Below are 67,500 nucleotides of genomic sequence, written 5' to 3' on the forward strand. Positions count from 1 at the left end.
TATAACGGTATTGAGCAATGCGGGTGAAGGGAATCAACGCTCTCTCTTCCCCTAGTTTGGTCTCTGAGCCTACACCAGTTGAGCCATTCAAAATGTCAAATGTATAAAAGTAGCTCTAACTGAATATCTAGTGGGTTGTTTAGGAGTTATAATTGGAGTTGTCAGTATTCTACTATATATGTGTGCAGAATATGATTGAATATGAATTCTGCTACAGCGGGCTACAGTTGACAGTCTGTTTCCAGTCTCATGTTTCCCATGGCTTGTACTGAGTTAAGGTCTGAACCGTAGCGAGTGTGTAACCTGAGCCTGGTCTCCTAGCCCCTGATAATAGCCTGAGTTATTTTACGCAACACAGGTGTAGCCTATTAGGGCTAGCATCCACTATAATCATATTCATACCATGATGAACTTTACTTGCTCTGTTGCTGTGGTAAATGTTACCTAGTATATACAGTATGATACACATTTTTCCATTATTCTACATTGCTCAAGAAAGTAACTAACCATATATGTTTGAGCAGCTGTTCATTGTGTGTTCGTCAGTTCCTCACACAGTGGCAGACAGTCCATGTCCCATATATTACTGTGGTATTACTGTGCTGTGGTATTCAAACCAACTGTGTGTTCTTAGTTTTGATTTGCTGCATCAGTTACCCCCAGAGGTAAGAGAGGCTGACTGGTAGCCAAGAATGGAAACTGAACTGAACTAGTAGCAACTGTTGTATTGGAGGTTCAGAGGTGGGCAGTTGCAGCTTTTGTGAGCTGGCATTATGCTGACACAACCATCCTGCCTGCACTCCATCTACTGACCCTGCCTCTGAACAACATTGCTAATAACTTTATTCAGAAAAATCCTCCTCATTATCTGTCACTATCATCAGAATGAAGTCAGACACGTCTGTCTGTTCTGTTTGGGATATTTCTGTCAGGCAGGTATTCTTAGGACTTCTCATCTGCGATGTCAGATCACGTGGCCTTGGCGGCTCTCCTACTTAACACCACAATGGCCATTGCTTTATATTCTATATAGATATAGAGCCCAGAATATACAGTACATTATATAACGTTATATAAGCATCTCTGTGTCGCCCCAGGGCTGTTCTGTTCTCTGGCTATGGCTATCTCGTCAATAACGTCACCACAGCTATGCCTCAGCTCTGCCCCTCTCTATTTCTGTCATTTTACATTACAGTTCCTGCGTGTGTGTGTGTGTGTGTGTGTGTGTGTGTGTGTGTGTGTGTGTGTGTGAGTGTGTGTGTGTGTGTGTGTGTGTGTGTGTGTGTGTTTGTAATTAGGTCAGGATTGTCTCTCGCTAGTCCAGTAGGCTATTGTCCTAGATATGATTGGTCTAAGTTTGACTTACGGTAGACATTTTTCAAACTAGATCAGAGCTCTCAAACATAGGCCAATGTGAAAGAAATAGAGACCGTCTCAGGATACGTCATGTAACTCCAATGTTGTACCAATGTTGAAATATAAATAAAAATAGTCATTCCTCCTTCTGTACAGCTGGCTGCTCAAGTCTTGGAGGAGAAAGAGATTGGGTTTGGAATGGTCGACTCCCATAAAGACGCCAAAGTGGCCAAGAAGCTGGGTAAGGTTAAATATACACGTTCTAGCACCTGGCATGAGACGACCAGACAGACACACTACTACACTAGCCTAAACTAGTATCTAGTTGACTAGTAGTTCACTAGTAAACTAGCCCCCAGTGTCCTACAGAGGTTCAGCAATATTGATAAGAAACAGTATTTTAGAGTAGTTATTCCCACATGCTCCTCCTGTGTAGTGTACAATGGTTTGCACAGCATGACTATAATGCACATTAGACTCAAGCACCAAACCTTTAGTCGGTACTCATATTCAGAATGTTAATTGAAATAAGTAGCCTGAAACTACCACATATTGAAATATCTGTCAGTCAAACAGTCCAAGTGCTAGGGTTAAAGGACATTAGGCAAGTCTTTATTGAGGGGGTGTAAATAATGGTCCGTGTTTGACTCCCTGACCCTTGACCCCTTCCTGCAGGCCTGGTGGAGGAGGGGAGTGTGTACGTGTTCAAGGCCGACAGAGTGATCGAGTTTGACGGCCTGCTTTCTGCCGACACCCTGGTGGAGTTCCTGCTGGACGTGAGTTGACTGTGGCATGACTCCCTCCCTCACGAAAAACGACAGGAAGTGTTTTACTCCCTCTCTCCCTCTGGCTGTTGCTCTCTCTCTCTAGGTGTTGGAGGACCCAGTGGAGGTGATAGGTAACTCTCTCGAGCTGCGTGCCTTTGACAGGATGGAGGAGGACACCCGTCTCATCGGATACTTCAAGAGCGAGGACTCAGAGCGTAAGTGCCCGTGTGTGTGTGTGTGTGTGTGTGTGTGTGTGTGTGTTGTTGAGTGTATGTGTGTGTCAGTATGTCTGTGTGTACATATGGATTGTCTAAATATCACCCACTCTCATGCTGGTGTTATTACGGGGCTATTGATTCCATAGACCCAGTCTCAGTCCTGTGATGGCTGCAATAGATTGTCCTTTGGCTGATCCCCTTCATTAGAACTCCCCCATCTCCACAGATTTACAGATCCAAATTTACCCCTGCTCCTCTCACAGCTGTGAGGGCCGTAACCTTCTCTGTGCTGTGTAAGACATGACCACAATTAGTATGAGCACAACGGCTGTCTAGCCACTGAACAACCTCGGGTGCCTTGGGCCCATGAGGGTCAGAGTTCAGCTATTTCAGTTTCTCTATGTGTCAAAGACATCTCCCTTAAGACCGATAGAAGTATACACAGATGCTTGCTAATGGCTGTGCTACAAAACTGTAGGGGCATTAGCTAGCTAAATGCTGAAGAGCTACAGCTATCTCAGAATATTGGATAAGAACTGGTATAACAGGTGGTCATACACCAATTTCATGAAATGTAAGCGTCCCTTTTCTTCCTTTTCCCTACTGCCCCCTCTCCTTCACACACCCATGCTATCCTCTTCTCTGTTCTATTCTATCTCCTCAACTCCATGTATCTCTTCTCTCATTCTCTCCAGACTTCCATGCATTCAAAGAGGCAGCAGAGCAGTTCCAACCCTACGTTAAATTCTTTGCCACTTTTGAGAAAGCTGTGAGTACATCAATCTCTGGGAATCCAATGTAACTAGGTCTGTGAGGTCAGGTCTGGTCAGACTGAGGTCCTAAGTTAGGTGTCCCTGCTCCTTTAGGTGGCCAAGCAGATGACACTGAAGATGAATGAGGTGGACTTCTATGAGCCCTTCATGGAGGAACCAGTCACCATCCCAGACAAGCCCAACTCTGAGGAGGAGCTGGTGGCATTTGTAAACTTGCACAGACGGTAAGGAAGGGACCAGAATAGCATAACAAAGGCTGTGTCTGAATGTTTATACTGTCTATTGATTATACTGCCTACTAAAAGTATATTTTTTAGTATATTTTTTACATATTAACCATACTACTGATGTAGGCCATACTGTTGAGTAGAAATGTATTCAGCAAGTGTTTTTTTAACATATAACCTGATTTCTTTTCAGCCCCTCCCCCCCACCCCCCAAGAGGCTTCTGTCTTTTGCCAGGCTGCCAATGCAAATAAGAATGTGTTCTTATTGGCCCTGCCTGGTTAAATAAAGGTTAAATACAAAATTTTAATAAATAAATACATTTAAAAAGTGACACATGTCAACTTAATACTCATTCATACTGAGAATCTGTCATCTGCAACTCAGCCATGTTGTTCATGGTTACACTATCTATTCTACTCCATTGAATTGTGGGAGCAAAATAGGAAAGGACTTCCTGAATAATGTGCAGTAAAATCATTCTACATGGAAAAGCAAATCTAGTATGACATCCTGGCATTATATACTGTATATACTGAATTTTGGTAAATTCTGCATACTGCAAAACCTTCTAATCTTGCATACTGAAAATGCCTACTAAATAGGTTGCAGTATGAGCATTCAGACATGGCCACAGTCAATTCACTCTCATTCACTGACTGACTGATGCTTCCCTGTGACTAATAGTCCTCTGTAATGTATCCATGTGCGTTTTGTGTGCTTTCAGACCAACATTGAGAAAGCTGCGTGCTGAGGACATGTTTGAGACCTGGGTGAGGATCTCTCAGATAACAAGATCCCATTCATTACTGTTTAACTTCTCTCTGAAAAGAACAGAAAAAGGGGCAGATGTCATGATGTAAACTAATGATGGATATACTCAGTTCATGAAAATCCTATCTCTCTTGATGAACCTGCCACTCATAACGTGTCCTTCTCAGGAGGACGATGTGGAGGGGATCCACATAGTAGCCTTCGCAGAGGAGGAGGACCCTGGTAAAACATCTGCCGTCATAATTATATTCCAGCATTACACAATTCTGATCAAAACATAACATAATACCACTGCTCAGAATGACATGGTCTGCAGGAAATGTCAAATCATGTCCTGTATCCACATCAGGCTTTTTAGAGGGCAATTGGTTATTGATCTTGGTCTTATCTTGGACATCAATATGCAACCCAACTTTGTAGGACCTACCATACTAATCAGTATGATATCCTGGGCGGTGGTTTTCAGATGGTTATGAGTTCCTGGACATTCTGAAGGAGGTGGCCAGAGACAACACCCACCTCCCTGACCTCAGCATCGTATGGATCGACCCTGATGACTTCCCCCTGGTGAGACAGACAGGGGGGCTATGGGAACTCCCTCTACACAGACAGAGAGACAAACACAGATGGTCTAATCTCTTGGTGTGGCATTTCTGCTCTGTTCTCACATGTTCTATGTTCTCTCTCCTCAGCTGATTCCATACTGGGAGAAGACCTTCAAGGTGGACCTGTTCAGACCTCAGATCGGAGTGGTCAACGTCACTGATGTGAGTCAAGGAACAGCTCAAACACAATTGAAAATGTAACAAATCCATATCTAACCAATACCTAGCTTACCCATGGCTTTCACCTTTGACCCCTGACTTTTGACCCCTCTCTTTCTCTCTGGGCAGGCGGACAGCGTGTGGATGGTGATGGATGATGAGGAAGATCTGCCAACTGCTCAAGAGCTTGAGGACTGGATAGAAGATGTACTGTCTGGCAAGGTCAACACAGAGGATGATGATGATGATGATGAAGACGATGACGATGATGATGATGATGATGATGATGATGACGACGATGATGATGATGACGATGATGACAATGATAATGATAACTCTGATGATGATAGTGAGGAAGATGATGATGATGATGATGAAGACGATGACGACGATGATGACGACGATGACGATGATGATGATGATGACGATGATGAATAATTCATAAACTGTTGTCTAAAATTCATGACATCATTGTGTAGTCTTTTCACTTCCTGTCCTGTACTTAACCAAAGTTAATAAGTTCAGGTGGCAAGGAACAGACCTGAATACTTTTATAGAATATTTTGTACAACATGTACAACATCAGCTTCAATCAACTCATTGTCTGCATCATAACAAAGCCTTGAAGACCATCGTAAGAATCTGAAAAAATACTGTTTACTTTCCACGTCGAAAAATAGATAGATATATTTTTAGGTATATAGGATATTAATGCAAATAATGTTTTAAATATATTCGCCTTGAAGTCCAGTAGCACAATGCAGCCAAGATGCAGAGATGAGAGTTTACATAAAACAGAATGGTTATATGAGAGGACTAAAAACAGCATCAGTGTCAAGAAATCTATTTCTCAATATGAAGGAACACTAAGGATAAAAGGGAATTGGGCAAATGTAATGGGGAGAAAAATGTGTCATAAAGTTACGGTACTACAAGAAAGTACTGAATAATGTTTCTGTCCTCAACATCAATAAAGAAAAGCAAAGAGTGGTATTTTTGTGTCTTTTTTCTGATATTGAACTATTTTCTCTGTATTGCATTCTGTGTATACAGTATATACAATGTTTGCTTTGACTTTATTGATTTCACACTCTCCTCTACCCCCATCCCCAGGGCCGTACATTTTGTTTCTATTATTGACAATCTCCAATTTCTCTATCAGAAGTAATCTCACTTCTCATCTTTTCTCCCCCTCTGCATCTAGGATGTTTATTTTTCATCCAAATCAGTGGAGCAGGCAGCAGCTGCAAAATGAGATAACCTCATCATTGCACAATGATATAGGGATGGAGAGCCCATTTGAATGTTAATACCTCATTTCAATTTCTCTCTCTCATTCCTTCACTCTTTCTCTCCCCATATGTATTAATCAATCATTCTCTCTCCCTCCTTGACCCATCCCTTGTTCTGCCTCTCCCTCAGTGTGCAATTAGAGGAGAGAAGATCGGTTGTGGCAGAAGAGTACTCTGTGTTCTTTTTTCCCCTGGGGAGAATGCTTCAGTTATTCATTCACTCTATATCACATGTAGACCCACACTCAACCTTCAAATGACATAGCCATTAACGCTCTCTCCCCCAAACAAACACACATGCACAAGCATTCTCATCCACAGTCTCACAAACACAAGCCAACAGACACAACGTTTTCTCTCTAACACAACAGACACATCAACACACAGGCACAGCCGCTCATGAATAGATGATACCTCACACAGTGGACACTGACATTTCCAAAAATAGATTCGTATGTTGGAAATGTTCATACAAATATTTATTTTGTACAAATGTGAATCTTGATACAGTTGTTGTAATAACGTATCTGTAGTCTTAAAAAAACAACCAGTGAAAACTTGAGACCCTGGATTGGTCAGCTGCACGACATTTAGGACACACACACATACTCACACATGCACACTCACGCACATTCAAGTACACACATACAATACACGTACATACCTATACTGTAGGCCCCGACAACCATACATTATTGAACACACTTGCATACAACTGCACAAGTACGTTGAGCATATATCCTTACACATATGTTCCATAACAGAGGCACGTTTGTAGTGAAGGAGACATCAAATTCACAGCCATCATCCCTATATATAACCCCAAACAATGCTTTAAGTGACAGCAATGATTGAACACTTAGAACTTCATCAACATACTCTTGTAAATATGCACATACACTGTATAATAGGAAGATCTATACAACAGGGAGGATTATATAAAACAAGGGAATTCAATATTCAAATAAATGAATATATTTTCATTGGTGATGCCCACAAAGGTGATGCCCCCAAATCTCCTAACAACGACAGTTCCATTGATACTCGCTAGGTGGCACTACTGGAGCTGTGAGCTTGTGATAGGTTTCCACTAGTCTACTGTCTGCACAGAAAATACTGGAGTTTAAAATACTGACACAGGAACAGTAAATCTACATTGATAAAATGTCACGTACGAAGATGAAATTGAAACATTATTAACAGGTTTGGGGCTATATTTTAACGGCATAAACACCGGTCATGGGTGCTGGCAGTAGCGCTGTGGGGTGCGTCTGAAATATTTTATATTGACACTTGTCCGAGTCTGTGGTATTTTTCACCACTTACCGCAGACACAAATTGCCAATAAGGCTGCGTTTGGACTTCTGTGTATTTTGCACCGGCTAGAAATAGAGCCCTTGATGTCTTAGGACCAGAATCAGTGGCCAAGAGGAGATAGTATAACATATACTGGAGAGGCCACATATTAAATGAGTTAGTGTATGTCTGAAACAAAAGACTTATTTTAGAGTGAATAAAAAAGAGGATATTACACAATCCTTCTTTTATCCATTGTTTTCGGTCATCTGTTAAAATAAAAAAACCAAGCTTCACACTGCTTCAATAGGCTAGGTGCACGATCTCACTACTTCCTGAAAGGCAACTGGTATGAACATATCCTGTCTCACTCTATTGGTTTAATTGATTAATCAGCTGTGCGGTAAACCGTTGGAACACACAGTGCACAGCTGATTAATCAATTAAACCAATAGAGTGAGACAGGATATGTTCATACCAGTTGCCTTTCAGGAAGTAGTGAGATCGTGCACCTAGCCTATTAGTTTACAGCGTTATGTTGTTGTAGTAATGTAATAATAGCTTCCTTTCATGTGGAGATAAGACATGAATCTATTGCATATGTTTTGCGTCATATAGACACCACACGAATAGAGAACAAAAACAGTACAGTAAAAAAAATCATAATAGGTCTGTAGGTCAGCCATCTTCAACAGTCTCCAGAGGCTTTCTCCCCCCCACCCCCTTCTCATTCTCTCAGTCAAACTTGCACACACTCACACAGAAGATCAATAAGGGATCCATTAGGAAGCGTATTTGTTCAACTGTGGATAACATAAACACTTCAAATATTTGAGGTGAGTGTCTGTTAAGAGGAGTTCCACACAGTGTTTACAATGAGAGGGGTTTGAGTCCAAGAGAATCCCACACCGCTTACAGATACAATATATCTAGGGCTCATTATATGAAGAATATCAGTATTATCTGATATAGAACAACTTATCAATCGAACAACAAACTCATTTTGATATCAAAACACAGATATGCATAAAATATACATTATTATATATATATGACTTATGTACAAACACTTGTGTACAATTCATTGACCGTAAAGAAAGTATTTGAGTTTGACAAAAAATAACCGTTTTTGGTGATTAGGTAGGTTGATGTTTCATTCATATTAGCAGGATAGGCAATATGAAATATCCCTGTTGCTATAGCAACCTTAGGGAGGATCCAGAGACAGGTAGAGACAGACCCTCTAGACACACACACACACACACACACACACACACACACACACACACACCGGGCGCGCGTGCGCACACACACACACACACACACACACGCAACAAAAATGTGGGAGGAGTCGTCTACATAGAGAGTGCATAGAGGAAAACCTGACAAAATTCAATGTTCTGATGAGCCTACAAGAGATCAGAGCAAATACAGTATGTACGGTATCTCTCACTGTCTCTCCCTCTTCACTACTCTGGGGCATGGGCCTGGGACACGCTCAGATAACACTTCCTTTTGTTAGAATATCACATCTGTTGTATAAATTACCTAAAATACAAAAATCCAGATAGACCCCAAATAATATTTATAAACATCACTTATATAAATAATTCATAAGAGAGGAAAAATACAACAAATAAAAGTAGAAAAGATTGTAAGAAACAGTGAAATGAACCCAGAACAGCATCAGTCCCCAGCTTGTGTCTGTCTGTTAGACGGAGGTCTCTGACTGGAGCCTCAGTGTAAACTTGTGGGACTTGGGATCGATGAACTCCTCAGTGATACGAATGTAGGGGATGTCCTTGACTGTGACCGCCAGGCTAAAGTCCAGACACTTCAGCAGGAACTCCTTCCCCTCCTTCAGACTGCTTGTGACCGCAGTCTCGCTGACCAGAGTCCACTGACCAGCCATCCAGCGCTCTCGACCATACTGCAGCGTAGGACCAGGGGCCAGGTAGGCCTCAAGGAACGCCTAAACACACACGCACGCACGCATGCAAGCACGCAAGCACACACACACACACACACACACACACACACACACACACACACAAGCAAGCAAACACACTATTACATAACTTAAGTTCAAATTATTATTTTTTAATATATATTTTAATTGTAATAATTGCGCTAGAGACACCAAGCGTCCCCCGGTAGTTCAATTGTGATGTTACCTTTAACTGTCCACTCTAGGAGGAGCCATAAAGAATGCTTAGTGGTAGGGGTTTGAGTGTTTTGTGTGATTTGGGGCGTGAGAAGGGTAACGCTTGAATACCTTTGGACTCATGTTGTTGGTGAGGCAGAAGGCCAGGTGTTTCTGGATGCTCTCCATGCTGTGGCAGTGCTGCCTCCTGGTGGTGCGGAGATACTTCTGAAGGGTGCGCGCCATGGAAGGGAATATGGCCAGCGCCGCCTCGCGGACGTCCATCACCTCCGAGGGAGCCTCTCGCTCCTCATCCTGCTGCATACGCCTGACGTGTGAGAATGCCTCCTCCACCGCTACCACTAGCCTGACGAACCAGCATAAAACTAACATTCAGCACACTGAATGAGCCCATCTGTTTTGACATCCAACCTGTCTTCAGATCGTTATAGAGAGCATCACGCACAAAGAAATGTATCTCTTTTTTTTCTGCCGCTTACTCTCTCCTTTCTAGCTCATGTTCACCGTCATTCATTCAGATCTCTTCCACTCAGTCATTCACCAACCATTTTTTTCCACCTCCCTCGCTCTCTCTCTCTCTCTCTCTCTCTCTCTCTCTCTCTCTCTCTCTCTCTCTCTCTCTCTCTCTCTCTCTCTCTCTCTCTCTCTCTCTCTCTCTCTCTCTCTCTCTCTCTCTCTCTCTCTCTCTCTCTCTCTCTCTCTCTCTCTCTCTCTCTCTCTCTCTCTCTCTCTCTCTCTCTCTCTCTCTCTCTCTCTCTCTCACCTGGCTCTGCGTTTGCGTACTCGTCTGTCATGGTCTGCCTCCTCGTAGTAAAGCTGGTTGTGAGTGGTGTCTCTGCGTTTGGCTGCTGCGGCGATCATGGCCTGGGTCGGACCCCCACCTGGCCCCCCCGCCGGGTTCGCTGGGCCTACAGGAACAGGAAGTACAGAGGAATAACGGGAGTGTTTTATGGTGATGAGAGGAAGGCTGCACCAACACATTGATCTCTAGTCAGTCGTGCAACAACCCTTATGGTTAAGGTTTTGATTTTTGGAAAGGTCCTAGATCTGTGCTTAAATCAGGAGGAGCTGCAGTGTCGCTGTAGTTCTATCATAGACAACATTCAGACGGTACTGGCAGGGGAACAGTGCTCTTCATAAGGACTGAGCAATATAAATATATTGTATCTCATAATTTTATATTTCATTAAAATTCATTATTAAATATTAATGATTATAGACTTCAAATGCCGTGCTTTCAGTTTGATCACTGCATTAATTTAGTTATACGGCGAACACCTCAGAGGTTGGGTATGGGCATAAATGAGGGCTCTTGGGAGATGAATATGTAGTAGTAAAATCTGGCCCATATTCATAAGGTTGGGGATGGGAGTTCAATGCCGTAACCTCTAAACCAATCAGGTCAGGATTATGCATCATTAACAGATTGATATGCATAACCTTGGTGAATGTGTCATGGAAACATGTAGTAATAGTCATGGTGGAACAGCCCTACTACCACAGTTTGAGAAATATACAGGTTTTTCATTAAAAACTTCTGGAGTATTTCAAGATATATGGGTGGCGGGGGAGGCTGGTGGGAGGTAGAGATGGGAGGACATGCTTTACCTGTTGGTTTTCCTGTATCTAGAGTATAAAGAAGTAGATAACGGAGATACTCTCCTAGCCTACAGAGACACTTCAACTTCTGACTTTCCAGAGAGAAAGATAGTGAGAAGAAGAGGGCAAAGAAGAGAGAAAGAAAGAGGAAGAAGGTGGGAGAGTGAGAGTAAGGGAGGAATAGATGAGAGTGAGAGAGAGAGAGAGAGAGAGAGAGAGAGAGAGAGAGAGAGAGAGAGAGATGTGGGGGAATGTGGTGAATAAGCCTCGCTGTGATGAATTATTGAAAGGTTGAAATTCCACAGGCCCTGAAGCTCTCACACTACAGTGCTTTGATGATGAATGGGGGGAGGGAAGGTGCTATGAGGACACTATCTGAGATAGCCCCACTCCGAACCCACATAGACCATAGAGTAGAGCCCTACCACCACCAGCACCCTGGGAAGGCCCAAGTCCTCCAGGGGCAATCCGGAACCCTTTTAACAGCAGGAAACATGTATGTGTGCATGAATGGGTACCTGCTCAGAATCTATACAGTGAATATTTAGGTTGGGGATGTGTGTATGCATGTGTGCTCCCAAACCGTAGGTGCATCGCTATTGTGGGGTGGGGGGGGTGAGGCAAGAGGTGAGGTGAGTTGTGACATTAGTGCTCTCCTGTGGTAGAGTGCTATGGTGAGTAATGGAAAGATGCTCCTCTTTACTTACTGTCCAAAAGGTATGTTCTCAGTTTATCTCTAAAGGCTGCTTAAGGGAGCACGAGAGGGGACATGGAGAGAAACAATCTCACAACGGGCCAGAAGATAACTGGAAAGATATGTTGAACAGGTAAAAAGGCAGAAAAATGAGAAAGAGAGAAAGAGAGAAAATGAGAAAGAGACATAATGTACGTTTCAAGAAGAAGTGACACATGATAGAGAGGGGGACAATATAGCACAAACCACACATAAGTATAAGAGAACCATTGAGAAACCACAGGAGAACTGAGTCAACTGACCATCCACGGTGTAGACCTTGAGGCCGGCTATATGCTTGGCGGCACGGTGCTTGGACGCGGAGAGTAGGGAGGGGTTATGGAGAGGGAAATCCTTGTAGTAGAACTCCAAAACAGACAGAGCAGCCCTCTGAATACTGAGAGAGAGAGAGAGAGAGAGGAAAGGAGGGTAGAATGTGAGAAAGTGAAGAAAAGAAGAAGACAGAAGTCCATCAAAAGAACAAAAGAAGAAGACAGAAAGGAAGAAGCCCATCATTGTCCTTGCTCATTTGATTCACATGATCAATTGCTTTAGCAAACTCCTAACCTGAAAACTAGGGAAAGAACTGACCTTAGATCAGTGTCTACAGGGGCAAATTCTTCTTACTCAAATGTTCAAACCAGCCCCCTCTCCCAGGCCACGTCCACCAGTGGAGGCTGGTGGCGGTAGAAATCGGCGGACGGGCTTACTGTAATGCATGGAATGGAATCAAGAATGGTATCAAAGACACTGGGGTGTATTTGATACCATTCCTCATTCCGTTCCATGCATACAGCCCGTCCTCCGATTTCTACCTCCACCAGCCTCCCCTGCTGCCCATGCTGGGTAATTTGGTAACAAAATCACTGCCATCGCCATGCTTCCCCCAGGATATGAGCCTCCAATTAACCACAGTTCAATGGGGCAGAGGTAATGTCTGTGTCTTTGGTGTGTGTGTGTGTGTGTGTGTGTGTGAACGCATACATGTGCATGTGTGAGAGGGAGTTCCCTTCACTAAAGGCATTCTCTAATTGAACGATTGTCTGTAAATGTTTCCTCTAACTAGCGTCTGTTGGCAGAACTGAAGCTCTTTATTATGCCCTATGTTGCAGTTGAGTTCATATTGCTGGGGAAAGAACTGCTTGGCTAAGGGGAAGCTTGGAATAATTTAATAAACATAAATGCAGTTTATATAAATGAAGTTACAATTTGAAGTATGTGCTGCTTGTGTGTGTGTGTGTGTGTGTGTGTGTGAGTGTGTGTGTGTGTGTTACCTGAGCTGGCCCAGGTTGTAGTGGCGTGTCTCTCCGTCGGTGGAGCGGATCACACACAGGCTGTAGCACGGCTGCAGCTGCCTGAGCTCCAGCAGGACGATGGCCAGGTAGTGGATGAACAGCAGAGAGTCCACCAGAGACACAGCAAACTGGACTATACCGTGGTAGTCCTCATCCTGGACACAAAACACCATGCACATCCACACATAGTAAGTGCAAACGCACACACACAAACACAAACACAAACACAAACAAACACACACGCACGCACGCACGCACGCACGCACGCACGCACGCACGCACGCACACACACACTCACACACACACAGACACAGACACAGACACAGACACAGACACAGACACACACACACACACACACACACACACACACACACACACACACACAGACACACACACACACACACACACACACACACCTGCGCGTCGAGGATGCGGACTCCGTAGAAGAGCCAGTAGGACATTGTGAGCAGCAGCGTGAGTGTGCCGAGCAGAGCACGGTACACACACACGCGTGGCAGGCTGGCACGTGACGGCCGCAGGAACAGGGCCCAGACAGCCAGCAGAAGGATGAGGAGCTTGAAGGAGACCGAGAGGAAGAGGCCCTCGCAGGCCGAACCACAAGACTGCAGCTTGGCTGGCCACAGCACCATTGGGAGAACCAGGAAGAACAGGGGAGTGGCTAGCACCAGCAGCCCCACAGAGAGGCCCAGAGCCAGGGGAGCATAGCGTAGGCAGCCCTGGCCCCGGCCATCCTCTGGTCCCTTCCCCAGACCAACCACCTCCTCCTGGGATAGACTCAGCTCTGAGGTCCCTGTCACCGCTGTGGTGGTCTCCCCCCAGTTGTCATCCTGAGGAGGGGGGGATGGGGAGAAAAGAAGAAAGAGTGGGAGTTAGAAGAGAGAGAAGTGATTGAAATTTAGCATGGGATCATCGCATCATTTGTGCAGTATGGTAGTAGACCTAATAGCTCAGCTTTCCATTGCACATCGAAATCCATATTATTGTCTGAATCTGTGACACGGTCCGGTGAAAAGGTCTGCATGTCAGCAATTCTCTAGTTGCGCAAATGACCAAAAAACGTTTTCTGTTTTTTTTCATATTTCGAAAGTTTATGTGTTGAAGAGCCCACTCAATATAACAAACAACAGTTTCAGGATCACTAAATACTTACATCTGCCTTCCTGCTTCGTACTGTGTGAGTTAGTGATACGTGACTTGTAAACAAACGTACGTTTTAGGACGTGTTCAAAAGCAAGGACTGTATGGTCATCTAATTATGTGTAGTTCTGTGTTTTTAGCATGTTGATGTTCTATCAGCATGTTGTGATGTGCTAAACATGCAGTTAGATAGATAGCGATATATACATAGCGATGTTTTCTTGCTAGCTGCTAGCTTGCTACTAATGCCATGGTTACAAACGAGTGTTGATTCAGAGCAATTTTCTCAGATTCTCTGGTGGTCTGAGGTGTACCAACATTCAAATAAGCATATCTTCTTCAACTATTTCAATGTATGATACATCATTTGAAAGCTTACAATCTACACTTTCATAATCTGTAAAAAAAACTGAAAAAGGACCTTGCCCTCCTTGGGGACTTTTTCCCCAGACCCTGTCACATATCATTAACTGCCAGCACATACAAAGCAGGAGTGAGGAGAGAGTGAGAGAGAAAAGTGAGGGGGGTTGAGGAGAGAGAGGGAGAGAACTCACCTCAAGAAAGGTATATGAGAGAGGACCCAAACGGACAAATAAACACTAGCAGACACACATCAATTCTAGTGTTATTCTATAGCTCCCTTGTGCACACAAAGACAGAGAGACTAGACACACACTGTAAATATCCCTAGAGGGTGTACTGCACACACCACATCCATCATTCTATTAAAGAAGCTTTTGATTTCCAAATATACTGTCTCTTTGTGACAAGCTCTCAGCTTCCCACTGATCTAAATGGAGAGATTGACTGATCATAATGTATAATGACACACACACACACACACACACACACACACACACACACACACACACACACACACACACACACCCGTCATCTGAACAACAACAAGGCTGATTCTTGCAGGCACATCGTTGCAAATCAGATCTATCTTCTCCTTGGCCAGAATCCAGTTTAACATAAATCTGCCTGAGGAGTGAGCACAGCGAGAGGCAGATTAAAGACCTGTCTGCTGAAGAGAACCATTCATCTCTGACTGGATTCCATCTATTCATCTGTTTAACTGTTAGTTTCCTCTGTGAGCTGAGCGTGTGTCCCTCTCCAGTCTGTCTGAGAGTGTTAATAGTGGGTCTTTCTGGCTGACAACATCTTGTTTCTCTCCCAGTCCGTCACGTCAGTGTCTGAAGAAGGGAGAGACAACAGAGAGTAGGTTGAGTCAGAGTGTGTGTGTGTGTGTGTGTGTGTGTGTGATATCTAAACAAGTGGCTCAGCAGAGAGTAGTCCTTAGTCTCTCTTTGAAAGTCAAGTAGAGGCCTTTCTATAATGAGCTAGCTTTGACACATACACACGCACGCACGCACGCGCACGCAATCAAACTAAAATCCCTAAATATCCACCCCCTCGCCATATGGAGGGACCGCCTGATGTGCCAATAGGAAATTAGGCCAGAGTGAGTGGAGGAGAGAGGACAGGGAGGACGAGGACGAGAGGAAGACAGAAATGACTGTTCTGCCTGTTGAGAGTTAATGGCCAGATAATAACCCCCAGTGGCTTGATGTTAACTGGGTGTGAACTCCTCCGCTCCAGCCCATAATATCCTATCAAGGAGTCTAAAGAGACAATCTCATAGTGTGACTGACCTCTCATCCACACTAGGCTCCCAATGAATCACAGCAGTACGGTACATACAGGACCTCAGCTACTGAGAAGTAGGGCATGAGAGCTGTAAATGTGTGTGTGTGTGTGTGTGTGTGTGTGTGTGTGTGTGTGTGTGTGTGTGTGTGTGTGTGTGTGTGTGTGTCTGTGTGTGTGTGTGTGTGTGTGTGTGTGTGTGTCTGTGTGTGTGTGTGTGTGTGTGTGTGTGTGTGCATGAGTGTGTAGGAAATAAAGTCAATGTTCTGGATCCCACACCCTCATCCCCTTCCTTTAATTCAACAGTGCCAAACAGGAGACGGGGGGAGGGGGGGGCTGGTGGGAACGAGAGAGGGAGGTTTACAGAACCAGAGAGGGAGTGAGTAGCAGTGAGTGGAAGAACACACAGGCTGCCATTAACCCAATGGGCCTCTTTGAAAGAATGATGTTCATCAGTAACCAGAGGGTCAGATGTTTTAGTATCGTTATCATGTTCATCAGTGACCAGAGGGTCAGATGTTTTAATATCATTATCATGTCCACTAGCCATTATCACATCTCTCCACATGCTCTCTTATCTCTCTCATGCCTCTAACACCTCTTGAACAGGCCATCTTAATAGAGCCTATTATCTTACATCACTCCCAGAAGAAATCAGCAAACATAGCTACCTGACTCTCTCTCTGACTCTCAGTGGCTTAATCCAACACTAATCTCTTCACTGATCCTTTCACATACAGACAGAGAGAGAGAGAGAGTGAGAGAGAGAGAGAGAGAGAGAGAGAGAAAGAGAGAGCGAGAGAAAGAGAGAGAGAGAGCGAGAGAATGAGAGAGAGAGAGAGAGAGAAAGAGAGAGCGAGAGAGAGAGAGAGAGAGAGAAAGAGAGAGCGAGAGAGAGAGAGAGAGAGAGAAAGAGAGAGCGAGAGAGAGAGAGAGAGATAGAATGTACGTACTCCTGGAAGACACACCTAGGCTCTCACCACTCTATCGCATCCTGTCTCCACAACACCAACAACAAATCCATCACCAGACCCTCTCCACAGCAACAGCAGCACAGCTATGCATCACACCCTGCGTACCAGACTGCTGTTCAATTGAGGAGAACCACATCTCTTTTGGATTACAATGAGCATCATTAGTTCAATTCTACCATGTTAATAATAATTGAGCGAGAGAGAAAGAGAGAAAGTTAGATAAACAGAGGAAGAAGAAGTAACAGTCAATGAAGTGTTTGTAACTGTTTAAAGCTTCACGTTAATTCTATGTATTCTGTAACGTCCTTATGGTTCATTCTTGTATTGTTGATTCCTTATTGTTGTTGCATTTTGTTGTCCATGCGTCTACAAACATATTTCATGCGAATAAAGCTCTTTTGAATTTGAGAGACAAGGAGAGGGATGGAGAGGGAGAGAGAAAAAGACAGACAGAGAGAGAGAGGGAGAGGGGAGATACAGACAAGAGGAGAGAGAGGTAGAAGCAGAGAGAGAGAGTGGGGGGGAGGGGGTGAGAGATGAATAGAAAAAGGAGCTGGTGCTTGATGCCTGCTTGGCAGCATTCTCTTCTGGCAGAGGGTGAATAATGGATTGATTTTCAGCCCTGATTAGGTCTGAAAAAAACACAATAACACACACAAGCACTGACTCCCAGACACATACAGTAATGTGCTAACACAACACACAATGACACAGAACAACAAAGGGTCCCGGTAGGCCTGGCTCCAGGTTATTCTGACATTTGTGCGTGCGTGCCTGTCACAGAGGCCAAAAGGCCAAAACAGCAATGACATTCACTTACATAAAGGAGCTTGCCAGCCAGGTCTGGTTGGGGGTGATTCTAACACTGAAGTGGAATGGGAAAGGGTGTGGGTGTGTGTGTGTGTGTGTGTGTGTGTGTGTGTGTGTGTGTGTGCCAGGGACCAAAAAGACAAAACAGTGCTGACATTCAATTCATTTCTTCCTGAATGCCATAGCCAGATTTCCTCTCTCCTTGTCTGAAAAAAATGCCAGTGAAGTGGCAGACATCTTGGAGAGGCTCAACCCCACTCTGACATCCTGCTGATGGAAACCTCTCTATGACTCACACACATAGGAAGTCACAGACTACTGTACTTGAGACCCTTTATGTCAGAGGCACGTAAACATGTAAACGTAGAAGATTATCAGCTTTCCTCAGAGTGGCGTTTGGCTTCATGCAAATGCTAATCTTAGTACATTGACATTTTGTACATTTAGCAGACGCCTTTATCCAAAGCGACTAATACATTTGTCTAAGTAAATGAATCATCTATCCATCGGTTATCAGAAGAAAAATAAATCTATGCCAGGACCAGGGGCCATTGGCAGTCACAATGCTAGAAGATTTTGTCTTTTCTTTTTTACAGTCGGGAAAATGTACAGGGGGGATGAAGAGGTCTTTAGGAGGGACAGTCAAGATGTAGCCTGAAGAAATGGGTCTTCAATCTGTGGCGGAAGATAGGTAGTGACTCAGCAGTGGGAAGCTCATTCCAGGAGCGGGGTGCCAGGTCAGTGAAACGACCTGACTGAGTAATACGACTGCTGCATCCACATAGAGGTGGCCGTGCCAGGTGGGGAGCCCAGCCAAAAGTGCGTTGCAGTAGTCAAGGCAGGAGATGTGAAGTGGTGCCTGGACCAAGATCTGTGCTGCTTCTCTCGTGAGGAATGGACACAATATCCTTCTGATGCTGTAGGAAGAATATATACGGAGCGTGCTGTCACTGTGATGTTCGCCGCATAGGATAAGTGGTTGTCACGGATCGCCCCAAGATTCGTGGCTGTCTGGCAGAAGGTCACAGAGTTTCTCTACTGTGACGGAGATGTCTTGGTGAGAGCAGGCTTTCCCAGGGAGGAAGAGCAGCTCAGTCTTAAGGTTAAGGTTGAGCTTGAGGTGGTGGGCTGACATCCAAGCGGAAATGTCTGCAAGACACGCCGAGACACGTGTCACCACCTGTGACAGTCAGAGCAGGGAAAAGGGAGAAAGAATTGAGTGTCGTCTGCGTAGCAGTGGTAGGAGCAACCATGTGAAGAAATTACTGAGCCAAGAGATTTGGTATAGAGGGAGAACAGTAAGGGCCCTAGGACAGAGCCCTGGGGGGACCCTGTGGTGAGGGCTCATGGAGAGCGATCAGTTAGCGAGAGGCAGCACGTTCAAGGGTTTTAAATAAGAAAGAGAGAAGGGATACTGGTCTGTAGTTTGACTCTGGCTGTCTTAAAGGCAGCTGGGACAGATCCTGTGGATAGAGGAATTGATTATGGTGGTAAGCAAAGGAAGGAGGTCTTTGAAAACGGATTGGAGAAGGAGGGATAGGATCGAGAGGGCAGGTGGTTGGATGTGACCAGTTTTAGAATATCATCAGAGGAGAGGGGGGGCGGGGGGCTGATAAACCAGAGACCGAGTGTACTGCAGTGGGTTTGGGAGGCGTGGTAGCAGTGTTGGCGAGATGTAGAGAGAAGGAGCTGCTAATGTCAACCTTCTTTTCAAAGTAGGTGACCAAGTCATCCGCAGACAAAGAGGAGGGAGGAGGGGGAGGAGGTGGGTTGAGGAGTGAGGAAAATGTGTTTTCCAGATTCCTTGGCTCAGAGGCAGAGGGTTGAATTTTGGAATGGTAGTAAGAAGCTTTAGCAGCTGATGCAGAGGAGGTGTAGTTGAGGAGGAGAGGGAGATAAGGTTTTAGGTCATCAGGGAGGCCGGTTTCTCTCCATTTCCTCTCAGCTGCCCGGAGCCCTATTCTAAAGTCTGGACAGGAGGGTAAAGGAGGCTGCATCAGTGTATCGAAGGGAGAAGGATTCAACAGAGGGTAGGGAGGATAAGACAGAGGAAGAGAGAGCAGTAAGGGAGAGGGCACGCAGGTTGCAATGAGAGGATACAGCATGGGTAGAGTCTAACTGGGAGGGGGTGGATTTGAGGGGAAGGGAGAAGGACATTAACATTAAGGTTGGAGGTATTGGAGGATCTGGTGAAAACAAGGTTGAGGCCATCAGTCCGCCTTATGAGTCGGAGGAGAGTGGGACAGGGTAAGGTTGAAGGAGGAGAGAATGTCAAGTCCTCCAGACGAGTGAAGCTTCTCTGAAGCTGTTGAAGTCACCTAGTAGTGAAAGCAGTGTGCCGTCCTCAGGGAAGAAGCTGAGTAGGACATCCATCTCTTCTTTCTAAGAAGTTGCTAAGCTGACCTGGGTCTGTGTGATTTTCTCTGTGCCAGAGCCTATTAGCATTAGCTGTGCTAAATTGCTGCTTTTCAGTAGCAGTGGTAGAAGTGGATGTGTGTCATTTGCTCTTTAAGAGTAATGTAATATGATTGCTGATTACCTTAGACTGCAGATAATCGGTTTTAGATACAAGCTGATACAATCAGACACCAATGCAGAATGTTAACAGCATGCTAGGCTGACTTCTCGATGAACAGCATGATGAGGAAGTGAAAGATAATGATTCAAAAAGACACAGACACATTGGCATTCAGATGCAGTCTTCACACATACCTGCACATCTGTTTGCACGTTAATACTGCACTACTTGCTACACACGCGCACACACGTACGCGCACACACGCGTGCGTACACACACGCACACACACACACACACACATACACACACACACACACGCACACAAACTGCTGAAACCATGCTCTTTCCACTGAGAGAGTCAAGTAGGTCAGAGAGACTATGAATGGGGCCGAAGGCAGAGTACAGTCTTCCCTAAGAAAACTGTCTTTCTCTGTAGATTTAACTAACCATCTCTCTTTTATCTGTATTATATACACTCACCGAGCACTTTCAGGGTTTTACCTACATTGAAAAGGCTTAGGCAGCCCGCCTAAGGCTTTTTTCACCCAGCCTAAGCCTTCTAGGAGATATCTTGCAAGAGAAAACAATTTGGTTAAAAATGGATGAATGCAATTCATCCCAGCAGCAGGTGCTGCTAGACTACCGTTACATTACATACACAATACCCGTGGAAGATTAATTTGTATGGAGCTCCTTATGGGACATAGGTAATATTACCTTTCCAGCTTATTTACCCCGAACCGTAGTTGGGAGCGCACTAGTTACTTTAGAATAATAGCCATGCTCGTAGCTGGTAGCTAGCCTTAGCAGTCCAGGCCGCTCTGCTGATGAAGGATGCTAGCGAGACTTGTAGTGACGTTCACAAACAGGAGCTATAGTTCCTCTGCCGCAACTCACTGCCTTATAACACTGTTATGCTGTAATCCTGATCTTATCTGGACACCTTTACACTGACTATCATCACTCAATATCTGTGGCATGAAACATGTAGGTAGGCCTACTCACTTCACCCACGCACATGGGTTTCTCCCCTATACCTAGATCGGACGACCGATTTTCATGTCAGGAGGACTGCTACGGACCTCCACCGGAGTTTCCTCTGGCTTCGCCCTGCCCAGGCATAGTTCACCATCTTTCGGGTCGTATCGCACACGCTTATGCTCTGTCCTCCCTGACAGAGCGGCCGTTTTAGTTCAAATCTTTCAATAAATATATATTTAATATATTTTTAATGTTTGTCACACATTTAATGTGCATGATTGCATCACAGAATTCCTGCAGATTTTTTCTTGTGCACTTTCAAGCTGTGAATTTCCAGATTTGGTGACTGGGAAGGTGACAAATAGGCTGTGGCATTCAAGCGATGCTTGATTGGTATTAACAGGCCCAAAGTGTCCAAGAAAACATTCCCACACCATTACACCACCTCCACCAGGTTGGACTGTTGACAGGTGTACAGGTGTTCCGAATAAGTCTTCAGTGAGTGTAATTCACCTGATCCTAACCATCTAGCCTTCTGACCATACTTCCTTAGCCCAAAGCTCAATCCCAACCCCATTGTCAGAGACAAATATTATAGCATAAAAAGATAACCATAATGCAGACTCTAAATCACAATTTACTATGAATACAGACAGCTTCTGGCAAACAAGGTAATACAAAGACACCCAGTCTCTCACACAGTCACACACACACACACACACACACACACACACACACACACACACACACACAGTAACACAGTATGGTGCATACAGTCCTCGCTGGTCGAGAAGAGAGATGCAAATCCACTGACATATTTGGCCCCTGGCCCCATCAGTGATTATAACCTAGTCGCCATGGCGATTATGACCCAGCTGTTTGATTTGAGACAGCATGGTACAGGATCACAGCTGGTTGAGTGGGAGTTCTGATTATGAGGGAAGCTGATTAGTTGAGGGGAAATTGTGAATGTTCTGATTACATTCTTGTATCTCTTTGGGCCCCAAAGACTATTCTTTTTTGTATACATATGTTTGTGCCCAAAACAGAATGAATCAATCAACCAGTACCTGGGCCTCGTCTTCAGGAGCTGCCATGGGGTCTCCCAGCAGGGGCTCACTGTTGTGGGTGGGTGTGGCCTGTGTGGGTGTGTCGGTGGTGTTGATGATGACAGACCTCTCCGAGCGACTGCTGTCTTTGCTGCTGGGCTTACGCCTCTCACGACTCCGCTCCCTATAGGGAACGCACATAGAATCAGAGAGGAGGACACACACACACACATACACACACACACAGACAAACACACAGAGACTTTTCATTCACTTTTCATTATTTAAACTCGAAAGTCCACTGAGGTTCCCCTCATTTACAGAGACGACAAGTGACACAAACACACACACACACACACACACACACACACACACACACACACACACACACACACACACACACTGCAGGAGGTTGGACAAGGACAGGATGAGGATGAATATGCCAACAGATAAACAGCGGAGAGAGAGAGGGAGAGAATAACTCTCATTTACAGAACAAGCGGGAGGGAACGAATCTGCGAAATAGGTTTTAGTCAGTCAGCTGTGACGACCCTAATCCATGAGCTTTGCCAGCCTCTCAATCTCTCGCTACTCCTTCTCATTCCCTCTCTGTCCCTCTCGCTTTTATTTGTTTTCCCACAAACGGCATGTGGCAGAGACAGAGCTTCAATCACAAACAAATAAATAGGAACCCAGTCAGCACCAGACAGGCCCATGGCTGTTCAGGCTGAAGCAGATAAGGCTGGAACATAAGCCCCATCCCTCCCGGATGGAGTAAACGCTGGCGCTGGCACTAAACACACCGGATGTCAAATAGACCTTACAGGCATGAGTGGATGTGTGACTGTGTTTCCCTGTGACTCTGAAGAACCAAAACTGTACGAGTGAGAATGGGAGCGAGTATGTCAGAGAGAAAGAACAGGAGAGAGAGAGAGAGAGGGAGAGAGAGAGAGAGAGAGAGAGAGACAGAGAGAGAGAGAGAGAGAGAGAGAGAGAGAGAGAGAGAGAGAGAGAGAGAGAGAGAGAGGGGAGAGAGAACGGGAGAGCTTACCCATGTTTATTGGAGCCTCTGGAGCGGTTGGAGTGGTAGGAATACCCAGAGTGGGTGGACTCTGTGTCCATGGCAACACTGATCAGACCCAGCGATTGGCCAGGAAAGGACAGAGAGCGTCAGGTTGTGGCACAGGGGGGGGGGGGGGGTTCTTATCCAGGAAGTGAAGGTATTAACTAAAGACACGAAAAGACAGGGAGGACATCAGGAGCCTTCGTCAACAGCTACCCAGGGGAGGTCAATTAGAGGACACATCCACCTGAGAGAGAAAGAGAGAAAAACAAAAAGAGAAATGGATGACCTGTTTGTCCTCTTAATAGAAATTCTGTACTGTTCAAGTTTCACTCAGTCAGATGACTACTTGGTGTGAGAGTCATGTTTGCTGCTGGTCATGTTTGCTCATGGTCAGGCACCAAAGTAGAAAAAGCCCACTGTTTGCAAGAAAACATAGTGAAGATAATCACGGAGGAGGGCGAGTGGTGGAGGGAACTCAGCTGGTGCGAAGATGGGCTGCACAGTTGACACTGAGTGGGCAGTGTGTGTTAGGGGGGATGGAGGAGAGACCGAGCCACAGAGTATTATTAATACTGTGAGACGGCGAGTATTAAGAGCAGTATTATCCATTTTAATTATGACTAGGGTACCAGTGACTAAGCTGAAGACGAAGGTTATGGTAGAGTTACTGAACAGAAATAGGATGCCGTCCAACCCATTTCTCTGGCAGACATGTAAGAGGATTAAGGCATAAGGTATAATCATCATCATATCAAACCATCACATACAATCACACACCCCTACACAATATGAGAGAGTGAGAGCGAGTGGGAAACAGGATAGACTCAGAATACTAAGCCTGTAATAGCCTGTATGTATGTATGTGTGTGTGTGTGTGTGTGTGTGTGTGTGTGTGTGTGTGTGTGTGTGTGTGTGTGAGAGAGAGAGAGTGAGAGAAACCTACCCCCTCCATGCCCTCCTGCTCTCCACCCCCAGCTCTATCATTAGCCATGATCCAGACATGGGTCTTTACACCCCGTCATGCGTGATTTCAGATTTATCGCAGTCGCCCTGTTGCCCAGGAGATCCCCTGCCAATCACCATCCCCCCCCAGAATCTCACACCACAACCCAGGATTATGCTAATGTATCTGCTGCGCTAACGGCCTGTTTATACTGTGTTTATTAGCTTCCTGACCAATGGGGCACATAAACACCAAAATAACACACTCAGCAAATGAGCATGTAAATCCACAGTTGTTTATGATGATTCACCTCTGCCTGAATATTTGTTTGCTCCAGTCAAAAACTGCTCTCAGGCAAGTCAAAGCTCCTGTACTGTACAGTTGGGTGATATCCAGATTTTCATAACTTCTAACCTGGTATACCATATCAGTCATTTTTATCTTTCATTTTTTAAATCCAACTGTTGCTAACACTCACTCAAATGTCCACAGGTCTGGCTCAGGTCAAATGATTTATTGTAATGGTTGACGACTTGCCTATTATTATTTTGCTTGCAATTTTTCTTAATTTCTACACCTTTGCCGCTCCCATATCTTGTGATAGAAAACAAAGTGCCCAAACATTGATAACTGATTAAATAACAAAATGACTATCTAGCCCTGAGTTGCAGTGTCCACGTCCTGTTTTTTTCCTGTGATTGGCAGAAAAGACTTCAACGTGACCCCTGGTTGCCAGAAAAGACGATGAGCTTTCACAGAAGAACATAAAAATTACCCTGCAGTGATGTTTTTCCATGCCCTGATAATCTGATTTTAAAAGCATTATTTAGTAACAAACTACAAAGGTATGGTATTAGCGATATTCCAAAATACCCTGGTATACGGTATTATTGGACTGTACTGTACGTGATGCAGTGTGGTGTACCCTTCAGCATGGCCTGTCTGTATGTCTGAATGTGCAGGTCAGTAACCTCCTCTGCAGACCAGATGGGCGGGGGAATGTGATTAGGTCATGTGGGGGTCAGCAAGTTGAAGAATGTAACGACTCCAGTTATCTGATACAAAGAATGCAGCTGGAACCATCTACTATATCTGTTTGGAACATCTACATGTGTCTGTAGAACTTATACATGAAACACAAGACAACCCACCACTGAAAATGCCAAACAGAGTGTGGTTGGCAGAGTAGTATGTGGTTTTCGCTCAGCTCAGGGTCTAACCTTTAGCTAAAGCATCACATTGTAACAGCGGCAAGAAGAGGGGAGAGTTCTAACCGAAATCTGGAGCGTCTACAGTTGCCTTGGTAACACCTGAGGCATGAGGCTCCCTGTAGCTGCAATAATCACCTGTGTTACCTTTGTGTGTGTGTGTGTGTGTGTGTGTGTGTGTGTGTGAGAGAGAAAGAGAGAGTGAGTGAGAGAGAGAGAGAGAGAGAGATAGCTGGGGGAGGGAGTGATTCACAGGCATAACAATACCTGTGTGTACTCCCTCCTCATTCACTCCCTCCTTATTCTCATTCCTCATCACTTCAATGTTATCACCTTTCACCAACACACGCACACACACACACACACACACACTCACACACACACACACACACACACACACACACACACACACACACATACCATTCTGTCACATCACCCTATAAGAGTAGTGTTAACCTCTGGAGTGCTGAGCTCTGTATGAGTGCTGTGGTATGTGGGGCAACCATATCCCTTAGAGCCGTCACTCATCCGAGCAGCGGACATAAAGAGGCATAGCGAAGCAGGTCATGTGGAAAATCACAGCCTTTGGGCAAAAAAAACTATCAGTTACAAACCACCGAATCAGCACTGAAAATGAATACAGGACACTGAAATAACAATGTGTGTGCGTGACTGCCTGTGCGTATGCATCCTTTCAGTTAAGCATTTTGAGATGCATGTCGGTATTAAATATATTGTATACAACGTATTTACTACTGAATAAGTAGGCCACATTTCAGTACATTGTCCTGGTTCAGTAGACTGAGCAGACACACTCATGAGAGCAGGAAGTGAAACTAATGCAAGACAAACACTGATTAGTCTGTTTATGTAGTGGATGCACAGTGGGATGCAGTGGACACAGTGGGAGTCAGTCAAGCGAGGTCAGCGCTGTGTGTACTGTAGGCATTCTATACTGTAGCATCCACCGCTGTAGAGTCACAGAGATACAGGCAACTACACTCCGCAAGAAAGAAATAATCTAAAATGGAGCCATCGAGAGAGGGACAAAGACCGAAAGGTCAATTTAGTCAAGTAACCTTCTTTCTGCAGAATACAGAATCCATCAGTTGGACCCAGAATGGTGTTTTGAGGTATGTGTGTGTGTGTGTGTGTGTGTGTGTGTGTGTGTGTGTGTGTGTGTGTGCGTGTGTGTCTACCTGTTTCCCCCAGCTGCAGAGTAATTCAGCCCACTGACATGGCAGAGGAGAGGGGTGTGTCACGATCAGAAATGCCAATACAGCTACTGTAGACAGCCTGGCACACTTTGTGTGGCAAAGATCAACCTAGCCTGCGGGGAACCCTGGTTACCATGGCATCTGTTCGCTTCCCCACACCCAATACCCCTCTCTCCCTCTGTGTGCCTCTGTGTGCCCTCCCTGCCCTAATGACACTATGCGACACTGTGCCAGCCACAGCCACTGGCCCTTTGTTCCATTTGGTTGTGTGTTTAACAGCTTAACACCTCCATACTGTACACCCCCCCACACACACAAATACATGAGTAAACTCACACATAAAAAAAGATATGGTTGAATTCAAAAGGATGGGAACAAAAACACAGTGGATTAAAAAAAAGCTTACAATCACAAAGGCATAGATGGACCAGAATACATGTAAACACACACACAAACGTGTGCATGATGTGTATACACACACACACACACACACACACACACACACACACACACAAATAAGTAAGCTGGGGTAAAGCCTGTTGGAAATTAAATAAATGGTGACAGAGGCCCCCACAATGCTATTCATAGACAGAGCCATCATCACCAATCTGCCCACGAACTAGAGATAACCCTGGAACAGCTGTTGATGAACACAGAACTGAAGCCTGACAACACACACACACACAAACACACACACACACACACATACACATACACACACACACACACACACACCAAAACGTTCACACCATTTATGAGGTCCTCCGACAGCTTGTGTTGCGACCTTTGCCTGGTTTTCATATATGAGTAACACAGAATGGGTTAAACAGAGTAAGACAAAGCTAGTCAGGGCAGCACTGTGTGTTTAGATACAGGGTGCACAGTAGCTAGGATTGTGAATGGAAACATGTGTTATGTGTGCATAGCCTACATGCAGCAAGCTATTCATTGAGCTGATTGAGATCCGTATCATCCTATGCGTGACTGTTATATGATATTTATTTTTATATGATTATTTATTATTTATTTTTGGATATTTATTTGTTTGAACTGAACATTTAAACAAATAAATATCCATACAGGAGAGCACAAAGTGGATTCTACTGGTCACATTATGCACACATGTATACTGGCATGCACACACAGAGTACAGAGTACAGTACAAAAGAGTAGAGTAAAGTAAAGCAGAGTACAGTTGAGAGCTGACACACTCCTCTGGTATGCATCTCAGCCTCCAAATCCCTTCATGTGGAATGAAGTAAAAGTACATTCAGTACATCATCAATCAGGGCTGGTGGGGGAAGAGTGGGCAGGCCTGGTGGGCCAGAGGACAAACACGAGACAGGTGAAATGATGTGGGGAATGGGTTAGAAAAAGGCTGACGTCAGGTGGTAATGTCAGCCACCCCCCCCCCCCCCCCTCCCCCAAAGGTGACAGCTCACTGTGCAACATGACTGACAGAGACCCATGTCATGACAATACATATAATAGCCTATAATAAAGCCTATAATAAAGGTAGCATGATCCTCCAGCAGTAGGTACCCTACACTCACTGCTATCTGAATTTATGTAGGACAAGGGAGGACCGGTCAAACGATGTCCTATCCACGAGTTGAATTAAGGCAGGAACCGATGAGATAATATGGACCACCGTTTACGACCAGAGCCAGCTACCACCCTACCAGAGGACCGACTTCTGTTGCGCTGCTACAGTTTCAGTCACACGCACTGGATCTGGTTTCAAGTGAATCTTGAATGACATGCCAGCCATGCCAACCAGTATTCAGGGAATGCACAACTGCAATCTAAATGTATTACATGCAGCACATGGTGTGTAACAATGTTGCCTTTTACTCAGTAAGGAACACCGGGTTGTAACAAAGAAACAATAATGCGACGTTTCGGTGAACCATCTATTGCGGCACTGAACTTCACTCTGATCTCTGTCTCTCTCATCGTCAAAGCATCGAATCCCACTAAATTCCAATGCTACGCCCATAATGAATACAACTGCTTAGTGTCAAACGCGCAGCTGACTTACCTTCTCATGCAGGCGACATTCCTTCACCTGCGTCTCGGCGTGAAACAGTCGTCGTTGCCGCTGGGCGCACCTAGGCTGCACATCCAACCGATCCAGCAACGGTGTGGCCGCTCCTCCATGTGACTCCAGTGGCATTGACAGTGGATGGGTTCTGAGGAGGAGAAGAGGGAGGTGAGGTGACAGAAATGTCCGCTAGAGGGCGTCAGTGATACGTGCAATTATCAACATCGGGCAAATTACAATAGTAATCAATTTCTAAGCAGATGCAATCACGTGACGTTAGAATTATAAGGTTCTATCTCCATTTTTGTCAAAATTGAGTTTTTTTTACCATAATCTGATCCATTAGGTGTTTATTAATGCCTGTGTGGTGTTATTATTATTATTTTTTTGACATTTTTGAGTTAGTAATTAATACAATACAAAGGTTCCATCTCATAAAACATAATGGAATGCAAAAACTTTGACGCTCAATATCTCTGAACTACCCTAAACGGAGATAGAACCTTATCATTCTAAACTCACGATCATTATGCCTATGTCATGAAGTAAACGGAATTCATTATTTATCTACAGTTCTTCACCAGATAATTTAAAAAATGGGGTTAACTTAGGATATAAAGTGTATTTATTGTCTCACCACCAATCTGTTCTAAGAAACACCAGCATGAGATATAGCGGTCGCCGAGCAGTCTAGACCTATGTTGTTTTCGTAGACCAACAGAGGGCAGCCTTACACAGTGTGTGGTATTACATCGTATTTTGTATCTTTATGTTATAAAGTCAGCAATGGCCATTGAGTCATTACATGTCTACTACATAGGGAAATTGTGCATTATAGAGAATATTTAAGCATTGCTGCTGACAACCGTTATACAGTATATGTATGTACTGCATGGTGTGAAAGCAAAACTGATGGGAGAGTGAGTGGTCAATTTATAATGTTGTGTCCAGATGTCATTTCTCACAGGGACGTCAGTTGCTGAGGAACATGGATGGAAAGGAGACAGAGAGAAATTCTTATTCCATCCTACCCCCCCCCCCCCCCTCTCTCTCTCTCTCTCTCTCTCTCTCTCTCTCTCTCTCTCTCTCTCTCTCTCTCTCTCTCTCTCTCTCCCCCCCTCCCTTCCAGGATCATCTGTGTGGAGATAAAGGACTGCACTCAGGGCCAGCTTCAGCCCAGGCCCCTGCTGCTGCACTGGGCAAGAATAATAACCCCATCCCCGGGGCCACATTACACCAGAGAGAGAGAGAGGGGCAGAGGGGGAGAGAGAGAGGGGGAGAGGGGGGGTGGGGGGGTGGGCATGGCTGTTTATCGTTGTCCCTTTGTCCACTCTCTCTGTGACTGTGGATTTGTCTCCACAAGAGAAGATTTGGATAGTCATTCCAAAACTCTGACACAATTGTCGAATTATTCAGAATGGGCTACTGACAAAACGGATGAATTTTCATGTCATGTCACGGAAAAATCGCGTTTGTTCATAAATATTTGATATCTTGCAGCTTCATGTCTTGCTTTACATTATTTATCAAATGATTTATTATCATTATTATTATTTTGCTATTGTTATTATTTCATATTGTTCTCGCTGTTGTTGTTGTTGTTGTTGTTGTTGTTTTCATCTGTCTCCACTGGCTCTATCCAGCCAATATTACTGCATGTCTGTTTTCTTTTTTATAATCGCCTCTCTCCGCGCGCGCGTGTGTGTGTGTGTGTGTGTGTGTGTGTGTGTGTGTGTGTGTGTGTGTGTGTGTCCCGGGGGACGTGGCAGACGGATGGGCCCTAATGTGGTTGTCTCGGCTCGTCTGGAGGAACACCTGCCCCATCCATCGGGAGAGCGTCTGTCCGCCCGCTGCGGAGCGCAGCCTCAGCTCGGACACACACAGGTCCAGAGACTTCACCCATCCAAGGGCTTTGGAGTAGCTATTGCTATAGGGAATACCCCTTCGATCACACAACACCAAACATTGCAGCCCATTTAACAAAGCTAGCATATTTATTTGATTTACAAACCACCAGTATGAAAAACAGTTTTCAAAAGAAACAATTTGTTTATTATTTTATAGCTGTTTACTAAGGATACGAAACCCTTAAGGTTAAGCAATCTTTGGAAAAGATGGGTATATAAGGCCTATGTATATTTTTTTGAAGTTCAGTTTCAGTTCAGAAAAGTTAAACAAAACAACACTAGGCCTAGGCCTTAATCTTATGAATTGAATGACAAAAACGGTCTCACCACTCACTTCGCTGTTTTATTATCTTAATTACCAACTCACTGTAAATGTTAAATTATTGTCGGACATATTCTGAAACATGCCTGAATTGAGACACTTAAATAGACAACAATAAGAATAGGCAAGTGAATAGACTAAACAGATTCGACGGTCGATTCATAGTCAAGTGCTAACTTGGGCACTAATGTACATTGCTATCCTAATTTGTCCTTGCAAACAGGCCGCGGTATCAAGAAAGAAAACCTATCAAAAGTGCAATTGAAGAGCAACAATGTCCGTTCTGTTGTCATCGAGCAAATAGGACTATGTGCAAACACCAGACACAAAAAGGACATACATGTAGACATAAACAAATTGATAAATTAATAAATAACTTCATAATAATTAGATTAATAAATACAATACAAGATGCCTAAAGTCATAGCCTCTGGAATAAGTGGCACTTAACAATTGGTCTATTCTATGCTCTTATTACAACACATCTCTACACAGCAGCTTGTCAAATTTAAATATCATTTTCTTTGTTCCAGACATTGTCCTTCTGTGAAAAGTTTGGTCATATGCCTATAGTTGGTCTATGCTAACGGTATCGATCAATAAATTAAATATTGTGATTTTATCAATATGTAGGCCAACCATTACGATTATTGCGTTGTCTGACCGATGCAGCAACTGTGTCAAAACAGTCGGTCAAGAGATACCGTCGCATGGTTTTAGCAAACCACTCCAACCACTCCATCACTGGCATTCGGGCACCCATCTATCCAATACCTTGCACAGGTAGTCTTATGTGCATGCAACAATGCTTTAGTTCAGTTCACCCTTCCCTCTCTCCAAGTCTCCAAGTCCTCTCTGATGCAGTTCCATCTCCAAAGTGCATGGCTGCCTGAGCCCTATGAGACTATACTTCCAGTACATGGTTGAGGTAGGAGATGTAACAGATAGCCAGCCGGAGGATCTCAATCTTGGACAGTTTCTTGTCGGGCGGGAGGGTCGGGAGCAGCTTCCTCAGGTCCGCGAACCCCACGTTGAAGGCCTCGACTCTGATGCGTTCCCGCGAGGCGTGCGCGCACCGGTACTTGGATGTCGCGCGCCGCCGCCGTCTCTTCTCCTCCCTGCTCAGGCTGGGCATGGTCAGGGAGCGCGCTTTGCCCTCGCCATCCGCGGGCACGGCGGCCAGGGGCGCGCGCTCCACTTTGATGCTGTCGAACACGGTGGTCTCCGGGCAGGGCAGGTCAGGGTCAGTCTGGTCCGGGCTGAGCATCATCTTCAGTCCGTCTCTCCTGCTCTGGTCTCCTCTCAAAAGCTGAAATCTCCTACGGCAGAAATATGAATGAATGAATGGTCTTTATTGTTATTAATACAGTACAGGTACCATACAACGAAATTTGGGAGGGGGGGCTCCCCAGGAAAAAAACAAGAAAAAAACAAGAAAAAAAAAACAAGAAGGGAAAAAGAGCTGGTTTACATAAATAAAGGCTATATCCACTATCCACTATACTATACTATACAAATAAAACACTGTGCTGTACTCTATGCTATAACTTAAGAATAATAACAGAGATGAGGTATAGGTTTCAAAGAGAGTTAGTTTATGTTAGATATACATTCCACATGCAGGAATAAAAGCTATGAGGAATACCGGTATGCTAACATCACATTATGTGGCTCTTGTGTCTGTTTAAATGGCCATTATGCTATATAGCCTGACATCTCAAAGGGATAATAGATATGCATTCAACACATTTCTACATGACTTGACAATGTATAGGCTACACGGCTGTTATCTCGCTAAACGCTGTATGTGCGCTGTCCTTGGTGCTGATGCCCGACTGTGGTTTCATATTTGATGTATTAGTGTGGACTAACCTTTTAGAAAAGCTAGGCCCACTCTACTCCAATGGAGTAACATTTAAGAAAAGCCTGAACAGTGTAAATACAATAGGTATAATGTGTATAATAATATAATGATGTGTATAATGATAATTTATCATTTTAAATCGACGTAAAAGTCCGATTTAGAGAAGTTCAACTGCATTTAATTAAAATACGACAGCTTTTTCCTGCGAAAGGGAGGGCATCACCAGGCATTAAATCGTCAGATGATTTAATTGAAATTATTTTTGGAGTGAGCAGATTCACGTGCACAGCTGACCATCTGTCTCGCAGAGGATTTGCTTTCTCTGAGATATGTGACGGGATATCCTTTATGCGTCCGATCATGCAACCTTTAAGTTGAGTAATGTTTAGTAAACAACGCTATGGTAAGTCTATCTATTGTCTTATTTTACAATACAATTCTTAATTTTATGAAAAAGAAAGAAACAGAAAAGTACGCATATTGTTTTCTGAAAAATGCGGGTTCATTGTGATATGAGAATTAACTCACCGTTTTAAATTGATCAACTTTATCCAAGTGGCGTGTAATTTAACCCTGCAGGAGATATTCCCACGATGAAATCTATACCCTTCTTTGGTGTCTCTCTCGGCCAAACAACATTCCGAGTGTTGTTTACAAAAACTTGCGTTTCGACCAAAAAACGAATTGCATCAAATGTCCGCAAAATGAGATGTTCGAGTATGAAAAACTACTTTTATCTGTTTACCTCTCACACTCCAACTATTTAGGCAAGAGCAGACGATGAAAGTTACCAGCCTACTTTAAATGTCTGAGGACAAAGATAAGATCTTCCGAGGTGTTGCCACTTGACCTCAGATCTGATAACGCAGATTGTCTCCTCTTGATCCCCTTGTCCTCCCGTGATATTGTGATCATATCAGATGCGCTTATGCCAAAGGCTATTCTCGGAGAAGAGTGTCCGATTATAGCTAATCACCCCCACCTCTTCTTTCTTCCCTTTCTTCCTCCTTTCTTTACGACGCGTGCCGAGACCCCCTTGCGCGTGCTACTGATCGTGTGTGAGATAAGGAAAGCCGACCCCCTAATAAAGCCTCTTGCGGAGTGAATACATTGTGGAATCTTATTGTCTGCCTGCCCTCTTCCTTTGGACACCCCTCCCCCCCCCCCCCTTTTACCTCGCGGGCGTCTGAGCACCAATGGTGTGAGAGACTGACAGATTGTGGTGTATATTGGACAGACGACCCCTTCACTTCTCAGGCTTTCTGTTTTTTTTTGCATGGCGCAACATAGTTATGTGCTTCACCGGAGGGTGCATGCATGCTCACCTTAGATACAAAGGCAGGCGACACAAACAACTCTGACTCTGGTATACATATGTATGCATTGGGAGACTTGAAGATCCAATGAGTTGATTATTCTGTATCATTCAAAATATCTAATCAATAAGCAGCAGGATGACGTGTGAGTGTGTGTGTGTGTGTGTGTGTGTGTGTGTGTGTGTGTGTCACCACACCACAGACATATTAGAGACCATCCTCAACAGGCCAGCCCATAATAGAACATTATTATTGAAAGAATGGTCCAGGTGGACCAGGTCACGGAGATGAGAAATGTAGCTTTAACAGCCCAATATACTCATCCACAGTGGAGGAGCAGTAAACCAAGAGAGAGGAGAACAGTTTTGTCACCTCATATGCTGTAAAGCCAACACACCTGCTCTGCTTTCACTGTCACTTTAATAGGCCTGGTGGGCTTATTGAGCTACTTTGAGAGGAGGGTAGTCTGATGAGGACTAGATAGGCTATAGGAAAAGTATTTACCCTCCAAAGAGAGGAAGATGGAGAGCAAGCTCAATGAAAATGTCTCTAATGCTACATTGGTGAGGTTTTAACCAGTGTGTGAGCAATGAACGCATGCTCACACACACACACACACTCACACAAACACACACACACACACACTCACAACACACACACGCGCGTGCGCACGCACGCACGCAAGCACGCACTTTTCACTCTTCACACACACACACACACACACACACACACACACACACACACACACACACACACACACACACACACACACACACACACACACACACACACACACACACACACACACACACACACACACACACACACACACACACACACACACACACACACACACACACACACACACACACACACACACACACACACACACACACACACACACACACACACACACACACACACACACACACACACACACACACACACACACACACACACACACACACACACACACACACACACACACACACACACACACACACACACAGTCTAATAAAGGCCAGAAGCAGCAGAGGTGAGAAAGAGGCATATGGCACCATGGTGTCATGGGAACAAGGTGGCCAGGGGGGCGATCATACTGTCAGAATGAAGACACACTGTCAGTCGGGGGGGAAGGAGGTCAGATGGTATGTGTGTGTGTGTGTGTGTGTGCATGCATGTGTGTGCATGTATGTGCATGTGTGTGCACTTTGTGTGTGTGTGTGTATGTATGAGTGTGTGCATGCATGTGTGTGTCTAACAGAGTAAACCAGCTGGCTACAGTAATTGCAGCATAGGAAGAGTAGACTGCACGGCAGCACCCTTCACCCTGGGACCGAGGCCAGGAGAGGTGAACATGGCAGAAACAGACTGGGAGGCGTCACATACAGTATGAGTGAGGTCAGAGGTGGGTTGAGCGGCACACGTTTCCTCTCAGTGCATGCTTTGAAGCAATTAGTTTGTTTTCCTGTCAAAACAACAGCCAACTGACAGCTGGCCAGTATACACACAGTGTTTCCTTATATGGTAGTATAAGTAACTCAGCTCATTTGTCTTAGAAACACACTTGAGTGAGTAATTAAACATATTTGTAGAATTCAGCCCCTGGCTATTTAAATAGCCTATGTTGTGTGCAACAGCCTATTGCATTGTCTCACAGACAGGAAGAATAGATCACAGTTATTGATTTCCTGTGGCACCTTTTGACAAGATGACAAATTGGGAATCCTTTCAACAGCTTAATACTCCTTCACCACTGAATCAATGGGGATCGATTCCACCAATCTGCCCCCAGTCTTGCTAGATAGAGTAAACTCTGAAGTCAGAATGCAGACAGTGTTAAAGTATGTGAGACATGATCATTGAACAATACACAACAGACAAGACAGGATTTTAGCCTTTCCTTCTCCCTCCTCCTCCATCTCTTGCTGTCTTCCTATGTTGGACCCCCCTCCCCCTCTCTTCCTCCATCCTCTGTCTCTCCTGGGTGTACCCCTGGTCTGCCCTCGCCTGGACACCATCTGTTCCATGATGTAAAAGGACGGAGCGGAGTTCTAAACCTCTTATCTTCACCACCTCTCTCATGTGCATGTGTGTGTGTGCGTGTGTGTGTGTGTGTGTGCGTGCATATTTGTATCAACGACTCATGAACTCAAATGTATATGTCTGACCCCCAAAATATGGGTCCTTGCATGACGAATGTGGATCCAAATGAACTATTCAAATATGTGTGCATATGTGTATGTGTTTCCCCCTGTCTCCCCTGAGCATTGGGTGTGTTTGAGGACCATCTGTTTCTCTTTAATACACTTTGTCTTTCCTTTCTTTCACTTTATGTTCCTCTCTACACCTCCAATTTTCTCGAAATGTGTGAGTGTATTGCCACTAAAGGGACACTTCACAGATTTTTAAATTTAAAATTTTTACCTCAAAATCACTGTCCAGAATGTGTGGGCTTCTGAAAACGGCTTCCAAATGCGTTCTGTAGATCAAAGGCTGGTTATCATTAGTTTGAGGATTTTACCCATGGGTGACATATTTGGTTGTAATCACAGGGTTTTATAAACCTCAAGGAGCTTTATGGCGGAGTGAGATTACCGTTCAAGAATGATCTACTGCCTGGTTTGTTTTCATCCATAAGCACCGCGCTAGCGCATACTATATCACTATTAAGATTTGCGTAAATCTTTATATATTACCTGCCGATTTAGTCAATAAAGACCGTTTATTACTTGCTGTTGAGTCGTGAGGACCATCGGTTAAATGTTTCTTGAAGCTTTTGATGCCGTTCCATTTCCTCTTTTACGTGTCTGTATCTTTCACAGTGATGTTCTTCAACTGCAACTACTTTTTCTTTTCCAAGTACTCTTGTTTGCTTTTCCCTATCTTTCTCTCTCTCTCTCTCTCTCTCTCTCTCTCTCTCTCTCTCTCTCTCTTTTCTCCACCTCTCTCTCTCTTCCCCCCTCTCTCTCCTCCACTGTCCCTCTTTTTCTCTTCCCCTCTCCCCCCCCCCCCTCTCTCTCTCTCTCTCTCTCTCTCTCTCTCTCTCTCTCTCTCTCTCACACACTCACTTTCTCTTTAACTCTCTCCCTGTCTGGTTGCCATCTGCTGTCATCTTTTGTTTCTGCTGGTTTGGAATCAGATGGCATCTAATCGATCAGCTTTGTAACCATGGCTACAGGAGAGGAGAGGTGAGGAGAAAGAGAGGGAATGAAGGAGGGACAGTGGTGAGTCACCAACATAGCTTTGCGCACACACACACACACACACACACACACACACACACACACACACACACTCTAATAACATCAGCCTCACCACAGGACCACCGTAGCACACTTTTCACAAATTCCCCAGTGCTGCATCTCACCAGAATATGTGCAGACAATAATTGAGGTAATAACTCATCATTTCTTTCTGGATGTATCTGTGACTGAGCTAGGAAAAAAAATGAAATCAAGATAGATTATTCCATGAGTTTTCCATGTCATGTTGATCAAAATGTGGTTACATACAGAGGTGTTTTATTTATGGATTAACACTGGCAAAGCTGTTTGGTTGCTCGATCACATAGACACACAAGCACACACGCACGCCTGCATGCACACATTGAAACTTCCCTTCAGTCATGCCTCAACCCCCAGAGCAACATGCCCATTCCATTTGATGAAGAGTGAAAGGAATATACATTACATAGTGGAATTGAAAAGTATGTTACAAAGAATCACAATACCTTCCATCCATACCACAATCCATCCATCCTTGCGCACATAATTCCCAAACTGAACACTAATGAGAATACAAGCAAGAAAAAGCCCAGCAGAAACATAGACCCTTAGCTAATCTGTGATGGAAAAGCGTGAATGGAAGCGTGAATGGAAAAGCTCTGGACTGCCATACACCTGCATTCGCTCTGGACTGCCTGAACACCTGAGAGCATCACTGGGGAATCCCCATGTGAATGCTTGCTTGTTAGCGAAACGCTAATGTTAGCTTCGCGATTTCAAAAGCATCCACTTCAATTAGTGATGCATGCTAAGCCACTAAATGCTACTTAAATGAAAGAAATGTCTTGAGATAGGCATCAGGACAGAGGACAGCTGCTTCTGGTTTACAGGGGAGTCCAGAGGGGACTGGAGAGGGGTACAGATATAGAACACGAGACAGGTGTCCCACTGAAAGAAAAAGGAACAAGTGATACCTGTGACAGAGAAAAGTGGACAGAAAGAGCTGGGAAGGGATACACACATCAGGCTCACATCAGTCTCACCACAATATACCGCATAATGACTCTGAACAACATATGTCAAGATCAATGAAGTAGAATATTTCAGATTTGGAACATCCTATAGTGATGTACCCACACACAAGAGACTGACAACAGAACCTCTATTATACACTTCATCTACGGTGTGTCAGGACTCCCTCCTTCATGCTCTCCATCACGGGTGGGTGAACATCACTTCAACGCTCGCCCCGAGGGAGTATGGGTAAAGAAAACATAGAACGATGGGTGTCTGAAAGAGGAAAGGAGAGGAGGGGAGGAGAGGGGAGGGGAAGGGAGGTAAGAGAAGAAGGTTTATAGATATATTACACAGTAGAGGTATACTGTATGTATCCCTGTGCGTGATACACGCACACACTCTTGGCAGATGACCTTTCCACTATACGACCATGCCGTATATATTCAGGGTCTAATACATATATTCAGCCCCTGACTGTGACAAACACGGCTCTCAAGGCCTGCACCATGCTCAGTGCTCAATCCAATCTTATCACTTGTTTGTTGCTCTGGGACATGCAGTGTGTGTGTGTGTGCGTGCGTGCGTGCGTGCGTGCGTGCGTGCGTGCGTGCGTGCGTGAGAATGAAAGAATGAGGTGTGTGAGGTGTGTGTTCGTTTGTGATAGCTATGTCCCTAGTTGTCACCTAATTCTAATTATCCTATTGCACTGACATAGTACATCATAATACCCATACTCACACACAGTCTCACTTTTGTATCCCTATGTCTTTGTCCATCTATCCATCTCTCTCAGACTAAAAGGAAGACAGTGTGTATCTCTCTTACTCTCCTGGTTTTTTCTAAGCAGGAAGTACAACCTGTTGCTAGGTAACCCTGGGTCACAGCTGTTGGCTAAGTCAGACCCTTAGCCTCTAGTTATGGTAGAGATGGGGGTAATTTGTTAGTCTGATAAGGACAGAGCACGCCAGGATGGACTTTATACAGGATTAAGGCCTTGCAAAACGTTCACACACAACTTCTGCCATATTCCATTTCCTCTGCACTCCTCGTGGCCGTAAAAGCATTCCATTTCAAATGGAATATTCTTAAGGCTAAATTGGATCTACCTCAGTAGATATCGATCTGCATATGTTGCCCCCTACCTCACCCAGGGCCTGACTGCTCCCATGGTTACGTTGTTAGCTTTGTTAGGTGTTAATGCAGCACAGATAGGCTGCAGACCCAGGTGTATTTGTGAGTTTGTTCTCACAGGTATGATGAAATAATGATTTAATTAAGCTAGGGTGGGCATTGGCATAATAAGCAAGTCACCCTCCCGTGGCAATTTGCACGTGGACCATGAAACGAAAATATACAATCACAGAACACCTTATTAGGAACACCTGTATACCTTCTTATTCATTCGGGTGGCGTAATGGTGTAGAGAATGTGTTCTTGGCACACTTCGGGCCTGTTAATACTAATCAATCATTACTTGAATGTCAAAGCTTATTTGTGTATTGATGCTGACCATGTGCATCCTTCCCTTCATGGCCACAATGTACCCATCTTTTAATGGTTACTTCCAGCATGATAAAAAAAAAAAGCACAAAGCAAAAGTCGTCTCAGACTAGTTTCATGAACATGACAATGAGTTCAGTGTTCTTCAGTGGCCTTCCCAGTCACCTCATCTAAATCCAATGGAACACCTTTGGGATGTGGTAGTACAGGAGATTCATAGCTTGAAAGTGCACCTAAAAAACGTCAGGAATTGCTGATGCAATCATGTCATCATGGACCAGAATCTCAAAGGAATGTTTCCAACATCTTGTGGAATCAATGCCACGAAGAATGTATGCTGTTTTAAGAGCAAGGAGGCCCCAATCAGTATTAATAGGCTATAGTGTTCCTCATAAAGTTTTCGGTGAGAGTACTATTTGACCTGAGACACTCTGCGTGGTGCTGAACGGACAGCTCCGCTGGTCTGATTAGGCCGAGATGATCGTTGGTTCTTCTTCCCACCCATATAGGAAGGCTATTTCTCTAGAGCTTTCTCTCTTTCTTTGAGTACCATTATACCTCGTAGACAGTCTACTACATAATACAAATAATTAGCATCTTAACAATAGGATAGCCTGAATAGGCCACAACATAGTCCTATTGTTTCATTAGGGCCAGTGCATAACTGCGCAGTCTACTACTGCGACATTAAGTCCTAAACTCTCCATCTTAGGTTACCTTTTATTCTGTATTTTTGGAAATATCTATGTTCTGCTCATACTATGAACACGTAACCTCTTTCAGCTCCATTGGCGAAATTGAAGCGGCCAAGCGCAAGTAATTGTGCTTTTGTTTTCGCATCCCTCAACGTTTTTGATGTGTTGAATCTCGGACAGTTCCTTTGGGCCATTTCAGATCAAAAACCAAACGCACCTGCACTTTTGAAACGGGCAGTTCCCCCGAGACAAGCGAGCGTCGACTCCCCTGGCTTGCGCCTCGAGCCAATTACGCGCCATCTGCCCATCTCCTCGCGCCTCCAGTCTGCGGCGCCGTGGCTGATTGTTGTTATAATATTATACGGCGCAAATGGATGCAATTCGGGACAGAGAATGAAGAGTGACAGAACGAAAATGAATCTAATCTAACGGCAGAACAGAACCATTTCCTCCGAGGATGAGCGGACCCGAACATTGGCCAAAAACAATATTGCTATTTATAAACACAGCTGCTGATCGAAAAACATTCATTTGGTCAGTTCACAAAAGTTATACTTGCAAAATTGTACGCACTGTGGAATGACGTGTGGAATGCACGCGCGACTGATCATTCACTATTGGTGTTGTTATTGATCAGTTCTAATTAGCCGGCTACTTTTTAATTCAACAATTTCACGGTCTACTTCACTCACTATTACAAGTGACGAGAAATGCGAAGACCATGCTTCCTCTACAAATAGGCTAAACCTAAGAATCACGAGAACTTTAATTTCCTTTCCATAGTAACACTTTTTCTGCCATTCATTGTCCATTCTCCATTGTGACTTGTATATATATATATATAAGCGCGACAACTGCAGGGATTATATGCGCAACAGACGTGCCAATATTTTCGGAATCAGTTAATAACATAGATCATTTACCACAGTTTGACAGTCTTTTTGAGGCAGAGAAACAACCAATAGGCTTACTGCTCTATTGGAAGCGTTTGAAAGTCGCATCTGTTTCATCAGAATGTCCTCATCATGCAGCCTGTGTGCATGCCCAAATAGGCTGATATGATGATAATAATAGCACTTTTGGATGGGAATCTCATAAATAATAAATAAAGAGAGATATTGGATACTAGATGAAAATACACAAATAATGCAAAACATCTGGAATTCTTATGTAATACACAAATGAACATTTTACACAAGATTGGAATGTATTGCACCTGGTTATGATCAGGCTTTTGGGAATGATCAGAGACTATACTCGATCAAATCCCTGGGTCTCAGGTGCTCCCTTTATATTAGTCTCCGTGAGGGTGGCCTGGGTGAATGTGACTACGCTGCTTCCTGGTGGAGAAAGTTAAATGACAGCCTTAGGTTTCAGTCAATTCCTCAGACGGTATACGGGCTGAATATGGAGAGATATAGCGGGATGTCTTATGTGCAGTCTTGGATAATCTATGCAAACATCCAATCAAGCCACGGCAGCTCACACAATAATTCCCACACCCTATAACCATTAACATTACCAATGAGTGTTTCAAAATGTTTTCCAGTAAGCATGTCTGGGCTATTTCAATCGGCCTGCCTGCCAAAGAACTCTGTTGTGACTATGCCAAAAGCTAAACAGTAAATCCTGTCGGTGTTTACATGAGGTTGTTAGTACTGTGATTAGATCAGTGACATTTATCTGTTTTAGGTTGTAGTTTGCATGCCTTGGGGCAGCAATGTCCTTCCAAAAAGTAGCCACAATTCACAGGTCACCATCTGGGGTGTCAATTATTCACTTTTGCCTTAGCCTCACGACATGGCAGACACTCTGAAACCCAATGATTAAACCATAAAACTCAAGTTCCAAATCAATCACTTACGAGTAGATTTGAAGACCGTAACATCTGTATCCATCTAGTGGTGCAAAGGAGGGACTGGCTATGGCAGTATGTATCTCACCAGTCCATTGTCAAAGAATTGTGCATTCCAACCAGAGTGTCTGTTCTCCCATGACCCAAGGTAATGGACCAAACCAACAACGAGGTGGTTTAAGACAGGCATTACTACCATGTTTATTTTAAAGTCACAGAAACAGAGGGTTCATCCATCACACAAGTACGGTAAGCAGAAGGCCTGTTCCTCCTACTGTGCAGCATAGTTGTCAGGAGGATCACACAGACCAGGCCCATTACTGTCACCACCGCTACCAGGGCCATAGTCGCAGAAAAGCGACCTAGAACACAAGGAAAGGGGTCGGTTAGTGTGTTCATATATTAAATCACATCAAACAATATAGACAGCTGGTTATAAAATCGTTGGAACCTGCCAATAAATCAATGTATACAAGTTTAAGTCATGCCCATTTGAAGGAAACACAAGTCAATCTTTTCTCATTTGTCTGCCAAGATTAAGTGGCACTACATAGGTCACTACTGCTTGAGGTAAAGCTGACGAGTAGTTGTCACCTGCTGCAGATTGATCCTTAGGTGTCATTTGAGACTTTAGTGCTTCAGGTTGCATCTCCTGGTCTCCTTGCAGGATGACGATGGGACCTAGCATAGCTTCCCCTTCCCACAGCATATCTGGGGGAGATTAAAATCCCAGAGACAGTTTAGTAAACAGTGTTCCATGAATCCACAGCTTTGACCAGACATTCTGGCCTTTCAATAAGGTTTTTCTACATTCTCAGGCAAGTTGATGCTATACCTGTATCTAGGGCCAGACTCCTCCCCTTCCTCTTCCCACAGGTGGTCTCACAGCAGCCACACACCTCATCATCCCCATCAGCTTCCCCCCAGCTGGACAAAAGACAGAGGGGACCACCATACCATATACTGTATAGACCGCCATCTAACCCTACACATAGCATAGAGCCCCATACGTACCCGTTGTTGCCAAAGACAAAAGAACAGGCCTTGTACTCAGTGTCAATGGGAGAGGAGGTTGCAGTGGCCTTCAGGCGACAGCTGACGTAGATCTATGGAAAAGATATCCATGTCACAGAGATGGAAAACCCAGGCTGCACAATAGCATTTGTTTAAGTGGAATATTTCAAATATTTAGGTTAGCCACAGTCATTGATATGCGCTTCTCTCCCACAGGACCCCAGAGGTACACACAGAGGGTCTGGCCTGCTGCATGAAGTGGAAGGCTTCCAGCTGGAGGTGGAGTTTGTCGCTCTGGGACCTGGCCAGGAAGCGGGAGCGAGAGTCTGTCAGCAGGGAATCAGTCAGACACCTGAGGAGGAGAGGAAGGTGAGGAAGACCACGTGATCTGCTATTTTATTAATGTCTTGCTCATTGGCTAACCAAGTAGAACACTTGGTTGTTAAACCTTGTATAGCTCTGGGGTGCATACACCACCCCATCTACAGTGCAGGTGGGAGGAAAGTCTCATTACAGTTGAGGAAGGTCTAACTGATATGTAACACAGGAAGGTTGATTCCATAGAGAGCACCAAATCACAGAATATGAAGGTTGACCGGTTATAACAGTTGATTTGTGAAATACTGAGGACCATAAACGACCTCAGACCGACCTCTATTAGATCTTACCCATGGTTCTGGATTAAGTCATGTCTGGGGGTTGCTTTGGCGTCAGGGACCAGGGTAGCCACACAGCTGTCCACAAACACACGCAGGGGAACATGGTGGTTCTGCTCCACAGAGGCCTCTACCTGTATCATGTCTCCCAGGAAGTACATGTTGGAAGACCTCTCGTAGTGCCAGTCATCTGTAGAACATTCAACATGAAGACAGAGCACACATGCGTCATAACATTCAAACAATATGAATTGTCTATTCTGGGTAGAGCTGTTGAGAAGGTTCCCCACCAGTCATAAGCCTCAGGGAGAAGACCAGAGAGTCCTCTGATACTTTATTGGCAGAGAAGGGAATCCAGGTAGGCCTCAGGTCATCGCTGCTCACATTGTGCTTCCTAGGGGAGGCAGAAACGAGCACATCAGAAGGCATATGACAATATCATCTAAGTAACATGTTTCACCCATTTTGAACTACAGCAGGCCTATGGTACAGTAAATCATTGCTCACCGCAGATAGCGGCACTCAATGCTGACCATGGCACTGTTTGTCCTCACAATGGGAATGGCACCATCCGGTGTTGGGGTGTAGATCAGGGTAAAAGTGTAGACAAGGTCATCTCCGGCCATCTTAACAAAAACACTACATTTAAATGACACCGTTTACATGACATTTAATCCCGTTCTACTGTGGGAGATGACAGGAAGCACTCCAAAGGTTCCTACCGTTAACACACTTCCACAGGTGTGCAGCTCAGACTCAAAGAGCAGGACCTGTGCCGAGAGGTCCAGCCCAGTACTAGCACACCCTCCCAGGGAGACATCCTCAGGCTTCATCAGCTGCCTCGTTCCAAACAGGTCCAGCTTAGCCTCCACCTTCATCGTCTTCTCCCCACAGCGAGTAGCTACACTCCTCGCAGGCTCCGGAGGGACCAACACCAACTTCCCCACAGGCTGCTCCGTAGGCTCCGGGGCCTTAGGGTACTGCCAGGTCAGGGGCTTGGTCTGGGCCTGAAGGGCCTGCTTGGCCTGGACTGGAGGCCTGACTGGGGCCTGAGGCTTGGCTAGGGCCTGAGCAGGGAGCTGAGAAGGGGACTGGGCTGGTTTCCTAGGCTCAGGTTTACCTAGTGGCCTAGCAGGCTGGGGGTCATCAAAGCTCAACGAGGCAGGTTGTCTCTTGCTTTGTTTTCGATTCCGTGCAGCTGACCGCACTATGTACCATTCTGCTTCACACATCCAGCCACATGTGAGAAGCACTAATAAACTTAGACACAGTCGCTCCATGGTTCCTCTATACAATCCCCTTCACAACAACGACAACCAAAAACATATGATCCCTACGCGTTACCAAGAGGTGATTTTAATGACATTCTGGAAGTGTCTGTCTATGACCCCTCCCTCTCGTTTAGTGAATTGCCTACCAGCTTGGATAATCACACACATCTAATGAGCATCGGCCATGCTCCTCCATTTTTTGGGGAATCCAGTACGCCGATACGCACGGTTTGAAGCGCTTAATTGCAAGACAAAATAACAAAAGCACTTACCAAGTGTTGTTGATTGACAGGCAGCTGTGTGTGTTTAAGTTTGCTGTAGGAAAACACTATAAGAACAGCAGTTTCCCCTCACTTATTATATCATCATTTGCTTCCTCACAAGTGACAACAACAGGCTTCAGAATGGGTAAGTTTGTTTATGGCAATATGGGTTTGTTGGCTTGGTTTCTCTTCATATTGACAACTTCAGTTGTGAATAATAGTATGCACTGCTTTAAAAGTCTTTTTAGTGTCTAATCTGAATGTGTTCTGTTACAGCAGCAACAAAGAATGTACTGATGGTGTATGCCCACCAGAGTGCTGGATCATTTAACGCTGCAGCAAAAAATGTGGCTGTGGATGTTCTGACTGCTCCGGACTATAAGTTGGAGGTGTCTGACCTGTACGCCATGAATTTTAAAGCCACTGCCACTATTGAGGATGTCACTGGTAAGGGGGATGGTAGCTGAATTATGTGAAAGGGCTATAATATTTAGCTGAAGAGCTTTACCTTGCCACAGTCACCGCCTTGACTGCTTTAGGGCTGATTCAAGTGTCTAGGCTATCCTGTTTTTAGTGTAAGGTGCTGTGTTTCTTTAGGTGACTTGAAGAATGCTGAACACTTCTGTTATGGAGAGGAAACCATGCTGGCCTGGAAGGACGGCAGACTCTCTGCTGACATCACTGAGGAACACTGTAAACTCACTGAGGCCGACCTTGTCATATTTCAGGTCTGATCCCTGAGGATGTCTTTAGAACTCTTCTTGAACTAAAACACTTTCCCCGAAGATTATTCTGTCAAACTAATATGTTGTTTTTATTGACTTTGTTTCTCAGTTCCCCATGTACTGGTTCACTGTGCCTGCCATCATGAAGGGCTGGATGGACCGGGTGCTCACACTGGGTTATGCGTACACCTCAGAGAAGAGGTACAGCCAGGGCATGTTCAAGGTAAGTACTACAACTGTGAAAGTCTACACTAGTATTAATCTCAGTTTGTCTATGCTCACCTGACTGTCCTGTCTCCTTCCAGGAGAAGAAGGCTATGCTCTCCTTCACCACTGGCTCCCAACAGTCCATGTTCAGTGCCGATGGCATCAATGGAGACATGAATGTCACCCTGTGGCCACTGCAGGTACTGGCAGATTCTAGAGATTGCTGTTTAGAGGCCAATACAGGGCTTCCTTATGGGCTGTGATATGTCAACATTACACATGCTGTGACTATGACCTGAAGTTGGAGGGTTGAATACTGAAGTTGAGAACCCCCTCCTGAGCATGTTTCCTAAACTGTGTTTATCCTTTCTCCCTACAGAATGGCATCCTGCACTACTGTGGCTTCCAGGTTCTGGCTCCTCAGATCTTCTGGGCTCCACCCACCATCCCCTCTGAGGACCGTGACAATATGCTGAAGGCCTGGCGCACACGGCTCCCAGGGCTTCTGGGAGAAACGCCTCTCTCCTTTGCCCCCTCAGAGAGCTTTGATGGTGGGTGTGGTTTCAAGCTCAAATCCGAGGTCCAAGAGAAGCAGGCTGAAAACGTGTTCGGCATGACTGTCGGAACCCACCTGGGAAAGCCCATCCCACCCAACAGCCAGACCAAAGCTGGGGTGTGAAGGATGCTGAAGGACCTTGGAGGGGAGGGTCTCCATAAGATACTCAGAAAAATAAAGTGTTCTTTAATCTAACAATCTTGAGTGGAAAGGACGATCCCGTATTATAAGGGATGGGTAATACACTTGTAATATATTTCAAATGTGATAATGTGAACCTTGAACTAAAACTTAAACTACAAAAAGCCTTTGCATCTGGATCTTGATTTTAAGATGATCTGTTTGTAGTATCATAAAACATACCATAACTCGCCACAAGAGGGCGAGGATATACCATAATGCTGTCTTGAGAGCTGAATCCCAACTTGAGATCTGCACGCTTATCTCATTATCTTTGCTTGAATCATGAATATAATTGAGCAACGCACATAAAGAGACCAGACATGAATGTGTGAGTGAGTGAATGTATGAGTGGAAATGAATGTGTTCCTATGTATGACACTTTGTGTGGTCTTTGTACACTGTGTAAACGGCATGGTCTTTGTTATAGGAGGAGAGCTTCTGAAGGTGGGATGCAGATGTTTCTTTTATGCTGCATTTTGAAAGCCTGGAGCGTCAGGGCAACTCTGTGACCCTAAGCATCACTCAAGCAAAACACATGACATACATCACTGAGAGGGAGGGTGACATACCTGCAAGCGCAACACATGATACGCTTTCACAACAGACTGAAAATATACCCACAAGCACAACATATGATATTCTTTCTTATTAATAAACATACCCGCAAGCATTACATAGCTATGGACTGTTATGAGGATAGTTAACACTCTTCATGTGGGCTAGCAAACCTTCAAAGACATGCACTCAATAACAAACAAACATTTCAAGACACTTCAAGAAGCAGTTTCCTCCAAAATATCTAGAAACAGGGAACAGCGTGAGAAATTGTACCCATAATGTCTTACTCATGCTCTGTCTCATGCGGTGTTTGCATGCATGTGTCCCCATGTGTTAATGTGTAGCAGTTGTTCCTTCGTCCGGCCCCCCACAGACACAGGGTTAGAAGAGAGAAAGGGAATGGAAGCCTCCAGATGTGTGCCAGCCAAGGCTGGCTTTGATGCCTGTTTGCTCTTGGTCCAAGGTCATTTTCACGAGACCTCATCGTGAAAAGGGCTTTAGCATATGTTGCATAGATGTGAACAGCATTTCTATGGGGGAAGAACCCAGGGAAAAAGCTTGGTTGGCCAGTGATAGGTCAAATGGCCATGGCTTGCATCACATAATGCAAATATTAGCTTTACAGGTAACATCTATTGTCCATGCGATTAACGTGTGATTAATTAACTCATGTTCATGACAATAGTGGATCAGCAGTTAAGCATATACAGGTGGGTGCGATTGTGTGTGACAGCATGAGAAGGGGTGTACTGATGATGAGCTTAATTGTTGATTGACAGGCAGCTGATTGTTGATTGACAGGCAGCTGATTGTTGATTGACAGGCAGCTGTGTGTGTTTAAGTTTGCTGTAGGAAAACACTATAAGAACAGCAGTTTCCCCTCACTTATTATATCATCATTTGCTTCCTCACAAGTGACAACAACAGGCTTCAGAATGGGTAAGTTTGTTTATGGCAATATGGGTTTGTTGGCTTGGTTTCTCTTCATATTGACAACTTCAGTTGTGAATAATAGTATGCACTGCTTTAAAAGTCTTTTTAGTGTCTAATCTGAATGTGTTCTGTTACAGCAGCAACAAAAAATGTATTGATGGTGTATGCCCACCAGAGTGCTGGATCATTTAACGCTGCAGCAAAAAATGTGGCTGTGGATGTTCTGATTGCTCCGGACTATAAGTTGGAGGTGTCTGACCTGTACGCCATGAATTTTAAAGCCACTGCCACTGTTGAGGATGTCACTGGTAAGGATGATGGTAGCTGAATTATGTGAAAGGGCTATAACATTTAGCTGAAGAGCTTTACCTTGCCACAGTCACCGCCTTGACTGCTTTAGGGCTGATTCAAATGTCTAGGCTATCCTGTTTTTAGTTTAAGGTGCTGTGTTTCTTTAGGTGACTTGAAGAATGCTGAACACTTCTGTTATGGAGAGGAAACCATGCTGGCCTGGAAGGACGGCAGACTCTCTACTGACATCACTGAGGAACACCGTAAACTCACTGAGGCCGACCTTGTCATATTTCAGGTCTGATCCCTGAGGATGTCTTTAGAACTCTTCTTGAACTAAAACACTTTCCCCAAAGATTATTCTGTCAAACTAATATGTTGTTTTTATTGACTTTGTTTCTCAGTTCCCCATGTACTGGTTCACTGTGCCTGCCATCATGAAGGGCTGGATGGACCGGGTGCTCACACTGGGTTATGCGTACACCTCAGAGAAGAGGTACAGCCAGGGCATGTTCAAGGTAAGTACTACAACTGTGACACTAGTATTAATCTCAGTTTGTCTATGCTCACCTGACTGTCCTGTCTCCTTCCAGGAGAAGAAGGCTATGCTCTCCTTCACCACTGGCTCCCAACAGTCCATGTTCAGTGCCGATGGCATCAATGGAGACATGAATGTCACCCTGTGGCCACTGCAGGTACTGGCAGATTCTAGAGATTGCTGTTTAGAGGCCAATACAGGGCTTCCTTATGGGCTGTGATATGTCAACATTACACATGCTGTGACTATGACCTGAAGTTGGAGGGTTGAATACTGAAGTTGAGAACCCCCTCCTGAGTGTGTTTCCTAAACTGTGTTTATCCTTTCTCCCTACAGAATGGCATCCTGCACTACTGTGGCTTCCAGGTTCTGGCTCCTCAGATCTTCTGGGCTCCACCCACCATCCCCTCTGAGGACCGTGACAATATGCTGAAGGCCTGGCGCACACGGCTCCCAGGGCTTCTGGGAGAAACTCCACTCTCCTTTGCCCCCTCAGAGAACTTTGATGGTGGGTGTGGTTTCAAGCTGAAATCCGAGGTCCAAGAGAAGCAGGCTGAAAACGCGTTCGGTATGACCGTCGGAACCCACCTGGGAAAGCCCATCCCACCCAACAGCCAGACCAAAGCTGGGGTGTGAAGGATGCTGAAGGACCTTTGAGGGGACGGGGAGGGTCTCCATAAGATACTCAGAAAAATAAAGTGTTCTTTAATCTAACAATCTTGTGTGGAAAATAATTGAATGCTTTAGTGATTTGTCATTATAGAAGTGAACTTGCCGCTGTCGGTTTATGGGAACTCGTGACTTGACGCTCATTCTTTAGTAGCCACAAAAGCCAGTTTCCCTGTTGGGTCCACATGCCATCTACAAAGGTGCAGTTCAAGTGTTCCCATACTCTTGGTGCACAGACATGCTGGCGACCTGTATGGGGTCTCCCACTGTGTATGTTTGGGTATTCAGCAGCTTAAGTGCCCTCAGAAAGTCCTCTTGTTCCTTTAGAAGAAGGTTTTGTTTTGGTGGGCAGGAAGAGGGGGAGGCCACCTCAACCCCTTTGCCTCCGGTCATGGTGAAGGAAATGCATCTACACTCAGACTCTGCTTGTGGTGAGGGGAAGCTAGACGTAAGCTTCCCACAACAAGAGGGTTTTTCTTTTGTTTACATCAGTGCAATCTCCAGGTTTGCAATTCATTGACACTGCATTACTGGCTTGACTGGTACTGTAGGCCGATGTTTTAGCTTCTGTGTTTTTTTTTTTATATGGCAATTGAGGCAAGTAGCTGAATTATTTAAGACTCCAAACATAACTGCTCAGTGATCCTGAGTCATCCCCCAGTGATCTGGTTTCTGTGAGGGCTTGTGAGGCCTCTGTTCTATGGCGCCCATGTGCTGTTTGGAGCCTGAGGGAGCACCCTTGTTTCGGCTGACTGCACCCCTTGCCAGGCGCCTTTCCATGGATCGCCACACGCCCTTACATGGGTCACCACATGGCAGAGGCATACTGGGACCACGGTCAGAACATTTGCAGGTCACTGGGACTACAGTTACAGGAGACGAAGCGATAGAGCGGAGTATATGTTTTGCAGGTTGTTTTGTATAAGAGTATTTTAATAGATTTCTTTCACAGGATGGATCCATGCTTCCTACATGAGCATGTAAAGAGCAGTTATGCACATCAGCAGGGTCCGAAAGGGCTGATCAGCAATGGTTGTATAATGGTGGAGTAGAATGTGGCATGGCGTGTTTGTGTATAGAGGGAGATCCCAATCTCTAATCCAGTGCCCATCCTGCTCTCCTATTGTCCTCCCTGGCTCTCCCACACTAGACTGGTAGGAAGGCTATTTTCTTCAGAGTCAATGGGAGGAAGTCACTCTTCTGAGGCACAGAGCAGGGCTCTCCGGAAGAACAAATCTGGATCACTCGGAAGACCAAATACGCACATTAATTCACAAAAACGTTGCTGCAGCCATCCGAGATAGACAGGTGTGCAGTGCAACACAAACAAAAGTGAGCACAAAAGCAAACATTTTTACAGGCAATGCAGATACATGTTGGACAAGTTAAATTCACTCTGACATTAGACAGGCCAATTCCAAGATTATATAGATATCTCCCATATTAAGAGGGTAACTTTAAACAGCACTTTCACAAGCCGCGATTTGAAATTGAATGTCAGAGCTGAAAAACGTTATAGATATCGGGGGAAAGGAAGGAATGAATGTTTATTGGATAATACAGCAGTGAGCCATGCACTTGGGGTGATTGATCTGTTTTCCGCTCACTGTGAGGTGTTTTGACGTGGCAGTAAATGAGTCCCTGTGTTTGGGCCATACGTGACAGGGTTAACGACAGGTCAGCCATTAAAAATGATGACCCACAGAGCAGGGCACCAGGAGAGAGAGAGAGGAGAGAGGGGGGGGGGGGGTGGAGAAAATGAGTGTGAGCACGTCAGAATGGGACATATGGAGAGAGGGAGAGAAAGTGTGAGAAAGAGTTATGAAGGAAAGAAGGTGAGAAATTAGAGGAGGTTACGGGGTCAGGACTGAGGGAGATGTATATCACCCCATGTGTTATCCTTTCACTCTGTCAGGGACAACATTAAAATCCAATCAATAACCTGCTAAGAAAGAGCACTGGGGGTCTAACTGCTTGTCTGTCTGTGTGTGTGTGCTCCGAAGAGTGGGACAGGTTTAGAAGCCACTGGATTGAGACTGACAGGCAGGAAAAGCCTGTAATCAACCAATGATGTATACCCCCCCGCCCCCCCGCCCCCCCCCAGCGCGCCCCCTCAGAGAGGTATTGGAAAGGGATTATGCTATGCAACCCACCTCCCAAAATCCCCCTCTCCCTAACGCACAGTATGTTCATTGTGTGTTCCCCGCCATTATGGAACCAAGGAATTCACTCAGTCTGACATCTGAGCAGAATACTCTCCGGTTGAACCAATCACATGGGGCTCCCAACTCCAGCACCTCCTGAAACACTTACACCTCCTCCTACAGACTCTGTTCATTAGATGAACGGTAACACACCACCTTTGGTTCAGAGTTCTGATGGAGAGCCAGTGGAGAGCTAAACCTAACCTAAAATCACATACTGAAGAGAGGACACATATGCCTGACATGTCTTGAGGGAGTGATTTTACAGTAGGCGATAACCTGATGTAGCTACGCCTCCGGTGCTTTGTTGAGTAAAGACACACGGCACACGCCAACACAGGCTGCACTGTAGCCTGCACGATTTATTGCTGTGCACACTTAGGGAGACATTTTTATGGACTTATTTTCCTTGTGTCACACATTAAGAGAGAGAGAGGTGAGAGAGAGTGTGTGTGTTTGTGTGTGTGTGTGTGTGTGTGTGTGTGTGTGCGTGTGTGTGTGTGTGTGTGTGTGTGTGTGTGTGTGTGTGTGTGTGTGTGCGTGCGTGCGTGCGTGTGTGTGCGTGCATGTGTGTGTGTGTTTGTTGGGTTCACAGAGCTGTAGTGGTGAGCTGAAGTGGTGAACACACACACACACACACACTCACACACACACACACACACACACTCACACACACACACACACACACACACACACACACTCACACACACACACACACACACACACACACACACACACACACTCACACACACACACACTCACACACACACACACACACACACACACACACACACACACACATCTGAGCTGCCTGTGGGATGGCTTTAAATAAGATCTCAGTGTACAGCTAAAAAACCTTATTTAAAAATTTTTAAAAGAAGGGAAAATAACCCTCAAGGTGAAAATATCACAACAAACACCTCTTTCCTTCCTCTCTTTCCTCCACTTATTCATCCTTTGCTTTTCCTTCATTCTCTTCCTCCTGTGTGAAACCATCCCTTTTTCTGTTGAATGAACGTACAGGAAGCCATTGGCACTGAAGCGACGGGACTTCCCCTGCACCTTTACCTCATTTATGTCTTTCATGTGAAATATGAATGGCCCATTATTACTGAGAAGATGAACTGTATTTTCTCCTCTAATGGCTCACACATTCCCAGGCCAGACCCCCAGACAGGTACTTAATTCCTACAGTATGTATATGGATTACACTGATATAGCCCAGAACAGGCCTGGACTTTGCAGCCCTGAAACCCTCAAATGGAAGGGCCTCCATTGCGGCTCAGATAAAAGGGCTGGACATCAGCGTGGCCCTCCATTCTGGCTCTGATTGATAGTGCCAGGCAGTAAGAGGCTGCCGTGAGACCGCGATGGACTGTTTCGTATTTAATGCCAGTGTGTGTGAGTTCGACTGTGAGGCCCAGTCAAGGCTTGGTGGTTTGGGGTGTCAGGGCAGGTTTGAAGTGACAGGGTTAAGACTGGAGTCAGCCATTACGCTCCTTGCTAAATCCCCTTTAAGCTGTAATGAGAAGCAGACACCCTCTGCCCCTCCCTCCTCTACAGTATCTACACCAGAGTCTGGGGAGTGATTACAGAAACAGACAAACATAGGGAGCACTGTACATGCCCTTCCACTCTCCCGCTCTCTCACTCTCTTTATACTGTATATACTGTATACTTTATCTCTCACTTTCTTTATACTGTATACTGTATACTTTATCTCTCACTTTCTTTATACTGAATACTGTATCTCTTTCTCTCTTTATACTGTATGTTGCTCTTTCTCCCTGTCTCGATCAGTATTTCTGACTTCTTCTTCTCTCCATCCCTGGCCCTCTCTCACTCTCTCCCTCTCTATCTCTCTCCCTCTCTATCTCTCTCTCTCTTTCTCTCTATCTCTCTCTCTCTCCCTCTCTATCTCTCTCTCTCTCTCTTTCTCTCTCTCTCTTTCTCTCTCTCTCTCTTCCCCTCTCTCTCTCTCTTTCTCTCTCTCTCTCTCTCTCTCTCTCTCTCCCCCTCTCTCTCTCTCTTTAGCTGCACATTGGGGACTCCATGTCACCTTATTTTTCATTTAGGAATTACTCAACTTTGTTCTCAAAGCTATAGAATAAAAATGCAAAAGTTAACCATGTCATATCTTAGCACTATTATATTTGATCTAATGTTACACAGAAGCCCCATGTGATATCGTCATGAAAATAGAAAGAGAATGATCATGTTTTCTTCAGGGGATTCCACTCATATTTTAGGTATCAGATTACAGTCCTCTAACAATCTTTTTTTCTTTTTTCCTCACCAACATTTTGTCAAACAATCCCCATGAGTTGCATGATTGACCATTTCATGACCATTTCATGGGTGTATACCACTTTTCCCCATTGACTTTGAATGGAAGAATAGCAAATCTCAGGTCTATGGATATATATTTCTGAAATTCCACAGTGAATATGTGTCTCATTGACGTTTTACAATAGAGGATGGTGTATAGTTTGATGTAGTGAAGGTTTGAGGAGTGTCAATTTAATAATTTCCTTTAGAAGTTGGAAAACGCATACTAGACCGGCCTGTAAATTCTCAATGCTAAATACTTCCAGCCTCTTCTTAGATCAGAATCAGAATCAAAATCAGAATCAGAATTACATGTTGTGTGTTTGGCATTTAGCAGACGCCTTATTCCAAAGCGAAATAGTGAATCATCAATCCACCAGTCGTAGCAGGAAGAGTAATCTAGCTCAGGCCCGGGGCCAGAATTAGTTTCTTTCTTTTATTACATCCAATGTACAGGTGTGACACAAGAGTAACATTCTTGGGCTTAGGTTCTTCAACATTGGCATTAAAGCAAGCTACAAAATCAACAATAATGGGGCGCTTAGGTGGTTAAGCACTGACCATGTAACCGCAGGGTCCCCGGTTCGATTCCGGCCGGGGACATATCCTGCATGTCATCCCTCCTCTCTCTCTCACCCATCCTTCCTGTCTAATTCTTCACTGTAACTGTCAATAAAAATGATAAATATGAGTGGGACTGCCCCACTCAGAAAAAATAACTTTAAAAAAAAATCAACAATAATAGAATAAAGTAAGATTATGCCATTTTAGCTGTATCTCTGAAATATAATTTTTTTAAAACATACCTATAGCTCTATCCAAACTCCCAAACCAATCAGAGATGAAACCCCCCCAATTATTCCCTTGTATCTGTTTGCTATAATGTAATGTTGTAATGTAAGTGTTGTTCAGGGGATATTTTCTGATATAAGTTGATATGCAAAGACAAATTTGAATTGTTAAATTCTGAAAAAACTGGAGTTTTCAGTTTCCCATTTACTGCCTTTGACTTCTGGTGTAAATGTAGCAGGTGAGATAGAGAGATCGTTACATAGAACCCCTATGTTCCATGGGAGCCCTAAAATTGGTTACATAAAGTATTTTACAGTCCTATCTCTCTTTCTCTCTCTCTCTCTCTCTCTCTCTCTCTCTCTCTCTCTCTCTCTTGCTCTCTCTCTCTATTATTTTCTTATTCCTTTTCTCTGGAATACAGCAGCATAAAGTGTTACACACAAAACATTACAAACATGTCATGTTTTTTGTCTGTGAGTAATGCATCCAGTGCTATTAGAATATAACATAGCTCAAGCTCATGGTTAGATGAGACCATGGGGAGGAACAGAGAGAATGGTGAATGGGAGTGTTAGTTCTCAGATCCCTCTCACTAGCAGCTCCAGGCACACAGGACTCAACTCCAGATGCTGGTTGGGTTGCCACATCCTGGCCGTACTCCCCCTGTAGCGTCACATTCACTCGTGTGCACGATCGGCGGTTAGACCGCGAATGGGAAACACCTGGGACAGAGACAAATAGCCAGAAGTAACTCACGTGATGATACTCTGGCAATGCAAATCCTTCATCCTTCATCATTATTGTTTCAAGGGACTAAACACTGTGCTATAGTGTACTGTAGGCCATCTCTATTTTTTTTTATTTAAAAAAAAAAACTGTATGCTTCTCTTTTTCTTTTTTCTTGTCTTAATAGGCTGGGCGTTTATGTTACTGTATGCATAGTTTATTCTATCAAGCTGTTTCAGTAGCTTTGGTTTATCCTAATACTCTATTAAGAATGCAGTGTTTGTTCATCCTCTTAATGTTTATGACTGCTGTTACAACACTCTATATCACTTTGCTTATAGTACAGCCGGTTTAGATGCCTTTTTAGATGCTCAAATCTCTACAATCGCCTCAGATCAATCCACCAACACTGCAATACTACTGTGTACCTGTACCTATCAATACTACTGGGTACCTGTACCTATCAACAGGTTATTTGGTTGCCTTGGTTTTCCTCCAGGGGGTATTTAGGCAGCACATTCCAGCAGAGTCCTGAGGTTCATTTCTCATTCACTGTTTGACAGCAGAAAGGGGCCAAAGTCAGCCACCTTATGTGTGAACTCTGTCTGTCTGCCGCGCGAGAAAACCAGCATTCTCCAGGGAAGAACGTCAGGATCGCCAGGATAGGATTACGTTACGGGATTAGTCCTGTGAATCTAAGGGACATGGTTGGGGTGGATTCCCTGTCTTCTCCCCTGTGGAGAGAGTCTGTCAGCACTCAGTCACTAATCCATAGTGGACACACACAGCCCAGGGCACACCTGTCCAGAGCCATTATCCATTATCTACATGATACTAATGGGCTGGATCATATGGAGCAACAGAGCTTGAAGGTGTGTGTGTGTGTGTGTGTGTGTGTGTGTGTGTATGTGTGTGTGTGTGTGTGTGTGTGTATGTGTGTGTGTGTGTGTGTATACTGCATATATAAAAGGGGTGGGGTGAACCTTAAAGGTCATAGGGGAAATGTTCTCTCCTTAGTTACTGTGGTCAAGACAAACAGCCCTACAGTATAATATACACACTGGGCTGGCTGGGAGAGATATACAAGACAGTGGTTTATAAGGGAACTGAGAGATTGACAGAGGCAGGATATGGGCTGAGAGAGAAGAAGACAAGAGGGCAAAGATATCGTAGGCGAGAGGTAAACTGAGAAGAGGTACGTATTTCACACCTGCATACCTCCATGGCAAAGCCTCTTGGTAAATTCTGGCCTTCCATGCATTTTTGACACTTAGTCAGTCATCGGGTTTCTCCTGCGGTCCGTTCAGAGTGAGGGATACTCACTCAGTGTGTGGAATGTCTTTATTACACTGTGCTACGTGACAGGAACACACTCCCTCTCTGCCAGATACACACCTGCCTGGATATGACCCAGAGCCCACAACAAAGGATCACATAACATCCCACGTAGCCAAAAACAACAACAACAACACATCTAGTAACATTTCCTCAAGGCGCACACAAAAAGTCCTGTCATTCCTCCCCTTACACTATGCAAACAATATAACACCCAATTGATTGTCATTTTTATGATAACACCTCCTCCACACTTGCAACATGTAATTATAGTGTCTCTCATTTGAAAGGAGGGAGAAGGAGAAGAGAAAGAGGGAGTGAGAGAAGACTGAGGTTGGAGGAGGGGGGTGGGGAGGGTGTGGGGAGGGTGTGGGGTGGTGAAGCGGGAGAGGGAAGAGGGGTAGAGAAGGTAGCAGGGCGGTATGTTAGTGCTGAGCACGGCAGACGGTTGAGACAGGGTTGAGAGCGTGAAGTGTACCAGGTTGAAGAGGGGGGGGGGGGGGGTGAGAGAGGTGAATAGAGACCATGGGGTTTGAGAGGGACCCTCTGAATGAAGATTTTACGGCAAAATACAACACTGTATCTCTCTCAGACCCGCTAGTGGGGTAAAGGTCGAGTACAATGCCAAACTGAAGAGGACTTAACATGAATGGCTCTATCTCCTCTTTTCTGTTTTTCCTCTCTCTCTCTCTCTCTCTCTCTCTCTCTCTCTCTCTCTCTCTCTCTCTCTCTCTCTCTCTTTTTCCCAATCCCTCTCTTTTTATTGGTGTATTCCCCATTCATCACTCTATATCTCTATATATAGATATAGAGATATGTCTTTATGTTTGTAAACTACCCTGACAGTATGTGTGACGACCCTGGCTGTGTAATGCGGGACAGTTTAGAATGACCACCCTGAGACTGTTTAACTTTAAACCAAACCACACGACCACAGATGAAAACATTTCCCTATCTAAACAGGGTTTAAATAAGCCTGAATCGCAGAGATTTTGTGTGTGAGGCTGAATGTACTAAATCAAATAAACAAACCTTTCCAGTCAACAGGCCAACAAAAACTTTTAACCGGGGCTACAAATCCAGAACTACTTTCATATAACCCAAAGACCTGCTCTAGTTTCCAGGAGTCATCATTAAATACTTATTACAGTAATCTAGCTCTCCACAGGACATTCAGTAGAACACTCACATTCTGTACCTGATTAGAGACTGTATAAATCAATGTTTTACTGCACTTGGACTGAACACAAACTAGGATGTGAATATCAATATGCTGAAAAGGACATTGGCACCCCTGTATTTATTGTGCCTAAATCATTTTAATGTATCCACACACACACACACGCACGCACACACACACGCAAGCACACACGCACACGCACATATACACACACACACACACACACACACACACACGCACGCACACACACACGCAAGCACACACGCACACACACATACACACACATACACACACACACACACACACACACACATACACACACACACACACACACACACACACACACACACACACTCTCAAAGGAACCTCTCCTTCCGGCCTCTCCGTGGAAGAGGACTGTAGAACAGAGGCTGGCAGAGGTTTAAGGGACGCGGATCAAATCCCTCCAGATGCTGCTGATATGAAGGACAATGGATATGCGTGCGTAGAGGGACCTCTCTTTCAAGCCTGAATTAAACAATAACTACTCCATTGACTCTGCTCCTTTAGAAAGGTCAGAGTGCTTGCAGATAAGGCAATATATAATAATATTGGGACGTAGAGATCATTGAATGTGGGGTGTGCTATCATAATAGACTTTGTAATTGCGATGTTTGCTATTCCTTGGTATTATTATCAAAATGCAGTAATCGACTCGCGTGACTAATTGTACCATTATGAGATGATGTTATGTCATGATCATCTGATTTCTGTGTATGGTTTATCTGGGATTTATTGGTAGCATCCTTTAGACTTGGACTTTGGACGTTCCATTACATGTTCCAGCCTGTTTATTCATTCATACCAGGAGCTGGGCATTCCATATCTGATCGACAGTTCGTCTGATGAAGGATGGCATCCTTTCAAGGCCAGTTTTCCCCCAGAGTTTCCCCAAACTGGTATTACAATGGGTCGAGGCGTGAGAGCTCTGTGATTGGGCTGAGGCGTGAGAGCTCTGTGATTGGTGTTTAATCATAGCAAGCAGCTGGACAGGGGACTGGAGAGCAGGTGAGCTCTCAGTCAACACATTAGGCTCCCACAATGCTTTGTGTTGGTTCCAAGAGGATATGCTTGTGCCTGAAATTAGGCCTGGGAATAACAATGCAAATGAAAAAAACAAAAGCAAAAAAAAAAAAAAAGTCTACTGCACCTGACTTTTCAGTGTCACTTTTATCTTTATAAGTAAACACAATATTTAGTATCATTTTGTCACTTTAGTCTAAATCAATCTAAATCACTCAAGTGCATACATAACTAGACTGATCGGCAGTCGTAAAAAGATGGCCAGCTCATATGCCTACACAGATGGCCATTTATGATAGTGTTTATCAGATCTATAGTTCAACTGCTCCACCCGGCCCTGGATGTCAGACAGACACAGACAGACTGACAGACAGACCTCAAAGCCACAAAAGAAAAACGGTTGAACAAAATATGAGACTGTTGTGTATATTTCATTGGGAGATATTGTTGATATTCATATTGAAACGGTGGTTTGGTTTCACTATGTGAAGAGAGGCTTGGGCTGAGCCCATTTTGTGGTTGTTCAGAGGGAGTGGATGGCTGTGGGTGGCAGCGTCATGTCACAGACTCAAGTTTCACATAGTCACTCCCAGGGTGGAGGCTGAGATAATACAAACATTTACAGTTAATGCCAATACTAATGTTATAATCTTAGACTTAGAATATCTGGCTAAGTGATGATTATTCTTAACGGTATAATGAATACAATCAGTAATAAGTTATGTTTTACAAGTAATTCCAAATTACTACATGCAGCCCTAGATGGGACTAAATTATAATATTAATGTGACCCTTAACCGGCCTAACTGTCGGATGCACAAACGTGTTTCGTTCTGAGGCAATTGTTTGTGGGATGTAAAAATGGAAGGAAATCCGATGCCTTATTTTCTTGGCAAAACCCTCAACGAATGTCTTTTGGGACCTGCCTTGGAGGCGTAGCTCTCCGCAATATATTAGCAAGTGCAGTGGGACGTACGAGGCCAGGTTCCCTGCTGAATGAAGACACTGACGGGACACACACACACTCAGTCGTATTCAGAGCGCAGAGAACTCATTGCCTCTGAACACCTCGGAAAAGAATAGCCTGCAATAACTGCACATCCCATCGCTCTGGAGAAGCTGCTTGAAGATCACTGTTCAAGGAGTTTTCTCAAATACAAGTAAGGCATTTTACATGCATTTAGGTTGCATCTGCTCTTATAGTTAAAAAAACTAACGAAGTCGTCGAGCGAAAGACGCATGGACACGTTTCAGTTTCGCTCACACACACCCCATATTATTCAATTACTCAAATGCTTAATGTACGGTTAATAGTCTACAAAGCATTTGCTAATGGTGCATTAGTTACAGCGGAGTTTTGGTTAACATTAGTCGGTGCATGCATAGGCTATAGTGACTCTTGGCCGCTGGAGTGCTGAATTGGTTCCATAGAAAGGACCATCAGCTTGCCCAGCGGGGAGCGCGGATTAGCGGTGCACATTCAATGAGCGCCGCCAGGTTACTACACGGAGTGCCCTGGCATCTGATAAAGAATGTGTTCTGTTTCAATGCAGATTTAAACCTGGCTAACAATGGGAGTGAATGAATGAATGTGTACTCAGCGCGCAGGACTTTCAGGTCGGATTTTTTTTTTGCGCATCTCGCGCGTAATAACTGCGTTCTATCGATGAAATCTTAAAATGTACACAGGTACTGAAACCCCTGCATGCTGATGCAACGGGAAGACGTGACATTAGAATTATAAGGTTCTATCTCCATTTTTGTCAAAATTGAGTTTTTTACATAATCTGATCCATTAGGTGTGTATTAATGCCTGTATGGTGTTATTTTTTTTAAATGTTGACATTTTTGAGTTAGTAATTAATAAAATACAAAAGTTCCATCTCACAAAACATAATGGAATGTAAACACTTTGACGCTCAATATCTCTGAACCACCCTAAACGGAGATAGAACCTTATCATTCTAAGATCACGAAGAAGCATTCTGCTCTATGTGGTATAATGATGTATTAACAACACTTTAACGCTAATTAGCGCCATAGGCCTGCGTTTGTTATGTAAGTCATGTTATGTATGTTATGTATGTCAATTGGTAAAGGTTTCCCTGTAAGTAGGGCATGTATAGCAAAACGACAACTACAAAGATCCTCATCCAACAGAACTCTAGAAGGGGCGCTTGTGGACCCGCCCGTCGACTCTCTTCCATTGAGGCTTTCCCTTTGCACCACAAAAGCCTTAACCAACAGGAGAGACTTCTTACAGCCAGAGAAACCTCCAAGCTTTTATTGTTGCACCTGCAACTTGAAAACACTTTCATTGCTCCGTATTTGTTGTGTATTGGAATGCATCAGCAGCTGTGCTTGCAGTGTAGCTAATGCGTAACCGGAGGGAATCACTTTCGATTTTTTTTAAATGCAGTCTATGCTCCAATTGGCATGGGAGTTACAGTATAGTAAAGCATGAGTCATATCACTTTTGAAAATGCCACAATTCTATCAGAGGTTTTTGTAGGGAGAGAAAAAGAGAGACAGACAGAGAGAGAGAGACAGGGAGACAGAGACAGAGAGAGAGACAGAGAGAGAGAGAGACAGGGAGACAGAGACAGAGAGAGAGAGAGAGACAGAGAGAGAGAGAGAGAGAGAGAGAGAGAGACAGGGAGACAGAGACAGAGAGAGAGACAGAGAGAGAGAGACAGGGAGACAGAGACAGAGAGAGAGACAGAGAGAGAGAGAGAGAGAGACAGGGAGACAGAGACAGAGAGAGAGACAGAGCATTCGAGTGCTTATCATTCCAGTGTGCTGCATGTTATCAGATGGCATGAGTGTGAAGGGAATAATGGATCAGTGAGATCTGAGGTTAACTGGCACCTGAGGTGTTTAACATATAATGGAAGGGAATTAGGGAGAGACTGTGTGTTAGAATACAAAATCCCTCTATTAAAGAGAATTACAATACTACAGTCAGTGGAACAAGGCAAAGGGGTCAAGTGGGGGTGTTAAAAGCCAAATGACTTTCCAAGGGGCTATCAGTTGAGAAACACCATGCTCACAGATAGAATCAGCTGTAACCAGTGGCAGACATAACACAGCACACACATACCTATGGAGCAGGAATGAAGATTATGTTCACGAGCACACTCATGCAGTCAGAGATAGACCCCTTGTTATTATCAGCCTTCTGTTGAGTAACTGACAAGCTTAGCGTGGGCGATGTTGTATTCCATATTCACACTCGCACTCACACATCTGCTCCAGGCAGTCTTGTTTTACTGCTCTCTAAAGTGCTGTGTCACCCAGCGGTTGGTGACCTGGCTTTGACCGTGGTTGGACCGTGGCTAAGGCGGTTAAAGCTCCTTCTGATGTGCCTCCACATTTCACTCACTCTGCAGTCATGCATGTCATTAAGGAGGAACAGGAGGTTTAACATCACTCCAAGCTTGTTCATGTTTAGGGTTTGGCCCCTCACCTCTCACCCCTCAGGCTCTCAGTTAGCAGAGGTAAGAAAGACATCATGCCAGGGTGTGAGGGGACCAATCAGATTTAGACATACATTTAGGTCAGAGGTTGCGTTGTGAACCTAGCCTCGTCAAAAGAGGGAACCCAGCTTAGTAGTGTGGTTAAACTTTGTTGTGTGTGTGTGTGTGTGTGTGTGTGTGTTCTCTTTCTGTGTGCGACTGTGTGACATCTTGTATGGGTACGCCCATGTGCGTGTGCATAAATGATTGTGTATATATTGTATACCCTGTTTGAAATTAGCGTGTGCGCAAGTATGGTTTTTATGATTAGTCTCAGATGTAGATGATGTATATGTGGTTATGACGACTCAGCTCTTTGATCCTCTGGCTGTAACAGCTCTGCTCTTGCCCTCACTCTGTTTTCTGAAGGGGCAGACTAGCATGGGAAAATGTCGCTTTGTAACAAGAGCGAAAAGGGATAACATTCTTTAAAGTGGCATCAGGTTTCCCCATTCCGACTGACGCAGGATCTCGGAATGCCAGGAGTGCTCCGGAAATACTCGCTGTTTAGGTTCCAGATCCCATTTCCTCATGTTTAATCTGCACTCAGTGTTTTTAGAACTAATGTAAACATTTCTGGTTGCTGCCCCCTGACTGCACATCAAAGATGTAGAGTTCCCCAACATTCTCTGTCATCCCAAAATAACAGAGAGCCTTTGTGAACCTCATGAAGCAGTGTTTTAAGAGTTAACTGTCTGGTGGCATACCACAGAAAGCTATTTGTTTTTATAGTTACATCTCATAACATACTACCACTCCATACACTGCTTTATGGAAGGGTGGATGGCTTTTCTGATTCGGATCTGCCCCACATAGTGAGGTTAGGATGAGTTAAAGCCAAGGCAGGGTCTTGTGAATGACAAATGAAATGAAAACAAGCACAGTATGAAACAAGATATACATCTAAGACCTGTTCTGACTTTCAGAATGTGAAATTCATTTCAATGGCATGTCTCAGACACACAAGAGTGACGTGATCCTCACTAATGAGTTGATGTGTGCTTGCTTCCACAGATCCCGGGTCCGAGTGAGGTGTGTGATCTTCTCCCCGAGGGCTTCTGTGGTGGTCTTCTCCCAGGACTGAGAGATGAATCTGAGCACCAGTGACCTGGCCGACCTGTGGGATGCGTTGGGGGACCTGGACCCCCTGGAGAACGTGTCGCGCGTGGAGGCGGTGGTGTGTGCCGCGGCGTTCGACCGCAGTGCCCTGCACTACTCCATGTGCATCCTCTACGTCTTCATCTTTGTCATTGGCCTGGCTGCCAATTCCTTGGTCCTCTGGGTCAACATCCGTGCCCAGAGAACGAACTCCACCCCTCGCCACGAGACACATCTGTACATATCAAACCTGGCGGCTGCTGACCTGTGTGTGTGCATCACGCTGCCTGTGTGGGTGAGCTCGCTGTGGCAGCACGGCCACTGGCCCTTTGGCGAGGTGGCCTGTAAACTGACACACCTGCTCTTCTCTGTCAACCTCTTCAGTAGCATCTTCTTCCTGGCCTGTATGAGTGTCGACCGCTACCTGAGTGTGAAGCACCTTGGAGACAGCGAGGGAAGCCAACGCAGGAAGCTGATTCGCCGCTCTGTGTGTGTCGGGGTGTGGCTCCTGGCGCTGGTGGCCTCCCTGCCAGACACCTACTTCCTGCGTGCGGTGAGGTCATCACACGGGGACGCGGTGCTATGCAGGCCTGTCTACCCAGAGGACAACCAATGGGAGTGGATGGTGGGTGTCCAGTTCAGCTTCATCCTCTTAGGCTTCGCCCTCCCCTTCCCCATCATCGCTCTGTTCTACACCCTCCTGGCCAATGCCCTCTCCTCCTCTTCTTCCTCCTCCTCTTCCTCCTCATCCTCAGCGGTGGAGCAGGAGCGTCGTGTGAGCCGCAGGGTGATCCTGGCCTACATCGTGGTGTTCCTGGGCTGCTGGGGGCCGTACCACAGTGTCCTCTTGGCTGATGCCCTCACTCTGCTGGGCTTTGTGCCTCTGAGCTGTGGGCTGGAGAACCTCCTCTACGTGGCTCTGCACCTCACCCAGTGTCTGTCCCTATTCCACTGCTGCTTCAACCCCATCCTCTACAACTTCATCAACAGGAACTACCGCTATGATCTGATGAAGGCGTTCATCTTTAAGTACTCCACACACACAGGCCTGGCTAGGCTCATAGAGGCCTCCCATGTATCTGAGACAGAGTACTCTGCTGTCGCCGTTGACAACCCCCCACAGATCTGAGACGGGACTCTCTAATTTCAGAACACATAGAGGAACATTTGGAACTCTGACCAAGTTCTGTCCACCTGACCCTAAATTACTACAACGATCTTACCTTAGAAATCCAAGATGTCCTTTAGGCTAGATTGGGTCCGCCACACCAGATCAAAATGAATAATCGGCCCTGAACAACCAGAGTATAACCTGAAACTCGGCCCAAAGCCTACAGTAACTAAACCCTACCATGATGGTTTTGGTATTATGAAACTGTGTGTGTGGAAAAAGAGAGAAAAAAACAAGTTGGTCATTCCCTTCACAGTAGCTACCTGAATCTGTGTCCTGTTGCCTTTGCATTCCTTAAGGATGGTGTCAGGGAGTGAAGTCATTGTCATCATAACTGATGACGTCTGGAGAAAAGCACTTATATTGAGAGGTGCCTGGGAGAACGGAAGCTGTTAAAAGTGCTTTCTACGCAGTTTTAGAGACTGCCATCGTAGTCATGGAGAAATCCAAGTCTTCATGTTAGGCTGCTTCCCAAATCCATTTATATATTTTCTGTGAAAGGTTGTGTGAGTGTGTGTGTGTGTGTGTGTGTGTGTGTGTGTGTGTGTGTGTGTGTGTGTGTGTGTGTGTGTGTGTGTGAGTGAGTGAGTGAGTCTCATGCCACTTTGTACATAGTCAGATGGCATAAGGGCATTGAAATACATATATGATAATTGTAAAGATTATTATTCTGTTTTCTATATACATATTTTGTAGTTATTGTAACATATGTATGTATGTATTTTTTTACTTTCAATGTTTGCATTCTCTATGTTGTTTGGTCAATCCAAGTCCATTCAGAAGTCCATATCAGCCAGTCACTGGCATTGCGACACCCGTCCTGCTGTGTAAATCTCATCACCTACACTCTCAAGCTGTGCTTCCCCCATCTCCCTCCCTGTAACCTCCACTGAGCTGTTACAACTCGGAATAGCAACTGGAAAGGCCTCTGCATTGGAGAATTTCCAGATCAGTGATACAGTAATTCATGGTGGGAGACAAGGGCAGGAAGCCAGCTAAGAGTATTGGCATTGAAGCGTTAGCATCAGAGCTAATAATACGAGTGAGGCACTCAGAGCCTCATCTGGCGTCAGCGGTGCTGCCTCAGCACAGAGACCACAGACAGCTAGGGCTTTATGACCAAACACAGCCCATGTGGAGACGGCACCGGTGGTGTACAGATGTGTGGTATATATCCTGTGTTTTTTTTTTCAATCTGTGTTCATTAGGTCCATTGATACAGCACAATAAGAGTACAGAGAAAGAGTATCTGTCATCAGAATATTTTATTGTGATAACACAATAAAAGCAGGAGGAGAAATCTCTCTTATTCCCTCTTTCTGTGTGTGAGTGTGTGTGTGTGTGTGTGTGTGTGTGTATATATGTGTGTGTGTGTGTGTGTGTGTGTGTGTGTGAGTGTGTGTGTGTGTGTGTGTGTGTGTGTGTGTGTGAGTGTGTGTGTGTGTGTGTGTGTGTGTGTATATATGTGTGTGTGTGTGTGTGTGTGTGTGTGTGTGTGTGTGTGTGTGTGTGTGAGTGTGTGTGTGTGTGTGTGTGTGTGTGTATGTGCTAGGGTGCCACAGTGCACACACTCTGACTCATGCAAGAGTTCATCCAAATGAGGATGTTGCATGTGGGTCATAAGATTGAGATATACAACTGTATCACT

At 44.8% G+C, this 67,500-nt stretch overlaps 7 protein-coding genes across 7 annotated transcripts in view; 4 read left to right on the plus strand and 3 right to left on the minus strand.

Annotated features, from left to right (window-relative positions):
* LOC308161602 (calsequestrin-2-like) overlaps positions 1-5,315 on the plus strand; it is a gene marked incomplete at both ends in the record, with an annotated part of 6,238 nt that extends 923 nt beyond the window's left edge. Inside the window, 10 exons of the mRNA XM_080535634.1 lie at positions 1,513-1,597; positions 2,032-2,132; positions 2,227-2,338; positions 3,037-3,110; positions 3,208-3,338; positions 4,067-4,112; positions 4,281-4,335; positions 4,580-4,680; positions 4,806-4,880; positions 5,007-5,315. Coding sequence (XP_080391760.1) covers positions 1,513-1,597; positions 2,032-2,132; positions 2,227-2,338; positions 3,037-3,110; positions 3,208-3,338; positions 4,067-4,112; positions 4,281-4,335; positions 4,580-4,680; positions 4,806-4,880; positions 5,007-5,315 — 1,089 coding nt within the window. The remainder of the gene's footprint in view (positions 1-1,512; positions 1,598-2,031; positions 2,133-2,226; positions 2,339-3,036; positions 3,111-3,207; positions 3,339-4,066; positions 4,113-4,280; positions 4,336-4,579; positions 4,681-4,805; positions 4,881-5,006) is intronic.
* Positions 5,316-9,176: 3,861 nt separating this feature from the next.
* LOC308161630 (vang-like protein 1) lies at positions 9,177-23,518 on the minus strand (the record flags this gene model as incomplete). The annotated part of the gene is made up of 9 exons (XM_080535673.1): positions 9,177-9,437; positions 9,741-9,975; positions 10,393-10,537; positions 11,936-11,971; positions 12,225-12,358; positions 13,236-13,411; positions 13,673-14,104; positions 22,418-22,580; positions 23,448-23,518. The coding sequence occupies 9 exons, from the start codon at positions 23,516-23,518 to the stop codon at positions 9,177-9,179; spliced, it is 1,653 nt and encodes a 550-aa protein (XP_080391799.1).
* Positions 23,519-32,007: 8,489 nt separating this feature from the next.
* LOC308163179 (helix-loop-helix protein 2-like) lies at positions 32,008-32,373 on the minus strand (the record flags this gene model as incomplete). Its single annotated transcript, XM_080537369.1, has 1 exon — positions 32,008-32,373. One exon carries the CDS (start codon positions 32,371-32,373, stop codon positions 32,008-32,010), a length of 366 nt encoding a protein of 121 aa, XP_080393495.1.
* Positions 32,374-42,848: 10,475 nt separating this feature from the next.
* On the minus strand, positions 42,849-45,479 carry LOC308162761 (zona pellucida sperm-binding protein 3-like; the record flags this gene model as incomplete). Its single annotated transcript, XM_080536903.1, has 9 exons — positions 42,849-42,939; positions 43,159-43,288; positions 43,413-43,504; positions 43,592-43,683; positions 43,826-43,943; positions 44,260-44,437; positions 44,538-44,641; positions 44,755-44,873; positions 44,970-45,479. 9 exons carry the CDS (start codon positions 45,477-45,479, stop codon positions 42,849-42,851), a joined length of 1,434 nt encoding a protein of 477 aa, XP_080393029.1.
* A 443-nt stretch (positions 45,480-45,922) lies between these two features.
* Positions 45,923-47,392, plus strand: LOC308162762 (NAD(P)H dehydrogenase [quinone] 1-like; the record flags this gene model as incomplete). Its single annotated transcript, XM_080536904.1, has 6 exons — positions 45,923-45,926; positions 46,058-46,228; positions 46,379-46,509; positions 46,616-46,729; positions 46,812-46,913; positions 47,093-47,392. 6 exons carry the CDS (start codon positions 45,923-45,925, stop codon positions 47,390-47,392), a joined length of 822 nt encoding a protein of 273 aa, XP_080393030.1.
* Positions 47,393-48,945: 1,553 nt separating this feature from the next.
* LOC308162763 (NAD(P)H dehydrogenase [quinone] 1-like) lies at positions 48,946-50,408 on the plus strand (the record flags this gene model as incomplete). Its single annotated transcript, XM_080536905.1, has 6 exons — positions 48,946-48,949; positions 49,081-49,251; positions 49,402-49,532; positions 49,639-49,752; positions 49,828-49,929; positions 50,109-50,408. The coding sequence occupies 6 exons, from the start codon at positions 48,946-48,948 to the stop codon at positions 50,406-50,408; spliced, it is 822 nt and encodes a 273-aa protein (XP_080393031.1).
* A 14,283-nt stretch (positions 50,409-64,691) lies between these two features.
* LOC308162764 (atypical chemokine receptor 3-like) overlaps positions 64,692-67,500 on the plus strand; it is a gene marked incomplete at its 5' end in the record, with an annotated part of 2,893 nt that continues 84 nt past the window's right edge. The window contains one exon of the mRNA XM_080536906.1: positions 64,692-67,500. This exon is cut by the window's right edge and continues 84 nt beyond it. Coding sequence (XP_080393032.1) covers positions 64,692-65,810 — 1,119 coding nt within the window.

This window comes from Nansenia antarctica (assembly GCF_963989245.1).
Source record: "Nansenia antarctica genome assembly, chromosome: 7".
In the NCBI taxonomy this organism is placed as follows: Eukaryota; Metazoa; Chordata; class Actinopteri; order Argentiniformes; family Microstomatidae; genus Nansenia; species Nansenia antarctica.